The sequence below is a fragment of the Acomys russatus genome, chromosome 13 (genome assembly GCF_903995435.1).
Source record: "Acomys russatus chromosome 13, mAcoRus1.1, whole genome shotgun sequence".
Taxonomy (NCBI): Eukaryota; Metazoa; Chordata; class Mammalia; order Rodentia; family Muridae; genus Acomys; species Acomys russatus.
The window spans coordinates 45,133,221-45,204,394 of record NC_067149.1 but is presented as its reverse complement, the minus strand read 5'-3'; the positions used below and the strand labels follow the sequence as shown (position 1 = coordinate 45,204,394).

The 71,174-nt window shown below is 46.8% G+C and overlaps 2 protein-coding genes across 4 annotated transcripts; one reads left to right on the top strand and one right to left on the bottom strand.

Moving 5' to 3' along the window:
* Positions 1 to 53,280: 53,280 nt before the first annotated feature.
* Fxyd4 (FXYD domain containing ion transport regulator 4) lies at positions 53,281 to 57,162 on the top strand. 3 transcript variants are annotated; one of them, XM_051154602.1, is made up of 7 exons: positions 53,281 to 53,536; positions 55,080 to 55,148; positions 55,618 to 55,674; positions 55,769 to 55,792; positions 56,260 to 56,334; positions 56,888 to 56,925; positions 57,011 to 57,155. In XM_051154602.1, the coding sequence occupies exons 2-7, from the start codon at positions 55,109 to 55,111 to the stop codon at positions 57,143 to 57,145; spliced, it is 369 nt and encodes a 122-aa protein (XP_051010559.1). In that variant the 5' UTR covers positions 53,281 to 53,536; positions 55,080 to 55,108; the 3' UTR covers positions 57,146 to 57,155. The 3 variants fall into 3 exon arrangements, with proteins under 3 accessions (XP_051010559.1, XP_051010558.1, XP_051010560.1); XM_051154601.1 differs by having other exon boundaries at positions 53,283 to 53,536; positions 55,083 to 55,148; XM_051154603.1 differs by lacking the exon at positions 53,281 to 53,536 and adding an exon at positions 56,419 to 56,455 and having other exon boundaries at positions 54,987 to 55,148; positions 57,011 to 57,162.
* Positions 57,163 to 65,244: 8,082 nt separating this feature from the next.
* Hnrnpf (heterogeneous nuclear ribonucleoprotein F) lies at positions 65,245 to 70,965 on the bottom strand. Its single transcript, XM_051155170.1, has 2 exons — positions 70,891 to 70,965; positions 65,245 to 67,156 (listed from the first exon to the last, which is right to left on the bottom strand). Exon 2 carries the CDS (start codon positions 67,110 to 67,112, stop codon positions 65,865 to 65,867), a length of 1,248 nt encoding a protein of 415 aa, XP_051011127.1. The 5' UTR covers positions 67,113 to 67,156; positions 70,891 to 70,965; the 3' UTR covers positions 65,245 to 65,864.
* Positions 70,966 to 71,174: the final 209 nt, after the last annotated feature.

The following is a 71,174-nucleotide window of genomic DNA, read 5'->3' as shown; positions in this document are numbered from 1 at the left end:
ACATTTCTGAACAAGTCGAATGTCCCTAATCCAAAAATCTGACATTCAAAAATGCATCAAAATATGGCTTTTTAAAAATATCACAAGTGGAAAATTCCATACCTACTTTCCTGGGATGGGTTGCAACCAGTCAAAAAGCAGGCACTCTAAAACATGGTAGATGTTTCGGGTTATATGTGTAAAATATACATGGAGCATAGGTTGAGTTTCGTGTCTGAGCTTGGGTCCCCTCCCACTGGATATTTCATTGTATATATGCAAATATAGCAGAATCTGAAAATGTCTAAAATCCAAAGCACTTCCGGCCCCAGGCATTCTGGATTAGGTATTCTCACGCTTTATTATTGAAATCAAATTTGAGAATGGCCACAGTTAATTCACAATGGCAACGGTTTGGTCCCCTGATGTGTCATCACCAAAACATTAGAGTTGGGGATATACCTCAGTTAGTAATTGCTAGCCTGGCACTCACGAAGCCTGAGGTTTAATCCTTAGTACCACTTGACTGGGAATGGTGACACATACCTGTAATTCTAGCACTTGGAGCTGGAGGCAAAGAATCTCAGACGTCTAAAGTCATCGTCAGCTAAGTTGGAGGCCACCCTGACTACATCAGACTCTGTCTCAACAAGACAAAAACAACAATTAGAAATGATTATAAGCATGTGAGGTTTAAAAAGAAAGCTAATTAGCCTAATTCCACCATTTCACAACAACATCTATTTCAAAACAACGTGCCATAAATATATACAATTTTTATTTGTTAATTTTTAAAACAGATACTTGTGCCGGTTGGTTTTGGTCACTAGAGACAACCCTACACACATCTGGGAAGATGGAATCTCATTTGAGAAAATGCCTCCATCAGATGGCCTGTAGGCAGGTCTGTGGGGTGTTGTCTGGGTTAATGATTGACATGAGTGGTGCCACTCCTGGGCAGGTGGCCCCACACTGCATGAGAAAGCAGGCTGAGCAAGCCGTGAAGAGCAAGTCGGTAAGCAGTGTCCCTCCATGGCTTCTGCTTCAGTTCCTGCCCTGACTTCCTGCCCTGACTCCTGTTACTGCAGGACTGTAACATGAGAGTTATGGGATGAAATAAACCCTTTCCTCTCCATGTTGCTTTTGGTCATGGCACTTTAGCACAGCAGTAGAAACTCGTGTGTGTGTGTGTGTGTGTGTGTGTGTGTGTGTGTGTGTGTGTTATTCAATTTACCACTCATAAGTACTTAAGGGGCTATCCTAGTTTTGCTATTTTGAGCAAAAATATACACTACATCTATCCTAGCCTAGCATCCCTTGAACATCTGCTCCGTGCCAGGTATTGGTATACAGAAATGGTCAAGAGGTCAAAACCCCTGTCTCCATGGGCACTGCAAATGTGGATGGCTATAATATGCCCCAAAAAAATCCATTTATGTTATACATTAGAAGACAGCAACTGCTCCCTAGGAACCAAACTCATGGGTGGTGTGCACTGCTGGGCTGACAGCCACACAGGATTTGGTGGAGGAGAGGGAGGTCAGCACCATGACATTTCAGCAGCGGGTGAGCTGGTGTGGAGGTCCCAAGGCAGGAGAGGGATGGGAGGCTGTAGTTAGGCAACCAGAGGAGGGTGACAGTGACCCCAGATGTCACAGGGCAAAATACACAGACCTGATGACACTGTACTCACCTCCAAATGCCAGCTACAAACTCAAGGGTTCCCAGGCTACTGTAACTTCTGGCTGACTGACAGCAAATTTAGACGAGATCACTACCCCCCTTGAAATAGGATTGCACTGAAACAACTCACAAAACGGAGGTGAGCGCTAATCTCCAGACTACAGCCTTACCGTAACGAAAAGGTCTGAGTCACGACCGGACCGGCAGAAGAGGGCTGCACATGCAAAGCACACAGACTTACGCTGTGTGTCCAGGGTGTCATTCCGTGAGTGTAACCAGGACCCGGATCCTTCCCCGGAAAGTCAAGCTGTCAGAGTAACAGCACCAGGGAGCAAAGCTGAGGCTCACATTTGGGTATGATACTGTGGCCAGAGGACAAAGGAACGAGTGTAGTCACAGTCCTTGGCTGCTTTTTCTTGTGACACTCATTCTGTAAATCAGAAGTGGTGTTCAGGCAGGCCGTGCAGGAGAGCTTATCTACAGAAAGGGGCAAAAAGGGATGGCCGTTCCAAAGCTATTTTTCTTGTGAGTCAGGGGTAGGAAAACAGAATAACGGACAATAACAGCAGGGGGGAGGGAGGCGGGATTCAGAGTCATGGCACAAACAACTTGGTGGGGATATGTTACTTACCACAGAGGAGCACATTGGGGAGTGGATACTGACATGCCTACTTCAGAGGACACTGGACATTTCCCAAGAGAGTAGAACTCATCCATTTCTTTTGGCCTGGTATCTGTAATTCTGGACCACACCCAAAAGGACTCTTGAACCTGAACACCAGAAGACACATCCTTTCTGTGTCTGCTAGGTCTCAAGATAGTCCGCCAGCCAAAGAGACATGCTTTCAGTGCCTTCTTGTGTCTCTTCAAGGCACATTCTGAGGGGTGATCGTCTGGGCTCGTGCAGCTATGTTTTGAGTGGCATATTCTGCCACAGACACCTTTCCTCATGTCTCTCTCTCTCTTTCTGGTTTCCTCCATTTGAACATCTAGCCTTTCTTTTTAAAAGGTACCTTGGGCCTCTCTGTGTATGCCTCCCAGCTTCCATACGGTCTATCTCCTCCCATCCGTGGCTAGGGCTCTTTGCAGAATGGTCTCCTTTTCTGGCTGGGCTGGCGGTGTACATCAGTAGGAAGATGTTTGGTTCTCAATCCCCAGAACACATACATCCATGCATACCCACATATATTAAATTATCTTCTACTTTGCCTGCACCTGAGCATTGGATGAGAAGTTTATCTTGGTTCACAATTGGAGGGAATACATCCATCAGGGTAGCACAATGGAGTTCCCAAACATCTCAGTAAACTAGAAAAGACAGATGAGGAAGTAGAGACGGGTGATGAACCTCAAGGCCCCCCCACCCTCCCACCCAGAGAGACACCTCCTTGAGCTAGGCCCCACCTCCCAAAGGGTCCACAAGCACCCGAAACAACACCACCAGCTGGTACCAAGTGTTCCATCCACTCCATAGCATTCCTGTCCTGGCCTGTGACCATCTTGTAATACAAAATGCATTCGGTTCAAGTTCAAAAAATCCCAATGGTCTTAAAAATAAAAAGTCTCAGCACTAAAACTATTTTTTCCTTTTCTTTTTCCCAGTCCTGGAGATGGGAGAATTCAGACCATTCTCGGTGAGCTTGCCAACGGCTCGACAGGGATTACACAGCACTTTAAATTTGATGGTATCTCTCCCTTCTTTGAAAAGTGGCATTTTCCACCACATCTAGAACGGGGAAAAAAGTTCCATTAATGTCAGCAATTGGGAACACTTGTCCTCTGTCAAAGAAAAGGGGGGGTAGGATCATGAATTTCAATAACTCCTTGGAAGAATTTGCTGTGTGGTGACAGCAAGTCTCTTCTGGTAGAGAGGACTCTCAGGGTCATTGTCCTCCTCCTCTCCAAGGACACTGGCTTTCCAGCCCAGCATAGAAGCAGCTGGGAAGTTACTCTGCCCTAACAATAAGTAAAGAGCTGAACAAACCAATGGATGACTTTGATGGGTTCGTTAGCAGCCTTGTATGAAGAAAGCATCTCTAAACTTAAGAATATGACAACAGAAAAAAAAAACTGAAAAAGGGAAGGGTGATGAAAAATTAGAACACAGTATCTAAGAACTTTGGAACAGCTATGTGTAAGCACTAATAACAGGGACATCAGAATGAGAAGAAAGGGACAGACACAATATTTAAAGCAAAAATGACATTTAAAATTTTTTCTTTATTTATTATTTATTCCACCTCCATGTGTGCCTGCATGCCAGAAGAGGGCACTAGATCTCCAGATCTCATTATAGATGGTTGTGAGCCATCAATTCAAGGGAACTGAACTCAGGACCTTTGGAAGAACAGTGTTCTTAACCTCTGAGCCATCTCTCCAGACCTAAAAATACATTTTTGACTCCCCTAAATTAATGTCAGACAGCACACTGCATATCCAAAATGTTCAATAGACCGAAAAGTAGCTAGGGGAAACATGAAAGCTGCATCTAGGCACAGCATGGTCAAGCACAAGAAGCATTTCTAAAACCTTGTCTTTGCCTGCCCGCTGCTAGGATGACAGCCGTGCCCAGCACGCATGCCCTCTCTTGTGTTCCTTGTTAGACTGTAGTCACTGTGTTCACCTGCATACAAGCACACACAGTCAGACATGTTACTGTTCAGCAAACTTACCTGTCAGAGCAATTAAGAACAGGAACTTAGAAGCTTCCATTGGCTTCTACTCACCTCTTTCCTGGAGCACCCCTCCCTTCTGTAGGCACAAGCACTCTGCTCTCCTGTTGCCTGGATTGTGATGAGAAGTCAGGGAATTCTCAATGCTGAGATCCTAAAAAGCATTCTCTTCCTGTGTGTTATTGCAAGGTTTTAAAGTTCCTGATGTGTCAGCGCCACACCTTAACCTTCTACCACTTATTCCTGCTTTTCCTGTCTTCTCATTATGGTGCTGGCCATTTCTGTGGGAGTATGGAAGGGACACTCTTTGTACCTCTACAGCGTGGTCACATCCTTGGAACTGAGGCATGTTTTCTCTCATGTGGGCCGCAAGCTTGCGCCTGAAGCTAATGCACAGTGTGTACCTTTGATGAACTAACAGTCCAGAAGAACCTGGAAGGAAGAGGGGGTTCTGTACATCCCGGGCCGAATTTCAGTTCCCCCCTCCTGGACCCATTACAGATGCAGCTTTCCACAAGGCTCTTTTGAGGGCTGTGTACTTGCGTGTGAGCTGTCTAGGTAACTGAGTCTGGATGTGAGACTTCAGGTCTTCACTGCTCACTGCTCTAGAAGAGGTTCCGCACCAGGAACAGTCCAGATCCTGGGCAGGTGTTTCCAGGCACCAGAGGCAGCACAGAAGAAAGGGCGACTGCGTCTCAAAGCTTCAGTTGTCATCTTGAGCCAGAGAGTGAAGCAGAGCCAGAAGATGCCAGGCACAGAGTTGGGGTTTAGTCATTATCTTGCTTTGTTGCTTGTTTATTTTGCCGGTACTAGGGATCAAACCCAGGGCTTTGCACATTCTAGGTATGCAATTGACCTCTGGCCCTCAGCCCCTTTTCCTTTCTATTTTGAGGCAGAATCTCTCCAAATCACCCCACCCAGACTGGTCTTGAACTAACTCTGTACTCTAGGCAGACTTATGATCCTCCTGCCTCAGCCTCCTGAGTATGTAAAAACAGAAATGGACTATCAGAGCAATAACAGCTATTACTCACGTCCTTCCACCCTAGGGAGCTTCTGTCTCCACTGGGCTCCTGCAACTACTCTACAGGAAATGGGTCCCTCCTTTTCTCTCTCCCTTCGTCTTCTTTAGACAGGCAGTGTCTCGGGATGTAACCGTGGCTGATCTTGAGTTCTCCATTCTCCTTCCTCAGCTTTCCAAGTGCGGGAATGACAGGCAGGTACCACCATAGCCAGTCTAATCCAGCTTGGCGTAGAGAATGGATAACCCATTCACTGCCTTGGGGAGTTGGGTTAGGGGCTGAGGTCCTTGGAAGGTGGTCCCAAGAAGGCAACCTGCTGATCAGCACCAAGGACAGCAATCAAGATGGCCCCCTTCAAAAGAGCCTCCTATGTCAGATGTTCAGCCTGAAGGACCTTCTTACCAACACCAAGACAAGTCCGGCTGAGGTAGAGATGTGACAGATGCCTTGCGGATGCTGCAACCAGATGATGCCCCTTTCAGCAGAGCCAGAACTCTGCTGCCGCTCCTTAGGGACCTGGTGACTTGGACCTGACAGCACCGTTCATAGCCAGTCTTAGTCCCGGCCATGCCACTCACAGGCTGTACAGACATGAGCATGTTCCTTGGGCTTTCCAAACACCTGCCTCAGTGTCATTAAAACGGTATCAACTGAGAAGAGTGAGGAGGTGACACATGTAAAATATGAGGAAAGTGCCCACCAGCTATACAGACATACACAGTCTCCCAAAACACCCTTACCCAGTCCAACAGGGCAGGCTCTCAGAAACTGGGTTTTGAATAAAACATATTTTGAGGAATAATAAACTCCCAGAGGCTAAAGGTTTCTTAGAAGTCACCGATTCTTTCTGGGAGATGAGTACTACAGTTTGAACATGATTTGGTTGTCACCCAAAGGTTTGTGACTTGGAAGCTTGGTCCCCAAGTAGCAGGATTAGGAAAGCCTATAGGTCCTGTAGGTGGGACCTAGTGGGAGGTGGGTCCCTGGATCACAGGAGCCCAGTCATCAGAAGAGATAACAGCAGCTCTCGGAAGAAGGTTGAACCCCCACCACAGAGTTCTTCTCTTTTGCTTTCCTCGTAGTGACTGACTACTTGCCCCACCCATCCTCCCACCATTGTCATCTGCCATGATGAGGCACAGCAAGGACCCTCAGCAGAGCTGAGCCGTGCCCTTCCGCTCCAACATTGTAAGCTAAGTAAACTTTTCTTAGGAAGCCCACATACGTCCGGCACCTCAAAACCACCGAAAAGCTCACTACCACTGTCTGGATGCTTGATCTTTCCAGAAGGAAAGACAGAACCTTGTGGACCAGTTGGGATGTTGAGTCTCCTGCCTGTCTTCCTCTCTCTCTGCCCTCTTTTCTTTCTGTTGAAGGGGAGACTGTCAACTGTTCTTGTTTTGCTGGAGGTTGAGACGCTTATCCGAACCCAGCATCTGAGCCTCCTCATGGGTGAAACTGACTCATTTATTATTGGGATAAAAAGCTTACATGTAGATAAAAGGATTCTGTCACAAGTCAGGTGACTAAGGGTTCCTAAATGCTGGCCTCTGGGGCTTCTGTTTTCCTTGGTGTTTGACAGCAATGGCCGTGGCAGTAAACGGGCAGCCGTGGCTAGTGGTGGCCTTTGAGTGAGTCTCCCTGCAGCCCTCAAGGACCAGGACCCTTAGCCCTGTGTGGGCTATAGTCTGGCACTTCTCAGGCTGTGATCTGAGACCCAGGAGACCATACACTTTCAGCATCCTTGTGGTGACCACGGTCTGCAGGCTCTCCTCTCTGGACCCTCCCAGCCTTTATTGGCTCGCTACTCCTTTGCCTCCATGCCTCTGTTTCCCTTCCTGCTGCTATGGCCACTTTGGTGCTGTTGTCAGGGGCCACTTCTAAGTTCTGAAATGCCTGCCTCTGCCAGGACAGCATTCCGGAACTTGGGTACAGCCGGGACACCAGCCACAGCTTGGGGGAAGGGGCACTTCAAGAACTGGGTGCACAGCCTGAGCCACTTGGGAGCAGACATTTGCGGCCAGCAGGAACTGATCCTAGTGGGTGAATGGGATCACCAGGAGGGTTCACCAGGTCTGTCCCCACCACAGAGCAGTCAGTCACGTGCCAGCACACATTGCTGGTGGAGTCCAAGGCTGCTCTTCAGCAGCTAAGCGGAAACCAACACCAGGTGCATGTAGGGCTGTTTAGGAGCCCGGGGCATTGAAATCCAGGCACCAGCCGCTGGGACCCCTTCCAGGCCTGCACAGACGCTTATAGCTGTAAAGGAGTGGATACAGATGGATTGCACTACGGCACTGCTATTGGGTTGGGGTTTGGAAATGCCGGCTGGGCGGTTCGGGAGCCCAGCTTCAGGAATCCTAAGCCAGGCACTGTCAGGGATCAGCCATCAGCGGTGCTGAGTCCCTAGGGTAGTTCCAGGCCGGGCCGCATCAGAGGAACCCTGAGATACTCAGGTGTGAAGGCACTGCAGGAAGCTGGTGCGTTTCCAGTAGTCCTCAATGCAGCAGTCCTCGGCTCTCGGCTTCTCGCTTCCTGTTGCTACCTCGGCCTGCACTAGTGACAGTGACTAAGGAAAGATCCGAGACAAGTCTTTATTGGACTTGGCCTTGAAACACCAGGAAGGTTGCACGAAAGAGCATCTCACAGCCTTCTCACTACCTTGTCTCTTGACACGGGACAACTGCAGTCTCTCCGCCCAGGAAGCGCCCCCTTGTGGCCAAAGTAAAAAATGGTTCTTGAAGGCCCGTGATTACAAAAATCTGGATCCGATCCAAACAACCCAGCAGGGATGGGGACAGGCATCTGTGGAACATGCAAGTCCTCTGATGGTGGCGTAGGATACTCTGGGGTAGTGGCATGATTGCTAATTGAAGGAGGCGGACCCAGCCCACCGTGGTGATGCCACCCCTGGTAAGGTAGTTCTGGGCTGTGTAAGAAAGTTAGCTGAAAGCTAGCCAGTAGCCAGCATTCCTTCCTGGCCTCTGTTTCAGTTCTTGCCTTGAATTCCTGTCCTGATTTCCCTGGATAGTGGGTCTTAATCTGGTCAGTGTTTTATTACAGCAATAGAGAAGCAAGCTGGGGCAGAAATTTGTACCCGGAGAGTGGGGTATTGCTGTGCTAGACATGACCTTGTTGGTATGTGGGGAGGATTGTGGAAGCGGTTAGAACTTTGGGCCGGAAGTGCTCATGCTTAATGGACTTTTGTTGTGGGAACTCCGAAGATAAGAACGTTGAATTACTGAGGGATGCTTGGGAGTCCACCAAAGGCTCTTCTGGGGCCATTTGTGTGACTTGTTTTGTTGTTGTTGTTGTTGTTTTTTAATTAGGAATCTGGACATGAAGTCCTCTATGCTTTGCTGAGAACAGACACTGGTTACCTGGAGCTGGAAAGTCTGCTGTGACTAATCACAGACCGGCACCACTGAGGAGAAATCTTCTGGAGGGAATATCCTCGGGATGCGCATACAAAGCGTGGCCCAGGGGAGCCAAAGGTAGTAACATGCTACAGTCTCTCTTGTGGTGCTAGTTCTGAAGGCACAGTGGGGTCGTGGAAAGCAGCTGAGGCTTAGCATTATGTGGCAGGGTCACAGACTCCTTCGAGAGGCCATGGACGATGGTGCAGCCTCAGCTATAGCAGAACCCAGGCATTAAAGGGGTTGTGGGGTTTCCCACCATGTGGAAGGGTCAGAATCCCTAGAGGGAGGCCAAGAAATCGTTGGTGAAGACAGCGCCTTAGTTGCAGTGGAGACCCCAGTATATTGCAGATGGTGGGACTGTGGGATGACCACCAAGGTCAGCAGCAAGCATGGACTGAAGCTGGCCTGAGCCTGCTGGACAAGCTGTGTGTTGCGATGGCAGAGCCAGAGAAGTGGGACTTGCCAAGATCCTCGGAGCCCAGAAGCTTAGTGACTGAGTCCAAGATGCTGGGCGCTGGGCTACAGAATTAGATCTACACTTCTGGATTCTGGTTTTGCTTTAATCTGCTTGTAGCTCTGTTGCGATTCTTTTCTCTTGGAGTAGTAAAATATTCACCTTTTAAAATTTTTTCCATTGAGCCCACAGTTAAGAGACTTTGGAGTTTTAAAGAGACCTTGGATTTTCAAAGATTTTGAGTTTTCTAAAAGGCTGCAGAACTTAAACAAAACAAAACCAATAGGTCCAAGAAGTGGAACATGCAACCAGTTGACAGGAAGTAAACAGGATTATTAAGAAAAAACAAAAGAAAAAGAAAACAGAGAGAGTAAGAGGAAGTCAGGATGACCGGTGAGAGATACTCACAGGAAGTAAAAGGGAGGGACATTCAGTTTGAAGGAGTCTTGTTTGAGGTGGCTTAGGAGAAGGAGGCATTCCCTTCTGGGATGTCAGCTAAGGAGGAAGTCAACAGGGTGCTTTCTCTGCCTCTCTGAACTAACAGGCTTTCACCACAACATCTGGCTTCAAAGTCTTTATTGGTAAAATCAATGAATTGAAATTTCATTTAAAACAACACTCACTGAATGAATTAATGAATGAGTGGGTGTGAATAAATGAGTAGACAGAGAAAGGAAACCCAGAAGTAGAAAGTACAAAGATGGACTCTGTCTGCTTAGCTGGAGAGGATGGCCACAGCTAAGGGAACAGCCATTTTGCAGAAGGAGACAGGGATGACGTAGGCAACCTGCTCCAAAGGCAGGGGCTGGGCCTCATCCCAGTGCAGGGTTAGCCAACCCAGGGCACCTTGTCCTTGCTTTAAGGTGTCTGTACCCAGAGCTCAGCCATTCTTCCAGTCTGGACCTGAAGATGGGTTTCCACTCCTGGGGATGGGAGCCACCCTGCCTCCTCCCTCATCCCCAACACAGAGCTTCCGGACTGATAAGAGGCTCCCAACAAGTTACTCAAGCCCCAAGGGCAAAGGAAATATAAGCCCCTGGCTGAATGTAAACCAGCTGAATAAAACTGACAGAGCCCCGAGCAAGAGGAGAAGCGGCCAGCGGCCTTCAGAGATTGATGAAGCGACTAGAGCTGACAGAAAATTTTGACAGCTCTGCTTTCCCTGATTGGTCCCATTTCTCACCTTATTTGCATACCCACAGTTAGTCAATCAGAACCCAACTACTTTTCAACTAATGTGCTTGTCCTGAGACCATACATACATGCACATATACATGCATGCATACGTGCATGCATACGTACATAACAAGCAAACAACAACAGCAAAGCCATGGGCTTCACAGAAAAGAACAGAAAGGAAAACTGCCTTCGAGACTCACGGGAGATAGATTCAGCAGAGGCCTCCTGCACACAAGGCTTTTGCCCAAACTCCCTTCCCCTCTGCATAGGGAGCTCACTCTAGCTAGCCTTCAGGATTTAGTTGCAAGCACAGTGACTCATTTCTGCCTTGACTCCTAAACCTTGAGCTGTGGATGAAGAGTCCTTCCTGCAGCTGCTTCCAGCACTGCAGACTCTTGCTGCTCTCTTCGGGGAGCTGCTTTCTACCACATACTTTCCCAGCCAGGAACTGGCCTCAGTTGACACCTGAAGCAAAGCACCACTCCCCCAGCTCCCCAGGGCTGTAACACACCTCAGAACAGAAATGGCTCCTGCCTAGCATCCTGCTGAGAGCTCAAATAGTCAAATCCTAATGTGGCAACCTTGTAGTTATCTGATACATTTAAAGCAGTCATCCCGAGCTAGTTATGAAGCGCATTTGCCTACTTCATCCTTGGAGGGAGCGTGGACCGGAACATGGTTGGAGACATGAGATGGCCTCCACCAACCACTTCACTGTAGTGTCCCCAGGAGTGGCATCTTAACTGGCCCTGGACTGGGCAGAATGACACATGGCAGAGGGCGCCTCATGTCTCACCCCAGACAGAGTGACTACCACGTGAGACCCTCTGTGACTGGACCTCAGCTGCCTTTTTCCCCCCCAACTACGTACCCACACCTCCTCAGCTGAAGCAGTAGGAAAGATGAGCTTCGTGTCTCAGGTTTGGGGCGGAGCCAGCAGAAGTGCCTGGACCTGAACCAACCTCCCTGGTTACACCATAGGAAGCAAAACGAAAGCCAGGGATGGCAACAAGTTCCTTGAGAGGGCATGGGAAAGGGAAGGGATGTAAAGAAGTTGCAGAGATGGCCATGAAGAGGAAAGGATGCTCCAGGGCACCGCAAGCCCATGCTGCAGGAGAGTGGGGCACGTATGTATCTTGTGTCTGTGTAAAGTGCCCACACCAGCACTAGGACTGTGAACCGTGACTGTGCCACAGCAGCTAGCAGGTACAGTGGCTACATGGACACTGCTAGTGATGCCCCTAGCGCTGGCTGGGATCTCTGGAAACTTCTCAGGGCTGGGTGGGACTCAGTGTGGGAAGTTCCCATGAGCTTGCTTGCCAGTAGGTAATGTGGCTTCAGTCAGACACCAAAGGGAACCTCAGGGCACAAGGAACCGTCTCAACATGAGCTGAGGCCATCCCTATGGTAACATTTGGAAAGAGGGATGGTATACTCACTTTTTTTTTTTTAACAGAGAACAGAATAAAGCCAATGAGGTCAACGTTCTAGTTCCTTGCTACCACAATTGACGAAGTAATAAAACACATTCCAAAAATCCTGCAAGAGTCAGATTGTGCTCAAGGCTGCAAGGAAAGGTGCACAGGGTGCCAGGCTGCTGAGAACTGAGGTTTGGGCCTGTGGGGGTGGGGTGCACCCTGGACCCTCTACAACCTGCAAAATAACAAGACCTTTGAGCTTTAGGGGCCAGAGTCTGAACAACCCCACTAGACCAGATGGTCCTACTTTGGGGGTGCTGTCACTGGGGCTCAGAGATGCGAGGCTAGCTGCTCCTCCCTGCTGCCTAGAGGGGAGAGGCAGGAAGAAGCAAAGCATCCTCACTGGGTAAACAGGAAACAAAAAGCCATGGATGAGCTCAGAATCCTGAGCCAGTGACTGAACACCACGCCCAAGAAAACAAGTACCACAAAGACAGTGCTTCACTGGAAATGTTCAAGGACCCACAGGTAACTGAACAAACAGAATAAGACTTTCGAATAAGCATAATTAGCCCCCCCCCTCATAAAAACACGTGTGCACAGAAGACAGAAAGGCATTCAGCTACAAATGATAACTACATCCAGATTGGAAAGGAAGAAAACAAAAACAAGCGCAGATCCTGTACTAGAAAATCGTAAGGAGTGACACATGCACAAAATTACTACAGCTAATGGGGACATTTAGCAAAGTGCAAGGGTACGAGAGTGAATTTAAAAACCAGGTTTCTTTTTAGACAGAGTCTTGTTATGTTATTATAAAAAGTAGAAAATAAAAGAAGGAGCAAAAATGGAACTCAACCTCATATCATGCAAAAGAAATTTAACTGGAAATTGTCCAAAACTTAAACATAAAGACTAAGACCGTGTAACTCTCAGAAGAAAACAGGAGAGCGCGTCAGCGTTGAATCTTATACTGGCTTCTTGCAATGGAAACTCAGAGGTGTTGGCATCTTTCTCCAGTGCTGGTGGGAATGTTAAAGCAGGACAGCTGGTGTGGGAAATAGGTGGTCTCCCCAAGCCCAAATGACTAAACATAGGAATGGTTTCTTGCCTAACACTTCTAATCCTCATAGATACAGACACCTGGTCACTAGTGCCATTCACAGAAACCAAAAGATGGACGCGACACAAGTGATGATCGACTTAAGTATGAGCTAAAGCGTGTGTTCGATACAGAGGGCTATTACTCCGTCTACAAAGGAATGATGGGCTAATAAGTGCCGCAGCGGAGAAGAGCCTTGAAAACACCACACTAAGTGAGACAGTACGTGAAGACAGCCTCTCTATGTGGGCCTGGCTGGCCTGGAACTTGGTGTATAAAGCTATGGAGTAGCCTAGCCTCGAACTCGCAGATCCTATCTCTCTCTGCCTCTGAGTGTTGGGATTAAAGGTGCACTCCCTAAACTGTTTTCCTTCCTTCCTTCCTTCCTTGCTTACTTCCTTCCTTCCCTCCTTCCTGTCTCCTCTTCTTCCTCCTCCTCCTCCGTCTTCTTTTTTTATAGCCATGGCTGCCCTGGAACTCACTCTGTAGAACTCACAGAGATCCACCTGCCTCTGCCTCCCTAGTGTTGGAATCAACACCACCAGGCCCGAATCTTTTTTAAAACTAGGTCGATAGCCCAGGTTAGCCTAGAATCCACAAAATACCCTCCCCTACCCTGTGTTAGCCTCCCAGGTAGAGGATTACAGGCCTGGGCTCTGAAACACCTAAATGGACATTATCAACAACTTAGAAACAGACACACTGCTTTTTAAACTTGTCAACTTTTTTTTAAAAGCACTATCCCGAGCCAGGGTACATCTATTAGAGAAAACGAAGGTTGGGGATGAACAGATTACTTTTATAGTTCAAAACCCAGACTGGTGCATTTAAAATAAGCCCAGGAAAGGTGGATAAAGCAACTGATACGGAAGAAAAATGAAACAGAAACCAAGTGTGCAAACCCAAGGCAGACCCTCCCAACACAGCTGAGCTCTGAAAGCCAGGCTCGCACGTGGGTTCCATGCTGAGCTAGCCTGTTTCTTCCTGCTTTGCTTCAATCTGGTCAGAGCCATGAGAGAAAACAGAAACGGGAAAAGCCAGTGAGTGAAATTAAGTAAATCCCAGAGGCCATTGCATGCATACGATGCAAAGGATTGAAACGTAGAAATTATAGGAAAATATGAAGAACTCCTGCTTCTGCACATGGTCTGCATGTGGTCTGCACGTGGTCTGCACGTGGTCTGCACTGGTGAAGAAGAACTCAGCTTTCCCCACCTTTGGTTCAGCCACCCCTGCCACCACCAAGCTTGACTCTAGCAGGCCCTACCTGCACTGGAGCAGACTAGAAAGCCAGGAAGGTCTGGGATGTGGCTCAGTTAGCAGTGTGCCCGCCTCACATGCATGAAGGTCTGGGTTCAGTCCTCACATACAACCAGGCATAGCTGGACACTCCCATAATCTCAGCACTGGGAGAAGGGATCAGAAATTCAAGGTCATCCTTGGCTACCTGGAGAGTCCCAGGCTAGCCTGGGCTACATGAGAAGCATTTCTATCAAAGGGAGACAGTTCCTGTAACAGCACCTGTAAACCTGGGTAAGAACTGGTCTGGAGACGCGTAGGTGGGACTGTCGCAAACATTTCTAAAAGCGGTTCATGCTTGCGACACTCCTCTCCAGAGGAGCTGGAGTGCAGGCTCCACACACTGCTCCCGGCACCGCTTCTGAAGAAACACTTCAGGGGAATTGTCAGAGAAGCACCTGAAACCAGTTCATGAAAACTTAGAAGACAGTTTCCTTCCCTCTCTTCACTTGGCAGCCGTCAAGATGAAAACTACATAATGTCTAGTCCGAAGAAAGTCACAGAGGAAATAAGTTGAAGGAAAATTAAAAGTTGACATAAAAATCAAGAAGAGACTTGATACCCTATGAGCATATACAGGGGGAGGAGGTCCCCCTCAGTCACAGTCATAGGGGAGGGGAGTAAGGGGGAAAATGGGAGGGAGGGAGGAATGGGAGAATACAAGGGATGGGATAACAATTGAGATGTAATATAAATAAATTAATAAAATATATTTTTAAAAAATTTTTTAAAGTTGACACAAAAGATTAAGAAGGTTTCATTGGCCCTATGTCAAAGTGACAAGGCACATAAAATCAGTGATGAAGGGCCCTGGGTCCCGAAAGGAAAAGCCCCTCTAAGAGCCCAACATGACGTGGGAGATGAGTCCATAAATGAAACGCCCTGGCGAGGCTGATGGAGACTGTGCGTTGGGGGCAGCCTGGGTCACATAACATGATCCCGTCTCAAAATCAAAAGAAAGACTCAGGTTCAGACCTGGGTTGTGGCTCAGGAGAGCGTTCGCTGGTCTGCTCAAACCTTTCTTCCAGGATCAGAATAAACAAACCCTGATGCCTATTGTAACTTTTTCTGAGGGTGAGGTTTAAAAACTTCCATGGGCAACTTTGAGATATGTTCCTCTTGGTTAAAAAAAAAATAGTCATTTAAAGAAAAATCTATTTTTAATTACACAAAATATTCCAAACAAATGAGAATGCCACAGCAGGCAGAAATGACAGGGTGGGAAATGGAGAGGAGTTAGGATTTACCCTGAAATGCTGTCAAACAGCAGACTCTCTATCTAGAAAATTGAACTAACAACCCCTAAAGAAAAACTAGGTCACAAAACAAAACAAATCAAATCCATTAAGTGGCTGCCTGCCTATGCCAAACCTCCCAGCTATCAGCTATGGTAAGTTATAATACGCAAAGACAGGTGTCAATCATGACAGCAACTCAGCAACACAGCTGGGGTAAATCCTACAAAATGGGGTGGAACAGATAAGCTTATAAATCATATATATATATATATATATATATACATACACACACACATTTTAATGGAAACTCTATGAATAAATAAAATAGATTGTGGTTTTGGGAAGGAAGATTAAATATGATATAAATGTCAACCTTTCCAGTTTCATCAAATTCGGCATCAACTACCATCAAGTAGGAAATTCCCTGTGTAGCTGACAGACTAATACTTGAAGGTGAATATGTGCAAGGATAGTAAGGACAGATATCAAAAACGAGGTAGGAATTCTGTGACACACAAAATAGGTAATAAACCGTATCACAGAAGAAACAGGAAGAAAAAAAAACCTAAGAGACAGAGGCAGAAAGAGAGCCTGCCAGGTGCCACCTTCAGGGTGTGACAGCCAATGTAATCACGAATTCACAGCAGCTGACTGAACCTCAGCAAGCCTGGCCCTGTCAACAGACAGACGTGGATGATCGGATTAGGGTCCGTAGCCTTCCCTGTTGAACTATTACCTAGGAATAGATTCGGGAGGGAGGGGCTAATGTCTTCTGTTGCTACCCACGGAGGAGCTCATCGGCCTCCAATGGATAGTCTCAAACCCACGGTTTGGTTATACTCAGTGGGTGACAAAATAAAAGGCATGAATATGAGTAAGGGATTTGTAGAGAGGAGGAGAGGTTGATGGGGTGAGATAAGGATAAAAGAGAAGCAAGAGTGATCAGAATGCATTGTGTACAGTATAAAGCTGCCAAAGGAGAAATTTAGTTGATAATATACATAATAAACTATTATTATTGAAACTATGTGGAAGACTGTGTAAAATATATGCTCACTTTAGACAAGGATAGTGCCCTGAAACTGGCCTGTACATTTAAGAGCTTCTTAAAAACTAAAAGTGTCTGGGGTGGTGGCACACACTTTTAATCCCAGCACAGCACTCTGGAGGCAGAGGCGGGTGGATCGCTGTGAGTGTTTGAAGCCAGCCCGACATACAAAGTGAATTATAAGCTAGCCTGGGCTGCATAGTGAGATCCTGCTTCAAAACAAACAGACAAAATGGCTCGCTTAAAAACTGGGAGCCAGGCTGGAGAGATGGCCCAGAGGTTAAGAGTACTGTCAGCTCTTCCAGAGGTCCTGAGTTCAACATGGTGGTTCACCACCACCTATAATGATATCTGGCGCCCTCTTCTGGCCTGTGCATGCAGGTAAAACATTGTATACATAATAAAGAAATAAATGTTTAAAAAAAAAAAAAAAAACTGGGAGCCACAGGTCAGTTGGTAGAGTGCTCCCTTTGCATGCCTGAGACTTGAGTTCAATCCTTGGCACCAGAAAAAAATGATACTGCACTGCCTGACTGCATTCGTAATATCATATATAAACAGCCGTCTCACAGCACTAAACAAATTCGAGGTGTCTATCAAACCTATGACAAACGGGGGCTGGAGAGATAGCGCAGCGGTTAAGAACACTGACTGCTATTGCAGAGGATCCTGGTTCGATTCCTAGCATCCACATGGCGGTCACAACCATCTGGAACTAGTTCCAGGAGACCTGGCAGCCTCTTTGGGCCTCTATAGGTATCAGGTATGTAGGTGGTACACAGACATACATGCAGACCAATCACCTGTACACATCAAATAGATAAATTAGTCTATGGATTTTGTGAGGAGCATTGTTAGCCCAACATTATTAGCTCAACTTTGTGTGTGTGTGTGTGTGTGTGTGTGTGTGTGTGTGTGTGTGTGTGTGTGTGTGTACACTTATATGCATTGTGTTTTATTTTAGGCAGATGTATAAAATAGTATGATTCTTTGTGGCTTTGTCAGACATCCTTGGTGTTTCTCGCCCCTCATCTCTCTCTCCTCCGTCCTCTCCAGTTGAGACTCCCTCCCCATCTCTCCATTTCCCACTTTATATCATCTGTGGGTTGCTATTCTTCCCTCAGGCTCAGCTCTTCCCAGCTCCTCCCAACCCCCGCCCCACTACCGCACCCCCACTTATGGTCCCTTTATATTTTCCTGGCTTCTGTGGTCACTCCATACTGTGTACCCCCATCTAATGACTTGGAGCTAGGAACTACAGATGAGTCTTTCTGGGTCTGTGTTACCTCATTCAGTATAATCTTTTCTGGTTGCATCCATTTACCTGCAAATGTCATAACTTCATTTTTCTGGGTAGCTGTGTAGTATTCCATAGTGTATATGTACCACATTGTCACTATCTGTCCTCTGCTGAAGGATATTTAGGTTGTTTCCATTTCTTACTTATTGTGACTAGATTAGCTACGAACACTGCTGAGCAAGTGTCTGTGGAGTAGGCTGTCAAGTCCTTTGGGCGTGTGCTGAGGAAGAGTACAGCTGGGCCATTTGAGGATTCTCCCTACTGATTATCTGAGTGACTGGACTGATTTGCAATCCCACCTACAGCGAGTGAGGCCCCCTTCCTCACAGTCTCACCAGCATGGTCTGGCCCGCTGCTCTGTTGACCTTAGCCATTCCGACGGGGGTGAGATGAAATCTCAAAATCATTTTTAACTTGTGTTTTCCTAATTGCAAAGAATGATGAATACTTTTTGAGGTATTTATTATTCATTTTTATTTATCTACTTAGAACTCTATTTAGATTTCCTAGCCTGTTTTTAAAGTTGGGTCATTTGGGGCAGGACAGTGGTTGTGCACCCCCTTAATCCCAGCACTCTGGAGGCAGAGGCAGGAGGACCTTTGTGAGTTCAAGGCCAGCTTGGTCTACAAAGTGAGTCCAGAACAGCCAAGGCTACACAGAGAAACCCTGCCTTGAAAAACCAAAATAATAAATAAATTATTTATTTATTCATTTTCTTGAGACTCTGACTTTCTTTCTCTCTCTCTCTCTCTCTCCTCTCTCTCTCTCTCTCTCTCTCTCTCTCTCTCTCTCTCTCTCTCTCTCTCTCGCCATTTTTATTTGTTCTATTTAGAACTCTGTTTATATTCCTAGCTCATTTAGCCTGCCTAGCTTTGCAGGGTTGGTGTGGTCATTGGACCTTAGCAAACAGTCTACTTCTGCCACTTTGCTATGGCAGCTAAGCTTAAGAGTGTAACTACATCCTAAATCTTATCCTTATGCCAAAGATAAGTGCAGCTACCAACCCCTCATCAAAGAAGTCTGTCTTTACAGCAAATGGAGACCATCACAGGAAACCACATTGGACACAATGCATATCTGACCCATCAGTCCAGTCCTGATGGGGCTGTCCATAGAACACAGCTCCTGCATTTGTGGCTCAGGGGTCATTATGGAGAAAACCCAGAACACCAGGAAGTCTGCAGTGAAACAGTGTTCCCTCAAAATGGTTGCATCAGTAAGACTGGAAGAAAAATTTTTTCACAAGGTATCACTCTTAGACAAAAAAACTACAGGCAGCTCACGGCTGCCGGGAGGAGAGTTGCCCTCTCCTAGGGAGAAACTCTTTATTGGTTGTCTACTGCACAGTGGTCAGCCCTATAACATTATACATGCTAACAACAAAAACACACTCAGAGTGCTGTATTTATATATTCATGCATACATAGACATACACACACACACGTAACCATAACAACAAGAAAAAGGTTCTCAACGAGAGTGGAATGAATATGGGTTGGAGGGAGGAAAAAGTAAGGTGATTCTATTTCAATTAAAAGCATTTTTTAAAAAGGCAATCAATCAATTAAAATTTTACAAAACTCGTGTGTCCTTGACCTCTCCAGCTCCCTCAGTCCTTCCTCGCACTCTTCCACAAAACTCCCCAAGCTCGGCCTATTGTTTGGCTGTGGGTCTCTGCGTCTGCTTCCAACAGCTCCAGGATGAAGCCTCTCAGAAGACAGGTATGCTAGGCTCTTGTCTGCAAGAAGAGCAAAGTATCATTAATAGTGTCAGGGGTTGGCTCTCTCCCAAGAACACCTACGGAGTAAACTGACCTGGGCCCATGGGGGTTCACAGAGACTGAACCATCAACCAAAGAGCATGCATGGGCCAGACCTAGACCCCCTACACATGTGTAGCAGATGTGCAGCTTGGTCATCATGGTCAGCTTGGTCCCCTAACAATGGGAGCAGGGGCTGTCTCGGACTCTGTCCCTTCCCCCCCCCCCCCCCGAGCTGGGCTGCTTTGTCTAGCTTCAGTGGAAGATGTACTTATTCCTGCTATGACCGGAGGTGCCAAGATGGGTTGGTACCCCTTAGAGGCCTCCCCTTCTCTGAGAAGAAGGAGAGGATAGAATGGAGGGGCAGGATTAGGAGAAGAGGGGCAGGGGGGCTGGGATCAGGCTGTAAAGTGATTAAACTTAAAAAAAAAATTTTTTTTTGTTTTTGTTTTTTTACAAAACTATGGCAACCAAGCATGGTGGCACACACTTTTAATCCCAGCACTTGGGAGGCAGAAGCAGGTGGATCTCTGTGAGTTTGAAGCCAGCCTGGTCTACATAGTGAGTTCCAGGACAGCAAGGGTTATGTAGAGACTCCATCTCAAAACAAACAAACAAACAAAAACTCCAGCAATTTTAAGGTAAGCTATGAAGTGTAAAACCTAAGGGAAAGATTTTTAAATATATTTGTAAGTGAAGAGACTATGGAGAAGCCAACACTGAGAAACAACCATGGCGTCTTGAGCAGTGGTGCAGGGAGAACTGGATTTTCTCTGTAGAAGAGTGGAACTGCACCTGCACCTGCCAACCTGCACCTGCCAACCTGCACAAAAACCAGTTCAACCGATATCAGACTGTTAAAGGTAGATCTGAAGACTCGCAGCTGCTAGGGCAACATGTAGGTGTGACAAAGCCTTCGAGATAGAAGTGTAGGCAAGAAATTTTTGAAAGACTCATCAACACACTCAAAAAAAAAGTAATCTCAAATGAGATTACATGAAATCTGAAAGTCTTCCACACAGAAAAAAGAAATCACTGAAATGATTATAGAATGAGAAAACCATTTTGCCAGCTACATATCAGGATGTATTTAGAATGTATGAAGAAATGCAAAAATTAAGTAACCTCAAAAAAATCATCCAATCGATAAATGGCCTAATAAATTGGATACACAACTCTCCAAAGAAGTACAAATGACTGACACACACTTGGAAATGTGTTCAATGCGATTAGCCATCAGGAAATGCAAATTACAGCTGCTTTGACACTCCACCTCACGCCACTCTCAAAGTGACATCAAGAAAACAAATGGCAGCAAATGCCAGGGCAGATATGGGGAAAGAGGGATTTTTACTCAGCAGCAGTAGAGAGGTGACCGGCTTAGACTCTGTTTCTGTTGCTGTGGTTAAAATGGTCTAATGAAACAGCTTCAAGGAGGACCTCTGCTTTAGCTCCCGGCACAGTAAAACCATCCCAGGAAGTCAAGGCACCTGGAAGCAGGTGTCAGAGCCGTGAATGCACACAGCCGCCCAGTTCCCAGTCTCCACTTCTGCAGCCCAGAATTCCCTGCCCAGGGAAAGGTCTTGCCCTCAGTTCAGTGCTCATCAGCTGAGATTGACCCCTGGGGTCCAAGGAAAGAACTCCAGTGAGTTGTCTTCTGACTTCTACATAAACTCCATGGCACCTGAATACCTACACACACACACACACACACACACACACACACACACTTAAAAGTGGGCAATTTTTGCCGGGCGTGGCGGTGCACGCCTTTAATCCCAGCACTCAGGAGGCAGAGGCAGCTGGATCGCTGTGAGTTCGAGGCCAGCCTGGTCTACAAAGTGAGTCCAGGACAGCCAAGGCTACACAGAGAAACCCTGTCTCGAAAAAACCAAAAAAAAAAAAAAAAAAAAAAAAAGAGCATGGGCTGCACTCCGGAGGACCTGGGTTCAAGTCCCAGCACACATGCAGCAGCTCACACTCATCTGCAACTCCAGGCCCCGGGGATCTAATGCCCTCTTCTGCCTCTGCAGGCCCCAGGCACACATGTGGTTGTGATATACATGCAGGCAAAACACCTATAAATGCAAAACTTAAACATTAAAAACGTACAGTGATGTGTGTATGAAAATACTGTAGCCAGGGCTGGAGAGATGGCTCATAGGTTAAGAGCACTGACTGCTGTTCCAAAGATCCTGAGTTCAATTCCCAGCAACCACATGATGGCTCACAACCATCTATAATGAGATCCAGTGCCCTCTTCTGGCTTGCAGGTATATGTGCAGGCAGAACATTGTACACATAATAAATGAATAAATCTTAGAAGAAGAAGAAGAAGAAGAAGAAGAAGAAGAAGAAGAAGAAGAAGAAGAAGAAGAAGGAGGAGGAGGAGGAGGAGGAGGAGGAGGAGGAGGAGGAGGAGGAGGAGGAGAAGAAGGAGAAGGAGAAGAAGAAGAAGAAAATACTGTAACGGAACACAATACTTTGCATGCTAACTTCAAATTTTACCTTTAAAGATGTTAGTCTGGAGACCACATCTGACAGGCAAAGCACTCTGCCACCTCAGTGGGGAAGATCAACAGCTCAGTGGAAAGAACAGGTGACTCCGAGACAAAAATTACAAACACCAGAGCATTAAACCATACACAACAACAACACACAAAGTGCATGTCCACCTGTCAGCTGGTAAACACTGATGAGAATAGAGTCAGTACAGCATTTTGGGTGGACAACTGAGCAAAGCTACTAAAATCAAACTGTGCAAACCCTAGACCAAAAGTCCCACCTCCCACACAGAGGCATGGACCAGAACATTCCTCTTGGCCCTGTCTGTAATCACGATATGAATGTGCGAAATAAAAGAACTCCTATGCCTATCAACACGGAGAAGTGCAAATAAAGGACCAGTGTTCGTCTCCTCAGGATCGAGGTTGCCCTATATGTACTAAAATAGGAAGTTTTTTCCAGATTATATTAAGCAGAGAGAGCATATTGCAGAAGCATGGATATGTAGGGCACCATTTGTGTTAACTCACACACGAAGCCCAAAGCATGCAGAAGCAAATTAAACAAAAAACGTCGAGAAGAGCCCACACTCCCTCCCACCTGTCCCCTTCAGGGAAGGCCCCCATGCTTGGTCAAGGGGCAGGTGGCTGTGCAGGTGGCTTCCGCAGCTACTCCGGTTCCTCCTTTTAATTACCAGATGTTCACGCACCAGTGATGCGTTTTGCAAACAGCCAAGTGAAAGCAGAAAGGATTGGGTTGGTTTGAAGCAAGGACAGAAACATACTCTGAAGTCTGGGGAGCAGACAAAGTCCCCAGTGACATGAACGCAGCCACGTCAAGGACTCTGATGCTTCAGACCCATGGGAATGGCAAGATCTTCCCCAGGTCCGAGCATGGATGCTGACAGAGTGTGCAGAAAGTACCAATCACAGTGTCCTTCTCCGCGATGACCACAGTCTGACACTCACTGCTCCCTACCGACAGTTGTGCACTCTCCTCCTCATCCAGCTGTGCAGGCTGCTGCTCCGTTTCCATCTGAGCACACAGCTGACTGGTCCTGGCTTACTGTTCCCTATGTCTTGTCATTTCTTCATTCCCTGTCACCTCAGTCATGTCAAGACCAAAGCTGTGCAGGTTGTAGCATCAAAGCATCTCCTGGGCCTTGGTGATACTTAACGTGGAATCCTGGGCTGGGTTCCCAGGTCATAAAATCCCCAGGAAGCATAAAAACATGTGGATGAAAGTGTCCTGCCTGCTGTCAGTAGCCACTTTGTCCTCGGGGTTAAGAATTGATCATTTTGCGCTGGAGAGATGGCTTAGAGGTTAAGAGCACTGTCTGCTCTTCCAAAGGTCCTGAGTTCAATTCCCAGCAACCACATGGTGGCTCACAACCATCTATAATGAGAGCTGGTGCCCTCTTTTGGCCCGCAGGCAGAACACTGTATACACGATAAATAAATAAATATTTTAATTAATTGATTGTTAAATAATTGTTATATTGAATGAGGTCAGAAATGTGGATCAGTGGCAGAGCACCTAAGTAGGATGAAAAAGAAACAAAAAAACCAAAAAACCCAGTTTGAGCCTGAATGCTGCAAGGGATTTGTCTTGTTAGTTTCATGTCAGTGAGGACAGTGGGGGTCCACCTAGGATGAAGTGGCCATGCTTTTCTTTGTTTTCTAAATATGGCCACCAGAGCTGATGCCTGTGGATCCCAGCAGCCCCAGTGCAGGCTGAGGCCAGGCTGGGCAGGCTCCACTCAGGGGGCTGTGTCTCCAGTCCTGAAAAAGAAGAGCTTCCTGAAAGGCCTCATTTGCATGTCTGTGGGCTCAGGGGAGGTTGAACCCGTGGTCTCACACATGTTAGACAAGCGACACGTCGTTGTTGTTGTCATCGTGGTTTAATATATTTTCTATTCCTTATCAAACACCATTTTGTCCCATTGCTGGTCTTGCCAGGAAGGTGTTTTAATTTCATCCTCTCTCATGTAGTCGCTACAGGTCCTGCTTCCCGTTTTAGCACCCCAGCTTTCTCCTGGTTGACTCAACATCCCCCTGCAGTTTGCTTCTGATTTCGGAGAGCGAGGGGAGGCAGAGAGGGAGAGAGGGAAAAGAAAGACCCCTCTAGTGATTTGAGTATCACAGGACAGAGCCACAGGGACACTCTGCTCTCCTCCTCCACTCACCTCTGTTATGTCTTCCCTTAAAAAAACAGAACAAGCATATTCTAGATGTATCTATTTTATCTTATGAGTGCGAGTGCTTCGCCTGAAGGTACACAAGTGTATGGCCCATGTGTATGCCTGGTGCCTGTGAAGGCCAGAAGATGCCCTAGGAGTGAGTTACAATTAGCTGTGAGCCGGCCGGGCATAGTGGCGCACGCCTTTAATCCCAGCAGTTGGGAGGCAGAGGCAGGTAGATCTCTGTGAGTTCGAGGCCAGTGAGCTCCAGGACAGCCAGAGTTATGTAATGAGACCCTCTCTTGAAAAAACAAAACAAAAGAAGCAGTTGTGAGCCACCATGTGGGTGCTAGTACCCAGGTCCTCTGCAAAAGCAACAAGACTCTTAACCACTGAAGCAACTCTCCGGCCCTACAATGGTCTTTCCATGAGTTAAAAATCACGTCCTCCCAGAGGCTGACTTCATCTTGTCCTTTTTACAGAACGCACGTTCTTACTGAACAGTCTTGAGCATTTGCGCATTTCAACCTCACACTTTAATGTCAAGCACGCACGTAACAGTTCGGCCTGTTGCTTCCCTCACACCTGGGAGCACTGATAATGGGGGTTGCTTCCATGTGTCTCTTTGCCCCAGTATAGACAACTACCACATTAATGACACTCTCACGTCCTGCACAGTCCCTGGGCCCTAGGAGCAGCAAGCTAGCAGAGCACGCTGCATGTGAGCATCTGAGCTTTGCCAGACCCGGACTTCTAGCATGCATCAGATCTGAGCTCAGAGATGGCTTGTCCTTTTGTTGTTGTTGTTGTTGTTTTGTTTTTTCTGCATGCATGCATGCATGCCTGCCCTCCAGAAGAGGGCACCAGATCTCATTATAGATGGTTGAGAGCCACCGTGTGGTTGGTGAAAATTGAACTCAGGACCTCAGGAAGAGCAGACAGTGCTCTTAAACTCTGAGCCATCTCTCCAGCCTCCTGGGCCTATCATTTTTATCTTCTGTTCAGCCTGCAGATCTGTTCCTAAAAGATGGTTTGCCTGCTCTGAAACCAGAGACTGGGAATAGCCACTGAGATAGTACATTGAATTTTTCCATTAGCAAAACAAAGCCTGGATGGACCCAGAAAGAGTAAATCTGTTTCCCTTGGCTGTTGTGAGCTTTTGGGCTTCGGTAGTGAGGGGCATGAATCTGACATTTTCCTCCTGTGCACTGGATGGGTAGATACACAATTATTAATCTTTCCAGTGTAAGTCCATCAGCTAACGGCCCCACGTGAGCTGGCAAGAGTGCACACCTTTCTCATCCTTGTATGCACATCTGCGGGGGGGGGGGGGGGGGGGCAGTCGCATGCATACATTTGCATTTATTTGATGGTTACTTTCATTTTCATTTTCCTATCACTTGTGAATGAAAATAAGAGGGTTTTGGGTTTGTTTTTGTTTTGTTTTAAAGAGTTAGGTTGGCATGGTGGCCACATCTTTAATCCAAGAAGCAGAGGCAGGAGGATCTCTGTGAGTTTGAAGCCAGTTTGGTTTATATAGTGAGTTCCCGGCCAGGCAGAGTGGGGAGGGGGACTGGGAGATGGGGGGTGGGGTCTTAGATGGATTTTCCTCACTGAAGGAAAGCGATCTGAAAGGTCTACCTATATGACTCCAAGTACAGCCCATTCTAGAAAAAGCAAAACTCTGGAGACAGAAAAAAGACCAGCTATTTCCAGAGATTGGGAGACATGGGAGACAAAATGCTGAAGATCCTTAGGGCTGTGAAAATATGCTGGGATACGAATAGGTACAAATAATAAACTGGCCCACGCTTACTAAATGCACAGCATACCCCGATGCAAACTTTGGAGTCTGGGTGGTAAGGAGGCATCAATGCAGGACTACCAGTGGAAACAATTGTTCTTTGTTGGTGGGGGCTGTTGATTACAAGAGAGGACCATGCACATGGGGGCTCAGGGAGGATACAGGAAATCTCTGCCCCTTAGTCTGTATATGAAGCATCCCTCAAAGGGCTCATGCGCTGAAGGACTGGTCCCAGCTGGTGGCACTATTTGGGGACATGCTGGGAACTTTAGGAGATGAAACTAGGAACTAGATCACTGGGAATGTGTCCTGGGAGCCCTTCCTCACTTTTCTCCTCTCCCCCTCCCCCTTTCCCCTCTCCCCTTCTTGCCTGTCATGGAGTAGCTTCTACCTACTACCTAGAATCAAAAACAACCAAGCCTAGAATAAATCCCTTCTCCTTTAATTTTCTTTTTCCTTTCTTTCTTTTCGGGGGAAGAGGAGGGGGTGGTTCGAGACAGAGTTTCTCTGTGTAGCCTTGGCTATCCTATACTCACTTTGTAGACCAGGCTGGCCTTGAACTCACAGTAATCTGCCTGCCTCCGCCTCTGAGTACTGGGATTAAAGGCGTGTGCCACCACACCCGGCCTCCCTTAATTCTTATGTCAAGCAATGAGAAGCTAACACAGAGGGAATCCTGGTCAGCATGACACAAACCTGGATTAAGAACACTGGCCCAGCACCTGGGAGATGGCTCAGCAGGTAAAAGAGCTTGCAGAGCAAGCCTGAGTTGGGATCCCTGCAACCTATAGAAAAATTTGACAAGGTTTGTTCTTTGACTTCCACACTCATGCCGTGGCAGGTGCATGTACATATGTAGTACGTACGTACATACATACATACATACATACATACATACATACATACATACGAAAAATGAATCAATAAATATTTTTAAAATAAAAATAAAAGTCTGCCCCAGGCCCTGGATCTTCAGATCACACAGACTCTGGGGCATCCCCATCTTCCTGAGCAAACGCCATCTCTTTTAAAAGCCCTGACTTTCCCACCGTGAGCCTGTGACTCTCCTGAGTCAACTCAGAGCCAGCAGCCTCTGGCGCCACAGCAGTCTCCCAGCCTTCCCATACGACTCTGTGCACATCCACTCCCGCCTCTCCATCCCTGCTGCACGCCAGTCCTGCTGCACTGTCAGGCTTTAAGCTCTTTCAGGAACTTGTTCTGTCCCCCCACATTGCTTCCACAACCACTCCGAAGTATCTCACAATTCAATTCCAACCTGATACTAACTTCCTAAGGGTGGCCCCCAACTGTACAGGTCAGGGACTTAGTCTCACAGGGACTTAGTCTGTTACAAGAGTTGCTATAGTCATGGCGTCTCTTCACAGCAACAGAACACCGACAGAGACAGTAAGGGTGAATGAATTGTAGGTCACTGGCGACTGATACAATCTCTTTCCCTCCCTGAGATGGGGTGAGGGGGCTGAAAATTCCCATCTTCAAATAAGATGGTTGGTTCCTCTGGTAATAAACCCCATCCTGAAGCTCTGTAGTGACCCCTACCCACGCCAACAGTCACCTCAGTACACTTGGGTATGGTCAAATGAGCATATTATAGGACCAGGAAGACGGCTCAGTGGGTAAAAGTGCTTTCTATGCAAGCCTAATGGCCCGAGTGTAATGTCTGGAGCCCGTGGTAAAAGCCAGATGCAGACCAGACACGGCAGCACATGCCTTTGATCTTGGCACTCAGAAAAATAGAGACAGGACGGTCTATGAATTCAAGGCCAGTCTGCTCTACATACTGAGTTTCAGGTTAGCCAGTGAAGTCCTGCCAAGAGGAAAAAAAAAGAGCCTGGAGTGACTGTTATAGGATATTTGATCCCAATGTGAACCCCGAGATTGTGAACTTTCTGTTTATCGTAAACAGGTGATTATGTGTGGCTCAGCCCTAGCACACACCTTTAATCCAAGAGCTTTCTGTACACAGGATTTAATAAAGTTAATCATAGGTCAAGAGGTGGAGCAAGAAACCATCTGACAGGGATTAAAGAGGAGGGACTTTTGAGTTGAAGAGTATTTAAGACAGTGTGGATAAGAAGAAGGAGCTTTTAGCCAGGTGTGGTGGTGCACACCTTTAATCGCAGCACTTGGGAGGCAGAGGCAGGTGGGTCACTGCGAGTTCAAGGCCAGCCTGGTCTACAAAATGAGTCCAGGATAGCCAAGGCTACACAGAGAATCCTTGTCTCGAAAAACCAAAAAGAAGAAGAAGAAGAAGAAGAAGAAGAAGAAGAAGAAGAAGAAGAAGAAGAAGAAGAAGAAGAAGAAGAAGAAGAAGAAGGGGCTTTTGAGCTTTGAGCTAGCTAGCCTTTGGCCTTGGATTTTTAGCCTTTTCCTCCTGGGGCCTCAGCTGAGCTAGTGAGCCTCTTGGGTTTTTTCCTCTGAGAGGTGAGCTGAGTAGGAAAGTCAGCTGATGCTTTCTCTGCCTCTCTGAGCCAGCAGATTCTCACCCCAGCATCTGGCTCCTGAGTCTTTATTGGTAAAATTGAACAGTTGGAATTTTGGTTTCTTTTAAAAAGATAGCAATATTATAAGGATGTGTTTTTGGGGAGGCAGAGGCAGGCAGATCTCTGAGAGTTCAAGGCCAGACTAGTCAACAAATTGAGTCCAGGACAGCCAACACTACACAGAGAAACCTTGTCTCAAAAAAACAAAAAACAAAACAAATATATTTTTTGTTTTAACCACAGATATAGGGGTTGATGGAATCTGCTTCACAGCAGCTGACTATGATCTGCCTCACGCTCTAGCAGAGGCGTGATTTTGCCAGGTCCAGATAGTTTCTGCGACTATGTAACATTTGGAGTTCTGGAGACCTTTCAAGGTATATAAAGCTAGGGCCCTGAGAGGCAGTGTGGATTGTCGGTTGCTGTTGGTTGCTGTTTGTTAAATAGTCATGAGCAAAGAAAAAACTAGAAGAAGAAATTAAATATCCTAACAGTGAAGATCAAATCTGCCCCAAGGAGCACGACCTCTAATCAGCAAGAAGTAGTCTAACAATGACATCACCCCCTTTCCAACCCCTGATTTTACTCAGGGATCTCTTTCCTTTCCTCTCTATCCCTTTTTTCTCTCATATCTAATGTTAGGAAGTTTAAAGGGAAGAAGAAAAGGAGTTGAGAAGGGTGGAAAAAAAGAGAAACCCACAAAGTAACTAATGTAGATTACAAACTCCAGATGCAGTAACCCCAGCGTGGCTGTGCTGAGAGGGGAAGCAGACAGGATCCCCCCAGAAGTCCATGGTCCAGGCAGCCTGGGGTACACTGAACAGCAGCAGAAATAAGAGACACTTGAACTGAAGAAGGTGGAAGATGAGAGCCAACTTTTTTTTTTTTTTAATGTATACAGTGCACATCTACGCACCAGCTCTCATTATAGATGGTTATGAGCCACCATGTGGTTGCTGGGAATTGAACTCAGGACCTTTGGAAGAACAGCCAGTGCTCTTACGCTCTGAGCCATCTCTCCAGCCTAAGAGCCAACTCTTAAAAGTTGCCCTCTGACCTCTACATGTATGTCATGGCACACATACATGCATGCATGAACATATACACACATACAAATTTGATAAGTAAAGATTTTTAAAGTGCTTATTATAAATAATGAATAATCCTCTTACTCAAGATCGGGAGCTCTGTGCCAGAAATTGGTGAGAAAGTTCTTGTCCTCCAAAAACATGCCTTAATATTTGAAGAAGCTGGTTCCAAGGCTCCCCAGAGACACCAAAATGTACACATACATATTCAGGGATCATAAAATGACATACATCTGCCTAAAACCAACATATGTCCTCTGCAGTCCTTTAAGAAGCTTCCGATGATTTGTAATACTTCAAACACCACAAATGTTATTAGGTGTTATTCTCTATTATTTCTGTAATAAGCCAAAAATATCTGTACATGTTTGGTGTAGATGAAACTTTCTTCAAATCTGTTCTATCTGTGGTTGGTGGGATCCACAGATGGAGTGCTGACTCCTCCCTCCTCCTCCTCTTCCCCCTCCTCTTCCTCTCCCCCCCCCCTCCTCTTCTTCTTCTTCTTCTTCTGATTTTTCAAGACAGGATTTCTCCATGTAGTCTTGGCTGTCCTGGAACTCACTCTGTAGATCAGGCTGGCCTCAAACTCACAGAGATCCACCTGCCTCTGCCTCCTGAGTGCAGAGATTAAAGGCGTGCACCACCATGCCCAGCCTGACTACACTTCTTATACAGAACTCCCTCAAGTTAAGCTAGAAGTGGGCACCTGTCGATTGTGAAGATGTCCAGCTTACACAAACCCCAGAAATCTAATGCTCCACAGGGACCTTCTTTTACCCCAAGAACTGGCCTGGAAAAGGCCCTAGCAGGAAAGGAGCCACTCAGAAATATCAGAAGAAGCCAACTGGGGTAGCTCACCGATGGTCTCTACTTCTGTGGAGGCTAAAGTGAGAGGATCACTTGAGCTTGGGGGGGGGGGGTGTTCAAGGTCAGATGAATAACAACAAGATACCATTCCCTTAAAAAAAAAAAAAAAGCTGGTGATACAGCTCAGTGGTAAAGCACATACATCCATAAGGCTCTAGATTCAATCCCCAGTATTATTGAAAGAGGGAGGGAGGGCAGGCCAACCACACAGGGATGGGAACTGGCATCTACCTGGTGTGTCTCTGGCCCTGCCCCCTAAAGCCCAGGACAGAACCCAAGGTCCTCCTCATCTGTTTTTGTTTTGTTTTGTTTTGTTTTTCATAATGTCCAAGCTCCCACCTTCCATTCCCAGTATAGACTTTATATGTCCAGATCCGATGTTCGGGAAACAGAAATGGAGCTGCAAATGAAGACCAGGTCCTGGGAAGCCACTAGGGCCCTTTGAACAGGGAAGCCCGAGGGCGAGCATAGAATGAACACAGTGCCCAGTGACATAAGGGGTTGGGCGTCTAAAGAGCTTAGGCTAGTGACGACAGCTGGAAATCCATGGGCGGGGGGATCCAAGAGGCATACAGAACCCCAGAAAACAGAGCTGGGGGATTTGTTGGAAGGAGGAAGGACTCGCCCTAAGGAAGGGCCATTCAACCCAGGGCTCTATAATGGTGTCTTTGACCCTCCTGCTGGGAATCACTCCACAGGGCTCACACACAGGCTGGCAGTGAGGAAAGAGGCTTGCAGTTAAACACTGCATATCACAGATGTATATGTCTAAAGGGTTGAGGAGCTAAATGCTTTCCAAAGGAAAGCCAAGGCTACACAGAGAAACCCTGTCTCAAAAAGCCAAAAATAAATACATAAATAATGACAGTATATTGCTGAGCATGGTGGCCAGCACTCAGGGAGGCAGAGGCATGCAGATCAATGTGAGTTCAAGGCTAGCCTGGTCTACAAAGCAAGTCGAGGATAGCCAAAGCTACACAGAAAAATCCTGTCTCAACAAAAAACAAAACAAAGTAAATCGTAAGGTTTGTATATGGGAAAGGTTATAAAGGGAAGGCATAGAGAGGCTGAGGTATCACTCGGTGGCGAGTACTTACTAGTGCATGCAAAGAATTGCATATCATCCTCTGAATTACAAAAGAGAAGAATAATTGTGAGTGTGTGAGATAAGAGGGAGACAGACAGACAGACAGATGAACAGAGACAGAGACAGACTAGGGAACCCAAGACCCTTACACATGATGAGCAAGAGCTTTACCACTGACCTACACTGTCAGCCTTTTGTTTTCATTTATTTATTTTTGAGACAGGGTCTCTCCATATGGTCCTGGCTGACCTGGAATCTCCATATAGACTGGCCTTGAACTCACAGACTTCCTCTTGCCTCCACCCCTTAAGTGCTGAGATTAAAGGCAGGCAAACACCGTGTCCAGCTGCTCCCAGCACTTTTTTCTTTCTCTCTTGAGACAATCCTGCTAAATTGCAACAGGCTGGCCTTGAACGTACTTTGTAACCTACAGGCCTTGAACCCTCCTGCCTCTGGCTCCTGTATAGCTGAGATCACATGTGTATACCAATAGGCCTGGCTAATAAATGAATTCCTAATGAAGGGAAGACACAAAGCGTTAACAAATAAGCAACCCATACATGCAGCAGGGCACACTGTTACTTCTGATGTTACCTATGTACCTAAACCTACATTTCGACGCAGCCAGGCCACCCCCCTCCCACCTTGGAGATGAGCTCCGCCCTTTGATCCACTCCTAAGCTCCGGGCTTAGCCTCATATGTAACCATTTCCTTCTTTACTGTTTCTGTGCTCCTGCATCTGTGTTATATGCTTGAAGAATACACCAGCTGGCCCTGCGGGCCCTTTACTAATCTCTAACTACCTGGTGTCTTCTCAGCTGCTTGTGATTCAGCCATGGGGCCAGCCTATTCCAACGAGCACTGTAATGTCTTCCTTATGACAAGACACTGAGGCTGAGGAAGGGAATAATGCTCTAAGCCAGTGGTTCTCAACCTGCCGGTTGTGACCCTTTTGGGAGCTGAACGACCCTTTCACAGGGGTCACATATCAGATATCCTGCATATCAGACATTTACACTGTGATTCCTAACAGTAGCAAAATGAAAGTTATGAAGTAGCAACAAAAATAGTTTTATGGCCAGGGGGAGGTGGGGTAGGAGGCCACCACAACATGAACTGTGTTAAAGGGGCGGAGCACTAGGAAAGCTGAGAGAACCACTGTTCTAAGCCATTTTGGTGCTTCCTGACAGTGGAACGGCCCAGAAACTTGTCCTTGATCTTACTGCGAAGGTACAGCTATCCCACACAAACGAAGGCCTAGAAATAACAGGCACAGTGGTACTGTTTGCATTTAATTAGGTTCACAATTTTTGATACGCTTACTATTAGAGAGCTGACCTGCTGACCTGTTTATCTAGCCTGCAGGCTAGAAGAATGCTCTAGAATGTGAGCGTGAAGTCGAAAGGTTAACTTTGTATATGCAGAATGTACAGACTATTAATAGAATGGGGTATTAATAAAAAAAAATGTCCTAGAATTCTCACACTCTTCGGGGTGCTCGGAGGGCCCCGAGCTATGTCAGTGTCCTCACAGCTTAGCTCCCCGAGGACATGGTTATGAAATAGTTCTGCGTCAAACCCCAGAAGGGTTGACTGCTTGCTTCCCTTCGTCAGTGGCTGGTTCCTGGATGCATTTAACCAGGCCACTCAGTCACGCCACACTTGCCAAAAGACCCTTTCAACATTTTTCCTGATTCTGTTTTGTTTTGTTTTGTTTGTTTTGGTTTTTGGAGAAAGGGTTTCTCTGTGTAGCCTTAGCTGTCCTAGACTCACTTTGTAGACCAGGCTGGCCTCCAACTCACAGTGATCCGCCTGCCTCTCCCTCCCAAGTACTAGGATTAAAGGCGTGTGCCGCCACGCCCGGCTTTTTTCCCTGGTTCTGTAGAAGGAGCCCAGGCTTAAAGCACGCCAAGCAAGTGGTCTACCACCGAATTACACCTCCAGCTGAAGACCCACCCTAAGCTACAAGCCAAAAGTTGTATCTCCAGCAAATGACCATCTCAGTGCCAGAGTGGAAAGGACTGGCCTGGGTACTCAGTAGATGGTGCTGTAAGGAACCGAAGGTAGGCTGGGCACAGTAACATATGCCTGCAGGGCAAACTACCCGGAAGGCTGGGGAAGAAGAGTCCCATCTTGAGCCCAGGATAGTCTGAGGCCAGTCTAAGCATATAAATAAAGACACACACACACCCGAAAACAAGCAAGCGAGAGGCAACCAACTGATGATAGCACAGGCATCTGATAGAAAATAGACAGGCAGACAGATATATAGATAGATGTAGACAGACAGACAGACAGATAGCTGAAGATAAATGATAGATAGATAGATAGATAGATAGATAGATAGATAGATAGATAAATGGACCGATAGATAACATGAGAGAGAGATGTAGACAGACAGATGTGTGTATGTGTCTGTCTGTCTATGTGTGCATGTGTCGTGTGTGTGTTAGGGGAGTGTTATCTGCACATGTGCATGTGTATCACACATATACCTAGTACCTGTGGAGGCCAGAAAATGACATCAGAACCTCTGTAACTAGAGTTATGGATTGCTGTGAGGCACCGTGTGGGTGCTCGGAATTGGGTTACAGTCCACTGCAAGACCAAGTGTTCTTAACCACTGAGGCATCTGTCTTTCCCCTAGCACGGGCGTCTTCATACCAGATGACATGACTTTCAAGACTGGACCAGAGAGATGAGTAGGACCTGTAGGACAGTGAGGACAGAACAGAAGCCAGTAAAATTCCATAACTCCAGAGCAGGGGCACGGGCATGAGGCTGAATCCTGGGAGGTGAGCGTGTAGGTACACTGTGCATCAGTAGCATGTTGCTCTCAGTGCAGCTGAAGTGAACAGAGTCACAGGTCTTCAGGCAGCGTGCCCGCCCACCGCCACTAACAGCAATGTGGTTCTGGTAGAGAAGACTGGTCACAGCCAACTGTGTGTGCCTGCTTCCTGAGCACCTCCCCATGGACGCTATGTCTGGGGTGATGGACAACACACCAGATCCTCAGGGACATCTCTTCCTCATGTCTGACCCTCCTTGCCCAACGGAGGGGGGGCAGAGGGGGGCAGAGGGGGATGTACATTTTCATATAGCCCCTGGTGAAGGGATAGCTCAGCTGTTAAGAGCCCTGGCTGCTCCTCCGAAACAGCCAAGTTTGGTTCCCAGCACCCACATCAGGTGGCCCACAATGACCTGTAACTCCATCTTCAGGGCATCTACCATATTTTCTGGCATATAAGACGATTTTTCAACCCCCCCCCCCACCAAAAAATCTGTGCCAAAGTTGGGGGTCATCTTATACGCTAGGTACTTACCTGCAGCTTGCTTCCCCTTGCTTCATATGTCCAGCACATATAGTGGGGGCGAGGGGGTGGGTGCCATGGCCAATTTCTCCCGCTCTGTGCAGGGAGTATGGAGCAGGGAGAAGCAAGCTACACACATCTACCTGTACCTCAAGGAGGAGGAGAAAGCCCATTCGACTTGGAGGGCTTCTGTGTCTTTGGGTCGAGTGTGGAGAGTGCCTTAAAGGCACTGTGTAGGCTGCAACTGGCTGTCTACCAGCATTTAATAAAGTGCCTGGCTGTCTGTGCCCTGCCTGCAAATAGAAACATGCCCGAGTCTGCTGCACAAGGTGTGCGTTGGAGTCAGGCATGGTGGTGCTCACCTTTAATCCCAGCACTCGGGAGGCAGAGGCAGGCAGATTGATATGAGCTCGAGGCCAGCCTGGTCTACAGAGTGAGTTCCCGGACAGCCAAGGTTACACAGAGAAACTCTGGGGAAAAAAAACAAACAACAAAAACCAAAAACTCTCAAGCAAGGGCTGAGGGTGGTGAGTGGAGACTCTGTCTTGTTTTACATAATGCGGTCTCGTCTGCTCCTAGGGAATCTGTGGGGCTCTCTCTGAGTAAGACAGCTTCCTGTGGCAAAATGACCCAGCTGTGGCTGTCCAGATGTTGACTAACTTAGGAACTAGGCTTCCAGAAGTCCCTGAGTGCCTTTGCAAGGTGCTAGAGTGAGCCTCCTGGTGACTGGGCATGAGCAGGACTGATCTGGTGGGGAGGAGAGTGGCTAAGAGGCCTCAGGTGTGGGAACAGAAAGTGGAGGTATGTGGTAGAGAGCAAAGGAAAGCCCTTTAAACACTGCCTGCCTGTCGGCAGATGATGTTACTGTTAGCCCAGGATGTGCCCTCTGCTGACTGCCCCAGAGCTCCTATATCCCCAAAGACACAATCTCTACAATAAATAAATAACAGAGGAAGACATGGCAGCACACATCTGTAATCACAAATACTCAGGGGCTGAAGATTTTATTCTAGGATGTTCTTTCTGGGGCAGTTAATGGCTGAACCACAGATGAGGCAAGAAACGTTTAAACAAAAACAAGCCAGATTTTCTACAAAAACCAAAAACCTTAAACACTTCAAAACAATAGAAGATGGCAAAAGTCATGGCCCAGTGGCAGACCTCGAGTCTAGACCATGCATCGAGACATATAGAAAGGCCTAGAGAGCAGGGCTTGGGGAAGATGGGACACTTCTCCCAGGCAATTATTGGACTCAAAGCCTGGCCCGGCGCAGTTCTCGGCATACTGTCACAGGGCTATGAGAGGCCCTTCTGCCCAGAAGTCTGAAACCTGCGTCTGTTAGGACTTTTGACTATAGTATTTGGAGGAACCGTTTTCTTTATTTTAACACTACGTCACTAGTTCTTTGGGGTTTAGTACAATGCATTTTGACCATATTCACTCCCTTTCCCAAACTCTTCCCAGATCTGCACGCCCTCCCCTTCCCTAGTCATCTAATTTTGTGTCATTTCAGTTTGGGGGTTTGTTTGTTTTTTAAAACCCATTAAGTCCAGTTTGTGATGCTCATATACTCTTAGGTGTGTGGCCTTCCACTAGGGCATGGGTGACCCACCAGGAACTGCACTCTAGTTGGACTCAGTGGGTTAGTAAAGAAAAATGAGCCGGGCGTGGTGGCGCATGCTTTTAATCCCAGCACTCGGGAGACAGAGGCAGGCGGATCGCTGTGAGTTCGAGGCCAGCCTGGTCTACAAAGCAAGTCCAGGACAGCCATGGCTACACAGAGAAACACTGTCTTGGGGTGGGGGGAGAAAGAAAGAAAAAGAAACGAAAAAAGAGAGTCCGGACAGCTTGAAGGGTGATGCACTAGAAGCAGCGGGAGGGCGTGGGGACACACATGAGTAAGATACATTGTGTACATCTACAAAATGTTCTTTTTAAGTTTTGTGTTACATTTATTTCTTTATAGATAGCATATGGGGACATCAGAGAACAGCTTCCAAGAGTCAGTCCTCTCCTTCTACTATGTGGGGTCCCGGGGATCAAACTAAGGTCCTCAGACTTAGAGCCAAGTGTTTTAACCCACAGAGCCATTGTACTGGCTATGAAATTGTCAAAAAATAAAATAAGATAAACTTAATGGGGCTTAGGATGTAGCTCATTTGATTTAAAAAAAAAAAAAAAAAAAGCTTGTCTAACATGTTGAAAGTTCTGGGTTCCATCACTAGCATTACACACACACACACACACACACACACACAATGATGGTTTGAATAAGAATATATAGGCTCGTATATCTGAATGCCAGCTTCCCAGTTAATGGGCTGTTTTAGGAAGGACTAGGAGGCATGGCCTTGTTGGAGGAAATGTCCCTGGGGCTGAGCTTTGAGGTTTTAAAAGCCTACTCCAGGCCCAGTCTCTTCCTTTCTCTCTGCCTCTATCTTTCATATAAGATGTGAGCTCTCAGCTCCTGCTCTAGCACCATGCCTGCCTGCTTGCTGCCATGCTCCAGCCATACTGGTCACAGACTCACCCTCTGACACTGTAAACAAGCCCCCAATTAAGTGCGTTCTTTTCTAAGTTGTCTTGATCACGGCGCCTCTTCACAGCACAACAGCAATTAGGACTTGCATATGTATGTGGATATTATGTATATGTGTTTCAATATATATACCAGAGAATGGAGTGTCTACAAAAATATTGAAAAAAACAAAGGAAAATTGTGCTTAAATTAATTCTAAATGGAGAAATTATAGAGATGTGCAAATGTGCACATTATTAAACTATTAAAAAGTATATATTTGCATATACAGTGACTAAATAAATATAGTACTCTTCCAGGAACTATATGTAAAGATTATAAGTATATATGCACATGTACATATTCATTTTTTAAAAAACAATGCTTGAGTTGGAACCTATGGTGCAGAATGCACTAGGCAAGATGTGCTGCCTAGTCTTATGTCAACTTGACACAAGACAGGGTTGTCTGAAAGAAGGGAACCTCATTTGAGAAAATGACTCCATAAGAACCAGCTGTAGGGCATTTTCTTAATTAGTGATCGATGGAAGACGGCCCAGCCCATCGTGGGAGGTGCCAGCCCTAGGCTAATGGTCCTGGGTTCTATAAGAAAGCAGGCTGAGCAAGCCACGAGGAACAAGCCAGTAAGCAGCACCCCTCCATGACCTCACATCAGCTCCTACCTCCAGATTTCTGCCGTTTGAGTTCCTGTCCCAACTTCTCTGGGTGATGAACAGCAATATGAAAGTGTAAACCGAATAAATCCTTTCCTCCCCAACTCGTTTTTTGGTCATGGTGTTCTGTTGCAGCACTAGAAATCCTAAAACACAAGGTCTCTACCACTAAGATACACCCAGACCCACCCGTTCTTTCTTTCTTTCTAAGACTTATTTTATGTGTATGAGTGTTCTGTCTGCATGTATGTACATTTGTGTCATTGTGTACTTCCTGATGCTGCTGGGCTGCCACCAAACGCCTCACCAGAAGTACACCCTTCCCTGGAGGGACGGTCCAGCGTTGCCAGCTTCTGGCCAGGAACAGACGGAACTGTTCGTTTCCCTCGGGAATGGCTAGAGCGTGCAGAGCAAGATCGGAGCACATGATTCCTGATTTCCCAGGGGTATTACAATTAGCTCTTTTTAATGAGATCGCTGGCAGTTCCAAAGCCTGTGGTGGTGATACCACAGTGGTACAGCCCCTCGGTTAAGCCGCCTTGCTAACAGCAGAGGGTGAGAGCAAACACCTGTGCCTGGTCCATTCTAGGCCTGAATGCAGGTCCAGGCTCGAGGCTTGCAGTGGTCAAGCAGGCTTCAGCAGGAAATCCATGCAGGGGAAAGGAAGCCCTTCTTTCCCCAGAATAAGTAACGAGTCTGAGACCGTCACGGTGGAGGAATGAAGTGAAAGAGTTAGTTTATTTCATGAGCCAGGGACATTATAGACCTTGGGCAGTGGGAGGGGGCTCGAGGATGAATGTGTTTGATTCGCTGGGGCTGGGAGTACCAGGGATACTTCATTTACATGCCCAGCACAGTCCTAGCATAAGGCTGGAAACGCAATACTTAATTATCCTATGGGCATTGGGGGTTGGAGGAAGAACTCCAGGTATGTTAGAGCTATGGAAAAGGTAAGGCCTTGGCTTATGAAAGCCAAGACATCTCATTAGCATGGGGGAGGATATTTCCAGGAATCCCCAGGTGCACACTGAATGAGCTCCTTATTGGGAAAGAGTTGGGCCTGTAATCTCTCTAAGGGCTATGTGACACTCTTAGAGGATCTGGGGTTTCCCCAAATCAGTCGGAGAGAAGGGAACCCACCTGAGGAAGGGAGTCTATCATTGTAGCACCGAGCTCAGGGGCTATCTGGTAATAGCAGACTTTGACCTTAACAGCAGTGTCCAACATGTATGTGCATCACATGTGTGCATGACCCAGAGAAGTCAGAAGAGAGTCAGGCAGTGGTGGTGCACACCTTTAATCCTGGCACTCAGGAGGCAGAGACAGATAGATCTCTGTGAGTTCAAAGCCAGCCTTGTCTACAGAGTTCCAGGATAGACACAGTTACACAGAGAAACTCTGACTTGAAAAGCCAAAAACAAAACAAAACAAAACAAAAGACTTGTGATGTCTTTGTCTCTTGCCTGACTTGGTGACATACACCTGTAATCCCAGCACTCTGGAATAGTCAGGCAGATCTGTACCGAGTTCGAAGCCAGCCTGGTCTACAAAGTGGGTCCAGGGCAACCTAGGGTACACAGAAAAACCCTGTCAAGGGAAAGCAAAAAACAAACAAAAAGAAGTCAGAGGAAGGCATCAGATCCCCTGAAACTGGAGTTATAGACAGATGTGAGCCACCATGTGGGTGCTGGGAATTGAACTCAAGTCTTCTGAAAGAGCAATAAATAAAGGCTCCTGACTGCTGAGCCATCTTTCCAGCCCTCACACTTCTTAATGCATATGACATAGATCATGATTCAAACAATATATAACAACATACCTTATACTTAGTTAATGTTAACAGTTAAGGCACCTGGACAGTGTGAAAACAGTGCCTTTCCCTCTAAAGACTTCAACGGTCCTGTCCAGTCCTGTGGGGAAACTGAGCCCATGGCAGTCTTCACGCAACGGACAGCAGCAGCAGTGGGGGAAATGCAAGGACGCAATAGAGACGATGTGGACTATACACCAAGCTCTCTGTGTACAAAATGCTTGGCTAGGGCCTGTGCAGGGATGTCCCCTAGGACTATTCTGACGTCTCCACTTCAGAGTACAGGAAACCGAAGCCTAGAAGCCTTCCTAATTGCTATACCACTAACCTTAATAAACCTTTACAACAGCACGAACAGTAGGTGTCTAAGGCTGGGAGTGATGAAACATACCTGTAGCCCCAGCACTCAGGAGACTGAGGCAGGAGGATTGCCATGACTGGCTTTGAGGCCAGCCTGGCCTATATAATGAGATTCAGGCCATTCAGAGTTACACAGACCCTGTATTAAATCAATGGGCTAGTCTTGACTTTAGACAAAATTTCAATTAAAAAAGTTCGACTGCCAGGAGAAGGGCAGGGAACTGAGAAGATGGCCCCTCCTGCAGGCTTGAACAAATTTGTAAATACTGAATTTACTTCTCACTAAGCTGAAGTGTTTTTAGCTATGCAAGCAGAGGCTGAGAATGAAGCTGAGCCTGTCCTTAACTGCCCCCTTCTGGTCACCAGAGGTAGTACAGCTTTCCTCAGAGTCCAGGCCGCACAGGCAAAGGGCAATCAGTCCAGCATTTATCTCCAGCTTGGTACATGGTAGAACCGTGTGTGGCCAGAGACAGAATGATGCTTAAAAAACCAGCTTAGAGAATCAAGGCATTGAGAGTCAGAGATTTCAGAACAAACAGACACAGGCAGCCACCACGAAACCTGGATCACACAGAGAGGTAGGATAAAGATGGGAGTCACACAGAAGCAGGAGAGAGAAGGCAGAGACAGAAACAGAGACAAGCAAAAAGATAGGCAGACAAGCAGTGTCCCAGACATGAAGGCAGAGAGAAGCCTAGGACTTCAGGACCACAAGCCCCAGGCTGCATTCCTATGGCGAGTCCAGCAGGGAATCTCCTTTCCCCAGAGGTCTGCAGCCGGTCCTTACCCCTATCTGAACAGCCAGCTCCAGGAGAGACAGGCTCTGATGACAGGCTGATGTAAATGGGCTTATAGGACCTTCCCCCAGACAGAGCGAGGCTGCCTCTCTGCATGGTAAGTCCAACTTACACTTTCCCAGACGTCACCAAGCCTCCACTCTCTCCTTACAATCATTTCTGCCTCTCCCCCGTGATAGAAGGCACAGATGTGCACTGCTTCGCCTCTCCTCTGTGGTAGGAGACACAGATGTGCACCGCTTTGCCTCTCCTCTGTGGTAGGAGACACAGATGTGCACCGCTTTGCCTCTCCTCTGTGATAGGAGACACAGATGTGCACCGCTTTGCCTCTCCTCTGTGATAGGAGACACAGATGTGCACCGCTTTGCCTCTCCTCTGTGATAGGAGACACAGATGTGCTCCGCTTTGCCTCTCCTCTGTGATAGGAGACACAGATGTGCACCGCTTTGCCTCTCCTCTGTGGTAGGAGACACAGATGTGCACCGCTTTGCCTCTCCTCTGTGGTAGGAGACACAGATGTGCACCGCTTTAATCATATTCAGAAGCAAACAGCTGTGAACCTGGGAGAGCGCTTGCCAATCCTCTGCTGGCCCCTGGCCCACAACTGGTTTCCAGCACACAAAAAAAGAAAACTAGAACTTTTTGTTGTTGTTGTTGTTGTTGTTTTGTTTTTTGAGACAGGTTTTTTTGGGTTTTTTCTCTGTGTAGCCCTGGCTGTCCTAGACTCCCTGTGTAGACCAGGCTGGTCTCAAACTCACGGTGATCCACCTGCCTCTGCCTCCCGAGTGCTGGGATTAAAAGTGTCCACCACCAAGCCAGGCAAAAACTAGAACTTTTTTTTAAGGAGCTGGCCTTGCCAGGTGTGGTGGTGCACACCTTTGATCGGCACTTGGGAGACAGGGGCAGGTGGATCTCTGTGGTTTCGAAGCCAGTCCAGTCTACAGAGTGAGAGCCTACCTCAGAAGAAAAAGGGCCTGACTTGGTGGTGCACACCTACGGTTCCAACACTTTGGAGACAGAAGCAGAAAAATCAGTAGGTCAAGGTTGGTTTAAGCTAAAAATGAGCTTGAGGCTAGCCCGAGCTCCATGATCCCTGTCTGAGAAAGAGAAGGAGAGGGCAAGGCTAGTGGTTCTTCCTGGGCTTGACTGAAAACCTCTAACAGCCTGACATCCCATAGGACCTGCTCCAGCCTTCCTGGACAGTCCTGTGTCCCCATGAGGTGGCGCCGCATGGTACTTTCAGCAGCCTCTGAGGTGTGCTTGGAATACAAGAGGAAGGACTGGGGGCAGTAGTGGGTCAATTCCATGCAGTCCTCACGGGGAGAAATTGCTCAGTGCTTCCTTTTATGAACCCCACTTGCCTCATGCACCTGCACCACATTCAGCCTTCTTCCACAGGCTTCTGGAACTGACTAACCACATACAATTCTGCTTTGACCACTTAGCCACGGGTGACTTTCCCACTCTGTATCTCTAATTCCACACATGAAGTAGAATTTTTGATAGCTCCACTGCACAGAGTTGGGGCTCTGGAGCCAGGCAAGCCTCTCGAAGTCTATCTGTCCAAATGGCAAGCTGTGTTCTGTAAAAGAACACAGGGGCTCAAAGCCCTTGGGGTACAGGCAGCTAATTAAGTGCACCGAGGGACCCTGGGAGATATGAAGCAGGGAAATGACTGTCAGAGGTTTCCCAAAGCCCTCCTCACCCCTCCCCACATAAACGGCTCTTCCTGCTCCCTTTGGTCCTTCTCCTTGGATCCAGCCTGCCCTGCCACAGCCGCTAGTTCCCCCCACTGCCTCCCCTCACCCCCACCCCGACCATGCACCCACGGTGGTACACACTTGTAAATCCCAGCATGCAGGGAGGCAGAGGCAGGCAGATTGCTGTGAGTTCAAGGCCAGCCTGGTCTACAAAACAAGTCCAGGACAGCCAAGGCTACATAGAGAGTCCCTGTTTTGAGCCCCCACCCCCACCCAAAAAAAAAAAAAAACCCATCACCTACTAGAAGTATATTTAAGACCAAGCACTGCACAGATAAGCATTAAGTACCCTAGGTTGCAACATACAACATACGGAGGCTGAACAATCCTGTGTCCTGTTGTGGTGATTGAAAATACAACCTGCCCAGTACCAACCCTGAGGCACAGACTGATGATAAATATCTTACATCTGCAAGGAAGAGGTGCCGCATATACACGGCGGAGTACTTTGGAATATATGGGCACATTAGAACCATATCAGGAAAAACAGGCCCAGCACACCAGGCCAGTGAAGAGCGCAGCATGCTCACATGGACCCCCCCACCCCCACCCTCACCCAGAGGAGGGTTACCTAACATCCATGGATCTGTCATCTGCCACTTGATGTGGCCTCAGGATGCTGCTCTCAACCCAGCCCTTGCTCCTGAGACTCCTATACCCCACTGCCACTCTGAGCAGCTTTCCAGGTGAGTTGATTGGTGCCTTATCTAACACCCTCCGCCCCTGCCCCAGCAGTCATTAGCTAGTCAGACATCAGCGGGCTTAGAGACCATTGCAAATGGATTCTCTCCCTCATAGTCAGCTGTGGAGCCCAGCCCTGGTATCCCTGGCAACATACTGGTCTTGAGGAAGGAGGAAGTAACGTAATTGCCCCCATCTGAGAACTTGAAATGCCATGGTTATTCATCGGTGACCCCTTTTTACAAATGCCTTGGTCAGTGACTGATAATTCCTTTTGATAAAAACAACCAAGGTTTCCCTTGGCCAGGCAAGGCCCAAGATCACCTGAGTTAAAGAGAAAGCTGTGTTTTACAAACTCAAGAGGACAGTCTGAAGCCAGGTGAAAGAAGTGGGGCTTGGTAAGGAGCCTGGAGGAACAGCTGCCACTGCTAGTGAGCTGTGTACGTATGTACTTATATACCCCGGAAGCTCCTCCCTCAGTGCAGTGACTGACTCTCCCTGCCAAGCCTGCAACAGCCTTTTCTCTCTTGTTTGTTTGTTTGTTTGTTTTTAGAAGCAGGGTTTTCTCTGTAGCCTTGGCTGTCCTGAACTTGCTTTGCAGGCTAGGCTGGCCTTGAACTCACATCTATCCACCAGCCTCGGCCTCCCTGAGTGCTGGGATTACAGGCCTGTGCCACTGTGCCCAGCTGACAGCTTTTTCTTTTCTCTTTTCACCCGACCAGTACCTACCTAAACATATCCTTCCTCATTACAAAGAAACCCTCCCTCTCAACCCTCTGTCCCCACCCCCAGACTTCCATTGCTGAGTCAGCCTGCTTCTTTGACTTCTACCTCAAAATGCCATGACTTTCTTTCCCTCTCCTTTCTTATTTTTTGAGACAAGGCCATGTGTAGCCCAGGGTGGCCTCAACCTCATTGTGCAGTTGTCAAAGATAGCCTTGGACTTTGGACTTCTTTCTGATCTTCTGCCTCCACACCCTGAGTGTTAAATCACAGGTTTGTACCACTTTTTACACATTTGGGTCATGGTTTTTACTCCAAAAAGCCAAATTTGGTCACCCATCTAATTAAAACAACCAAATTAAGCCCGGTGGTGTTGGTGGTGGCAGCACTGGCGCAGGCACAGAAGCAGGTGGATCTCTGTGAGTTTGAAGCCAGCCTAGTCTACAAAGTGAGTTCTAGGACAGCCAAGGCTACAGAGAAACGTGCTGCCTCAAAAAAACAAGAGGACAGGGGCTGGAGAGATGGCTCAGTGGTTGAGAGCACTGGCTACTCTTCCAGAGATCCTGAGTTCAATTCCCTGTGACTACACGGTGGCTCACGACCACCTGGAATGGGATCTAATATCCTCTTCTGGCCTGTAGGCATTCATGCAGACATAGACTCATAGACATTAAATAAACAAACAAACAAATAAATAAATAAATGCCAAAACCAAGTTAGTAAGAACAAGCAGAAAAGGAGATATTTATTTAGTGAGCATACACTGGGGAAAGGGATATAGAGGTGGAGACAGGCAGATCAAGAGTTCAAAGTCAGCCAGGCGTGGTAGCACACGCCTGTGATCCCAGCACTCAGGGAAGCAAAGCAGGTGGATCATTGTGAGTTCAAGGCCAGCCTCCTCTACAAAGTGAGTTCAGACAGCCAAGGCTACACACAGAAACCCTGTCTTTAAAAAAATTATTTAGGGTGCTGGAGAGGTGGCTCTCCAGTTAAGAACACCAGCTGCTTTTCTACAGGTCCTGAGTTCAAGTCCCAGCACCCACCCAGTGGCTCACAACCATCTATAATGTGATCTGATGTCCTCTTCTTAGCATGCAGGCACACAGGCAGACAGACCACTCATACATGAAATATATGAATAAATAAAATTTTTCTGGGTGGGGTGGTGCGCACCTTTAATCCCAGCACTCAGGGAGGCAGAGGCAGGTGGATCTCTGTGATTTGAGGCCAGTCTGATCTACAAAGTGAGTCCAGGACAAGGCAAGGCTACACAGAGAAACCCTGTCTGGGAAAAAAACAAAAAACAAAAAGTGGGAGGGGGCTGGGTTTGTAGTTCAGTTGCTGCAAAGGAAAGAATTCCTGAATCCAGCTGCCATTGTTACATATACTGGGCTTGGTGACACTCCGTCTGTAATCCCAGCACTCTGAAGGTGCATGTAGAAGTACCCAAGGTTTCCAAGTCATTCCCAGTTACATATGGACCCACACACAGCCTGGGGTGCCTGAGACCTTGTCGTTTTAAAGGAGAAAACATTTTTGGAAATCATCCTATATCAATGCATATGTGTAGAAGGATGGCTCAGTGGGTAAGAGCGCCTGCTGTACAAACCGGGGGCCTGCATTTGAATCTCCAGCACTCGTGTGAAATGCCTGGACATGGATGCATGCCTGTGCCCCCCAGTGCTGGTGTTACCTGTGGCTGGGATCTGGGTCTGGGGTATGTCCAGGTTCTTGGCCTCTGATTCAAAAGATTAAAATAAAGGCTCACACAGGTTCCAAAGTAGCAAGAACCTTTTATTCAGAGCAAAGCAATAGAACAGTGAGATACACTATCAAGAATGACAGAGGACCACACAAATCAAGGGGCCTGGTTATTGCTAGAAGCTTCTTTTTATGGGGCTCAAGGGAGAAAAAAAAAGGAGTTTGGTTAATCAGTGTGTGGTATGGGTGGTTCTCTAATTTGATGGACAGATTATGTTATATAACCAGTCTCTTTTGCACATGCCCCTTCCCATAATGCATCTTACTTTAACCATACACACGCCTGATTGGGTGTAGACATAAGATGGTAAGTTTAGGAGTTTCCCCCTAAAAGCTTACTCAGGGAAACAGTTTGCACATGCACCCCAAACTAGTTCAAGCCAAATCATCTGCCCTGCCTTTGTATCTGGACGTAACTGGAGTATGACTGAGTAGAATCTAAGTTTGATTGTTGCTATGGAGAGGAGACACCTATCCCATTGTTAGAGCAGGGTGTGCGTGCAGCTCCGTGCAGGAGGGAGGTCCTAGGTCACTGGCAGGTTGGGAGGTGCATTGGTTAGAGGAGACTGTGTGTTCCTAGTACAATCAGTAAGGGCCTTGGGCTGCCAAGTGCGTTCATTATTAAGGGAGGTATGTGCTGTTCCCTAAACTTGTCAAACTCAATGAGTGTGGGGCGTGGGGGTAGAAAAAGGAGGACTCTGGGGCTCCACAGCCAGCCAGCCTAGCCAAAAGCTTTGTCCCGCCCCCCCCCCCACACACACATGCATAAAAATAATAAAAATCTTTTTTAAGGAAATAGTGAGGTGGCTCAGTAGACATGGCGGTTTGAATGACAGAGATGCTCCCCCATGGTCTCACATGCTGACTACTTGCCCTGGTTGGCAGCATTGTTTGGGCTGAGGATTAGGAGGTGTAGCCTCCTTAGAAGAAAGACATCACTGGAGACGGCCCCCGAGAGTTTCAGACTAGTGCCATTTCACGTTTGCCCTCTCTGTTCACGATGCAAATCCTCAGCTGTTCTGTCACCATACCTGCTGCCATGTTCCCCTGCTGTGATGGACACAGACTCTTTTTTTTTCCCCCAGACAAGGTCTTTCTGTGTAGCCTTGGCTGTCCTGGACTCACTTTGTAGACCAGGCTGGCCTCGAACTCACAACAATCTACCTGCCTCTGTCTCCCAAGTGCTGGGATTACAGGTCTGGCTAGACACAGACTCTTATCCCTCTGAAACTATAAGCCCAAACTGCCTTGTCATGAGGTCTCAGCACAGCGACAGGAAAGTAACTGATGACGGGGGTCAAGGCACTTGCTGCACAAGCCAGACAAACTGGATTTGATTGCTGGAACCCATGTAATGAGTTGGAGAGAACTCTGCAAAATTGTCCTCTGATGTCCACAGGGCTCGGTCTCTCTCTCTCTCTCTCTCTCTCTCTCTCTCTCTCTCTCTCTCTCTCTCTCTCTCTCTCTCACACACACACACACACACACACACACACACACACACACACACACACACACACCCCATAACCACGACAGTCATATAAAAAAGAAGCACAGAAGCACTGAGGCTGAGTGACAGCTCAGTTGGTAAAGTGTTTGACATTCACACATTAGGACCCGAGTTGCAATGCCCAACACTCACGTGAAAAAGCTTGGTGTGGGGCTGGAGAGATGGCTCAGTGGTTAAGAGCACTGACTGCTCTTCCAGAGGTCATGAATTCAATCCCCAGCAACCACATGGAGGCTCACAACCATCTATAATGTGATCTGATGCCCTCTTCTGTACATGCAGGCAGAGCGCTGTATACATAATAATAAAAAAAATCTTAAAAAAAAGATCTTGGTGTGGCAGTTTGCACCCATAATCTTAGTGCTGACACTGAGGAGGTGAAGACCCGAGCATCAATGAGTCTTGCTAGACAGCGAGTATAGCCTCACCGGCAGACTCCCTACCTCAGAAAACAAGACGTCTGCCAGGCATGATAGCACATACCTTCAGTGCTCCAACTCTGTAGGTGGAAGCAGGTGGATCTCTATGAATTCAGAGCCAACCAGGGCCACAGAGAGATACCTTGTCTCATAGAAAAGAGAAAAGCAAACCAGGATGGCTCCCTCAGTAGGCAAAGGCGCCTGCTGTGCAAGTTTGGCGTCCCGAGTTCTAGCCTCAGAACCGCATAAAGGAGGAAGCACACTGATGCCCCACAGTTGTCCTCTCACTCACACACACCAGGCACATACACAAACATACACAATAGATACACACCAGAACAGCAGAACCGACGAGTCCCTGGAGAAGTGGAGGAGTTCAGAGGAACCACCAAGAAAGGACTTTTCACCTCTTCTCCCCAACATGCCAGAACCAAAGAGCACTCGCCACCACACGGGGCCTCCTGGAGCCAGAGGGCACCCGAGAATCTCACCCTGATCTCAGCCCAGACGTGCCAGCAACTCACTCAATACACTTTGTTTCTTACTTTGCCTAAGTCTCCAGTTTGCAAGTCTGTCTCACAAGGGTTTGGCTTTCGTTTGTATGTTCTCAGTTAAGGCTTAGGGCTGTGGTGTATGTTTCACAGGCTTTCGTTTATATGTTCTCAGTTAAGGCTTAGGGCTGTGGTGCATGTTTCACAGGCAGTTTGCTGTAAGGATTCCTTACTGTACTCACAAGCACCTCTTGGACGCTGCCCCTCTTTTTCTACGACATTTATTCCTTTTCTCATTCTAATTACTAATTAGCTATAACCTTCCATAGCTTTAACAAGCTTGTGTTAGCCTTGGCTGTCCTATACTTGCTCTGTAGACCAGGCTGGCCTTGAAAAACCAAAAGAAAAAAAAAAAACTAAAAACAAACCTATCATATGTTCTGTTATACCGTCCCTCAGAATATAGGCAAAAGACCTCACATCTAGAGAAACCTGCACATACATGTACATTGCTGCTCTATTCACAATAGCTAGGAAATAGAACCAGCCTAGAAGGCCATCAGCTGATGATTGCATAATGAAAATGGAGGAGATATCCATAATGGAATTTTATTCAGCTTTAAGGAAAAATGAAATTTGCAGAAAAGTGGATGCAACTGGAAAATATATTACTAATTGAATTAATGCAAGTGTGCTAGCTGGGTTGGTTTTTTGGTTTTTGGTGGTTTTTTTTTTTTTTTTTTTTTTTTTTTTTGGTCAATTTGACACAAACCTTGATATATATGGGAAGAGGGAATTAGTCCATATCAGAGAAGAAATGGAGAAAAAGCCTCCATAAGACTGACTTCCATATACAAAGTGAGCCCAGGACCACCAAGGTGACACAAAGAAACCTTTTCTTGAAACAAACAAACAAACAAGATTGACTTCTAGACAAATCTGCAAGGCATTTTCTTGATTAATAGTTAATGTGGGGGACCCAGCTCATTGGGGACGACAGCACCCTGGACAGATAGTCCTGGACGGTATAAGAAAACAGGCTGAGAGCTGGGTGTGGTGTCACACAGCTTTAACCCCAGCACTCAAGGGACAGAGGCAAGTCTATCTCCGTGAGTTTGAGGCCAGCTTGATTTGCACAGTGAGTTCTAGGATACCCAGGGCTACATAGAAAAACCCTGTATCCAAAACAAAACAAACAAACAAACAAAAGCCTGGTGGTGGCGGCACCCTTAGGAGGCAGAGGCAGGTAGGTATCCAGTTCCAGGATGGCTAGGGCTACACAAAGAACCAGAAAACCTTAAAAAAGAAAAAAACCTCTAAGATTAAAAAAAAAAAAAAAAAGAGGAGGGGGAGGAATATGAAAAGGAAGATGAGGAGGAGAAAGAGAAAATAAAGAAGGCAGGAAGAAAAGGAAGGGGGAGGGAAAGGAATGAATGAATGAATGAATGCAGGATTGTTCGAGAAAGCCATGAGGAACAGGCCGATATGCATCTGTCCCATGGCTTCTGTTTCAGTTCCTGCCTGCAGGTTCCTGCCCTGACTTCTTTCGGTAATGGCCCTTTACTGGAAGTGTAAGCTGAATAAGCCCTTTCCTCTCTGACTTGCTTTTGGTCATGGTCTTTATCATAGCAAAAAGAAACCTAAACTAAAACACCAGGCCTAGAAGGAGAAATGTCAGGTGTCTTCTCCTTCATAAATGAATCGTGGCTTTGAGTTTTGAGATGTATGTGTTTAATAGGAAGTGTCTGCAGAGGCCAGGGGGCTAGGAAGGGCCCATGAGAGGGAGAGGGTTCTTAAGGGGACACAACACATACAATATGAAGATATGGGGAAGAATATTGGCTGTTAAAGGTTTACACAGAGATGGGAACAGGAAGTAGGGAGGTAGGGGGTAGGGTGGGTAAAATAATATTAAAGGTATATTTGAAAAACCCTGTGAAAATCCACTACCTTTTAATATGTTTTTAAAACATGATTTTAAAAACCAGACAGAATTTGAACTGATAGCCTACATGGGTGGAAAATGATTACCGCCAAATTCACAGGCTACAAAATGAACATCTCAGTACCAGGCATGGGTTTCCTCCCAATGAGTTACAGGTCACGGAAGCCCCAGAGCCCCACCCCACCCCCAGCCCCAAAAACACAAGCTACTGCTGTTGGCTCTTGCCCAGCAGAACCAGGTGGTAGGACCCTAAAGCAGAAGATACCTCACACTTTGTTTGCAGGACAAAGAGACAGCAAGCTGGAACTGATCTAAAGACTTACTTCTGCTGACTAGCTTTCATAATGCCAGAAGATGCTATGCAGGCTGCTGGGAGAGAAAAGCCACGCGCGGCATCTCTGAAGCCATGCCTTCAGCTGTAAGACAACCTGGCAGGATGGAGAAAAGCCACGCGCGGCATCTCTGAAGCCATGCCTTCAGCTGTAAGACAACCTGGCAGGATGTGCCCACTGGTGCAATTGTAGAGTGACGTTCCTGGGGTAACCAAGTGCTTTTGGATTTAAGACCTATTCCACAGGAGGGAATTAAGATGATGCTGTAAAGCCGGGCGTGGTGGCGCACGCCTTTAATCCCAGCACTCGGGAGGCAGAGGCAGGGGGATCGCTGTGAGTTCGAGGCCAGTCTGGTCTACTGAGTGATTTTAGGCTACACACAGAGAGCTACCTCAGCAGGTCAGGCTCTGGGAGGAACCTACTAGTGTTGTTTTGCTTACGTGGATGTTAGCCAAGCCATGTTCTAACTAGTCATGTGAATGCCCTTAGATCACTATTTCCCTCAGCCGTGGCCAGAGAAGCTTCTATCTGCAGCGATCAGCAGTTAAAACACATCCATAACTGGTCAAAGTGCTGAGAGTTAGTGACAAAGAACTGCTCAGTCTTTTATTTTTTTAATTTGTTTTGTGATATGTTGTCTTGTTGAGACAGGGTCTTACTATGTAGCCCTGGCTGTCCTGGAACTCTATGTAGGCCAGACTAGCGTAGAACTCACAGAGCTAGATCCTCCCGCCTCTGTCCCTGAGTGCTGGCATGTGCCACCACACCTGCCTGAGAGCTTGGCCTTAAATGAAACCTTCGCATCAACAACCACAAGATTCAGGGAAGGTTGAGGAAAAGGAGCGGAAACAACGTAAGAGCTGGAGGGCGGAGCCTGGTGAAATGTGGTCTTTTGCACATGGCATGGCTGCTGCACTCATGAACTTACGGCAGCAGGGTTACCTGCACAAGATCAAGCCAACAAAATCAGTCAACAGTCCAGCAGACAGTACTAACTAGAGAGAGAGGAAAAGGAAGAGGCGGGGCTGGAGAGATGGCTCAGAGGTTAAGAACACTGGGAAGAAGAAAAGTTTGAGGGTAGATTTCAGACGGATATGATCAAGATACATTGTATGCACCTAAAAAAATTGTCAAAGACTAAACAAAAGACATTCTGAAAAAAAATTTTTTTCCGGGCATTTATGGTGCATACCTTTAATCCCAGCACTTGGGAGACAGAGGCACATGGATCTCTGTGTTCAAGGCCAGCATGGTCTATAGAGGGAGATCTAGGACAGCCAGGCAGGGCTACACAGAGAAACCCTGTCAAAGGAAAAAAAAGAAGAGGTAAAAAGCAACAGAAGTAGACACCAGACATCAACCTGCCCAAGTACATGCACACATATGCATACAGTGAAACAGTGAACACACATGCACACATATGCACACAGTGAACACACACACAAATATTTTCGTGCCTACAGCAGCAGCACATAACTAAAACTGAAAGCATAGCCCTAAGCAAAGACAAAATGTAAACTTGTCAAGTGTTCTACTGAGAGATGGCTCGGTGGTTAAGAACACTGTCTGCTCTTTCAGAGATCCTGAGTTCAGTTCCCAGCAACCACATGGTGACTCACAAACTTCTATAACGTGATCTGATGCCCTCTTCTGGCCTGCAGGTATACATGCAGGCAGAGCACTCATACATAAAATAAATCAATAAATATTGGGGGGGGCAGTACTAAGGAAAGGGTGACTGGACAAATGGCTCAGCTATTAAGAGCTCTGGCTGCTCTTCCAAAGGACCTGGGTTTGCTCACAGAACCTGCATGTCTGCTCACAACTGCCTGTAAGTCAAGCTCCAGAGGATCTGACACTCTCTTCTGGCTTCTGTAGGCTCCAGGCACTCAGATATACATGCAGACAGAACACCACATTTGCAAAATTAAAAGGAAAATAACTGTTAAGCCCTTTAACAGCCTTTCTCCACTCAACCAAGACAGATACCCTCGACTTTTCTACACTGGCCTCCTAGACAGGGACAAGTCTCCCCCACTTGGAAAAGAGCAGAGGGGCTCAGCATCCTCCAAAATCACATGGTAGGATGAATCTGGCCAGCGGGGGACAAAGCAGGCAGTCCCCTGCCCGACATGCCTCGCCCTTTGTGAGGCAGGCAGAAGTCTACCTGGGATGGGAAAGTTTCTCACTCCAGTCTGAAGTAGGGTCTAGCTAGAGGGTGGTCAGCGAGCCAATGGGAGCCCTCTTTCTCCATGAACACGGGAGTCAAATGAAAACGTCACAGCTGCCAGTCTCTATAGTGCACTTCACTGTCCCCAAGGTACTGCACACAGCCCTGAACCCCCACTGTTGGCACAAGATGCCTTGGAACCCTGAAACCCATGGGGCCTTTTATATTATCATTATTATTATATGTTTGTGTGTTCAGCGACAACTGAGAGTCAGCTTGCTTCTATCCCGGGTTCTGGGGCTCAAGCTCAGGTCATCAGTCACGGTAACAAGCACGTTTACCTGCCGAGCCATCTTACCAACCCCTTTTCTTCTGGGGCAGGGGCTGAAGCCCAATGGCCATAGATCGCTCTCATTCCTTAGCTCTAAGTAGCCTGGGCCCCAGCACTGGCTCTCCCCTGGGTGTGGTAAGTGAGCTGTGTCCTTAAGAGCAGGTGGGGAGGGCTGGCTACAGGAACATAAGAGAGAAGTAGGACCAGTTCCCTCCAGACTGCTAGTGTGTGGCCCAGGGCGGAGCCCCTGGGTTTAAAGAGCAGAACCGACCCAAGCTGTCCTCAGACTTGCTCTCCTGCACCCAGCACCACTCACCCAGCTGGGGTGATCTCCAGGTGAGTAAGTACATATTTGCTAGGTCTTCAGTGTGCTATTTTGGAACTGGTGGCCAAGAGACCAGCTGAGGAAGGGATGGTGGGTGCTGATCGCAGCTAGGACTCTTGAGAACTGAGCAGCTATTTGGGGGTTATGAGGACAGAGATGGCCTCTCCAGGACTGGAGACTTCGGACTCTGTGATGGTGTAGCAGAGAGTTGGGGGTCTAGAGGATGTGAAGAGTCAAGCTCTAGCAGAAGGACATGTGCAATGTACGTGAGAGCTAATCCAGGAGCTGTGGGTTTGAAGGAAGGGGTAGGAGAAACCAATGAAGAACAAGAGAAAGCCAACTTCAGAGACTGGCTAAACCATAAACCCCATGTCCAGGAGTTTCTCATCCAGTGTTCCATCTTTAGGGCAAAAGGCTCAGGTGGTTTGTGTGTGTGTTGTAGCAGCCTTTCAGTGCTGGCGTATTTTTTTAGGGTTGACAGATCATAGCTTAGCATGGGGGTGGGGGGGGGGGAGGGGGGGGGGGGGGGGGTGGCATACACCTTTAATCCTTGCAGTTGGGGGGCAGAGGCAGATGGATCTCTGAGTTCGAGGCCAGCCAGAGATAAGTATACTAGATAGTAAGAGTGGCTTCAGAACCAAACTCATGACACTAGCCTATACACAGCAAAAAATGGGATGGGCAAGGGTTGTCAAATACAACAACATGTAAAGTGGGGCACTAGGTAGGACCCTACTCACAGGAGAGAGGGGCTATGCCTCACGCACCAGCAGACATCTGCAGCAGGTCTCTACTCTCTGAGTGGATCTGGGGCTGCTTGGAGCAGAGTCCTGTCTCCAGAAGAAGAGGTCTAGAATTGCACCCTCCAACCCTGGCGCTGGATGCCGAACCTACCTATAATTCAGCCTTGCTACCCCAGGCCTAGATGTTTTCACGTAAAATAGCTAGGGCCTGATGGTTAGGAAAGCCTAACTCCTATCATGACTTAGAACAGACATCTCACTTTGAGCATTTGGTTTTATTTTCCTGAATTCCCTTTTGTTCCTGTCTCCTACAAAAGAGTTGATGATAGTTTCCTCCATGTGGTTGTTGTGAAATTGAACTCAGGACCTTTGGAAGAGCAGTCAGTGCTTTTAACCTCTGAGCCACCTCTCCAGCTCTCAATAATCTCTTTATAAAGCTGTTCACAGAGCCCTCTGTGGTCACCACAGGGTGTTATGCTCTGAACACTTAACTAGAATTAAGCAATGTACATACTCAGGCAGTCACTAGTGCCATCTGTAGATATGAAGGTGGAAAATAGTCTTTTTTTTTTTTTCCGAGACAGTGTTTCTCTGTGTAGCCTTGGCTGTCCTGAACTCACCTTGTAGACCAGGCTGGCCTTGAACTCACAGGGATCCACCTGCCTCTCTCTCTCTTTTTTTTTTTTTAATGGTAAGCGCTTGCCTAAGTGGGATTCACACCTCTGTTCTGCCTCTGACTAGCAGGGTGAGCTGTGGCAGGTCACAGACCACAGACCCAAGCCCACCCACCTCTACTCTGCATCTCACCCAGCAGCCTGCAGCCTTGCCCTGTATCCTGACATGGAGGGAATAGCCTGTGCCTTCCTCCTGCTGCTAGCAGGTGAGTTCTCCACACACTCCACCCACCAAGGCAGTGGAGACAACAGCCTCTCCCCAGACAACCGCTCCCCAATAAATGTGTTTAAACAATATGCTTCATGAAACCCTAGTTCAGGTGGAATGAGGATATTGAAAAAAAATTGCTTGATGGCTATTGAGTCAGTAGACTATGAAAAATGGACAAGTTAATATCAAGGTAGGCTGTTTCTTTAAGAGGTGGACAAAGAGCCTGGCTCTGTCCAAAGCTTCTTGGGCAAGGTTAAAAATGAACCAGCCATCCTGTTCAGAGCACAAGAGAGAATAGCAGGGCAAAAGGAAGGGCTGTGAACGCCTCAGAATGAGTTGCAAAAGCCAAAGCCTGCTTGGGATTGGTGAAGACGTGAGTAAGGGATCTGATGGGCCCAGAGTCACTTCCCAGACCCCTCTACGTAGCTGGCTCTTCAGACACCACTCCTGCTTCCCTCACCCAGGTCTGCCTGCCTTGGAAGCCAGTGACCCAATTGCTGAGTACCCACCACTGCACCCTGGCAAGTGACACCTGCAACCTGCCTGCATTTCCCTTCTAAGACCCCATATCCTGTCTCCTAGTTCTGCTATTTATTTACTTTTCATTTACTGCAGATAAAGGAAGTCCCTTCTATTATGGTAAGAGCTGACACCAACTCCCACCCTCACCCACCCTATCCCACTCAATCTTTACTTTAGACCTCTTTGCCAGGCCAACTGATGATGGTCCATGACCCAGTACAGAGAAGATGGGGTGGGACACTAAACCTGTTCCTTGTAAGAGCTCAACATAATGATGGAAAGGGAGTGCCCTGGAGCATGGAGTTGGGGGTGGGAGCCAGGACTGAGCCCAGTGAACCCTGTCCTTTCTATAAGTTCTACTTTGCCTCCCATGGCACTTGTCCCCATGAGGTACTGTGACATGATGTACCTATTAAACCTGTCTCTTTTTACACTGGGATTTAAATGCCATGTGGGCAAGCAGTCATTTATAGGGCAAGTGGGTGCTTGTAAAGGCCTCCCACAAAGCCCTATAAATACTTTTTGAGTGAATGTGTGAGGGTACTGTGAGGCTCCGTTTGTCTTCTCTTTGCCCCCACCCCCAGACTGGGAGAGCCTGCAACTGGGTGGAATGATCTTTGGAGGGCTCCTGTGCATCGCTGGGATTGCCACGGTCCTGAGTGAGTAGAGGGAGTGGCAGAGTGGGGAGAGGAAGGCTCAGGCTCAGACTCAGACTGGATCAGACTATGTTCTTCCTCTCCTAGGTGGCAAGTGCAAATGTAGGCGCAGTCACAAGCCCGGGTAAGACAGTGACCCAGCTGTACCTTTGGCTGAGCACACCTATGTGATGATGTTCTAGAACCAACAGAACCACTACAGCCTGCCTATTCACTAGGCTCGTTAGGCTTTTTATGAAGATAATACACTTTCAAGGGCCCCAAATTGGGGAGAACCTTGTCGTTTGATATGTTACTATGGAAGAGTAAGAAGGTCTGTGTCACAGCAGGGTATGGCAGTGCATACCTGTAATCCCAGCACTTGGTAGAGGTAGGAAGATTAGCAGCCCAAGGTCATCTTTGGTCACATACTAAATTCAAGACTAGCCTGAGACCCTGTCTCAAAAGTTCAAATGCATAAATGTAAGGTAGGCACGCCCCTGCAGGGGAGGGTAATGAGAAGTGCTGAGGGACAACAGAAGACCTTGATGCTCACCTGACTGCTTTCTCTCTCCAGTTCTTTACCTGGGAAAGCCACTCCACTCATCACTCCAGGTGAGCTGGGCCTCTGGTGGGATGCAGGGATGGAGAGTGATGGGGTTGCAGAGGGAATAGGTCACTGAAAAACTCAACTCCACAGGCTCTGCCAGTACCTGATGAACTGAACACAGGACCAAGCTGGAGGCAGCTCTGGCCAGCCTCATGCTGTCCCTCCTCATTGGAGACTTTCTTCCCAGGAAATGGCCTCTCTAGAGCATACTGTTGTCCTCAGTGACGGGAAGGGGGGAAAAAAGTATCTGAAGCTTTTATTAAACTGGTCTTGCTGCTCCTTTCTATGGCCGAGTGACATCCCACCCCCACCCCATGGATGTGGTGTGGAGGGATGTGGGAGTCTGTCCCCTATAGCTTTTTATCTGGAAGCCCACTCCCAGCAAGATCCTACCTTATGAGAACCTCCTCCTAGTTGTGTGCTCCAAATGCTCTCCCATGGCTCCCAGTCCAGCAAGACCCACAGGAACAAACCATGGATTCCAGTGTTCTATCCAAAGACTAGAATTTTCACTTTGTGCCTAGAGCCTCTAGCAGTTCTGATGGCACAGACCTCCTCCACATGATGTAGTTGAGAATGACTTGCAACGGCTCAGCCACTCTGAATCTCCATCCTGTGAGACGTCACTGACCAGCACAGGGGAATCCCCCCCCCCCAATGTCCTAGGATGTCATGAGACAGTAAGAGGGATTGAGTAGAATTCAGGGGTCCCTGGGCATGGAGGTCGCAGGCCACCTCTTTAGCGGGCAGAATGCCAGGTGTCTGAAGTAGGAATCAGGCAACTAGTAGCAGTGGCCTAGAACTGGACCCCAGAGGCTTCTGAATTTTACCTCAAAGGTGAAAAGAAAATCTTGCTACAGAATTGCCCTGGATCAAGGATCAGGGCATACAAATGTCCAGGGGGCAAAAACGACCTGGCCTGTGCCTCTGCAAGAAGTGTGACTGCAGTGTAGGTGTGACTGTAGCAGTGCCCCCTTGAGGCACTTCACAATGCTCTTCTGCCCCAGTGGAATCCCACTCAGACAAAGCAAGGTTACTGGCAAGTCTCCTGTGACGGGCTTGGCTGAAATGTGTCTCACAATCCAAGGCATAGGAAGCTCTGCTCTGGCCTTGCCTAGCACACCTCTGAGATGCAGGCTCTCTTTCCAGCCACTTCCAAAGTGGAGATTCCCAGTACAGAACCCACACCTATGCTCAGCTGCTTTCCTGTTCGTGGTAGCAGAAACCCCTCACCTAAGTCTGTTGCCTTCAGGCTACCAACACTGCAAGGCGGCCCAGGCTAGCCTTAAACTTTCTATAAAACACAAGATGGCCTTGAAGCTCTGGTCTCTTGCCTTCCACTTAACCAAGCACAGGGATTCTAAGTGTGGGCCATCACATTGGCTTATGTGGTTGGTGGGAGGGCTCAAATCCAGGGCCTCCTGAATGCTAGCAAAGTGCTGTCAATTAAGCAATATACCCAACTTTAGAATGTTTCTTGAAATTTGGATTCCCTGTCCCCTACTCCTTTTAGTGACCAGAGATGTATATGACTCTCTGCACGATTCTCAAACACAGAAGGCGGCAGTATGAGAGAACATATGGAACCCTGGCTTTGCAATGGGGGCAAAATGTACAGTGAGCTAGTGTTAGCTCCTGAGGTCTAACGGTCCTCAGGCAGTGAAATCTCTATGGGAAGGCTTTCTTTTCTTCCTCGGAGTTCTTCAGGTATAGACATACCTGTCCCCAGGTTTCTCTCTATGCAAAATCACTGGAAGCTCTCACTTCTGCTGCCAGACTATTGTACCTGGCAACAGGCAACTTCAAACTCCTTCCCCTTCCTATCATCTCGGTGTTCTACTGTCCCAGCAGTTTTTTGTTTTTTTTTTTTTTGATTTATTATGTATATAGTGCTCTGCCTGCATGTGCACCTTCAGGCCAGAAAAGAGGGATCAGATCACATTATAGATTGTTGTGAGACACCATGTGGTTTCTGGGAATTGAATTCAGGACCTCTGGAGAGCAGTCAGAGTGCTTTTAACCTCTGAGCCATCACTCCAGCTCATGGTTCTTAACCTCAGTTTCAACTCCTCAGACAACTGACCCTTTCACAGGGGTCACCTAAGACCCCTGGAAAACAGGCATTTACATGACAGTTCATAATAGCAAAATCAGTTATGAAATAACAAAGAAAATGGTTTTTGGTTGGGGTCACAACTTTAACTGTATTGAAGAACCGCAGCATTAGAAGGTTGAGAACGACTGAGCATCTCAATGTATACAAATCCAGTATACAGGGCCTCAAATCCAGTTAAGCCCTCTTCTTGAAGAACCTAGTTGCTTCTGAGGTTTAAGACTGCTCCAGAGACAGTCCAGTGGCTACGCCTTGCTATGTGATTATGTCCCTCCTACTTGTGTTGAAGACTATTTTGGTTTCTTGAAGTAGATTCTTCTGTAGCCTAGGCTAGCTTTGAACTATATAGCCTAGCTCGACCTTGAATTCCTGATCCTCCAGTCAAGTGCCACCACATCTGGTTTTACTGTTCTGGGTATGTAACTCACGGCCTTGTACATGCTAGAGATATGTGATATAGTCCTAGCCTTTGAGAATGCTATAGAGGCGCTCCCCTAGCCTGGCACTTAAAAATGTAATACCGAATATGCAACAAATGAATAATGTTAAGTGTGATAAGCAAGCGCCTTTCATTTCAGCAGCTAGAAGTAGATGCACAAGTCTGAGGCCAACCTAGCCAAAAATCAGGGGTCCCTGGGGCAGGCAACTCTTGGCATGGTGGTAGCAGCCCACCTCTTTTGAGCCCAAGATACTCTCAAATTAAGCAGCTGGGGCAAATGACTCATTTGGTAAAGACCTCAGTTCTGGTCACCAGTTCTTATTTAAAAGCCAGCAGAGCAATGTGCACCTGCAACCTTAGGGAGGAATGCAGGGAGTGAGTAGGTGGATCCTTAAGAACTCATTGGTTGGTCAGCCTAACTAAACTAATTAGCTCCTGCTGGTGAGAGATCCTGTCCCCCAAAAATAAAGCGAGGAGCGATCCAACGATGTTTGTGTAACACATGCATCTGCAAACACATGACCACCACACACACACACAAGATACAAGACAGGAGAAATGATTCTGTAGGAAACGACAATTACCAAGTCTCCCATGAGTTTGATCCCAGGACTAGATGGTGTAAGGAAAATCAACGGCCTCAAGTTGTTCTGGGACCTGCTTGTAACCCACACTTGCCAAGGATTTAAGTTTGATCCCAAGACTAACAAGAGTAGCACAGCAATTCCCTCAGAATTGAAACAGCCCCTCCAAAGAGGCAGCAGGCCCAGGGGTTAGTAAACACGCTAAGCTGTACACACGTAGAAGACAACTGCTAGGGAGACTGGGCAGCTCAAGTTTCCACCTGCCTGTAAGTCATGCAGGCAACTCACAGCTCCAGCTTTCATGGAGTCATTACCCAAATTAGGGTGGGCTACATTGTCATCCTGATTCCTGACTGACTTATAAATGTAAGAAATACTGGTTCATTAACATAGACTTTGGCATTAACATGAGCTTGGCCCGTGGTGGCCTGTAATGGGTTGAGTAGGTCTTTTATAAAGTAAGTATGTCTCACACAACCCAGTGGAAGCAGAACCAACTATAAAGAAAAACCAAACTTAATCATCCAAAAATAATAATAATAAAATAAAATAAAAATCAAGCATCAAACGCTGAATAGAGCTGGAGAAATGGCTCAGTCCTGGCCCCACGTGCCTGAAGATCTGAGTTTGATCGTTGGAGCCCATCTACAGAGAAGAAAGGTGGAGAGAGAAGAATGGCTGGAAGCCAGGTGGTGGTGCACACCTGTAATCCCAGCACTCTGGAGGCAGAGGCAGGCAGATCATTGTGAGTTCAAGGTCAGCCTGAACTACAAAGCGAGTCCAGGACAGCCAAGGCTACACAGAGAAACACTTTCTTGAAAAACCAAAGAGGCCAGAATGGTCTACAAAGTGAGTCCAGGACAGCCATGGATATTACACAGAAAAACCCTATCTCAAAAGAAGGGGAAAAAAAAAATGACTGGAAGGTCAAAGGCCAGCTACTAGTCACCATACAACAGGAGACTCTGCCTAAACAAAGTAGAAAGCCAGAACAAACAGTTCTCTTTCATCCCAACTTATACACCATGGCACACACACACCTGAATCCACATGGGGACTGCATACAAACTTAAGTTATGCCTGGCGTAGTGGCACACACCTTTAATCCCAGCACTCAGGAGGAAGAGGCAGGCAGATCACTGTGAGTTCGAGGCCAGCCTGGTCTATAAGGCTACACAGAGAAACCCTGTCCAGAAAAACAAAACAAACAAAAAAAACTTAAGTTATGTAAACTCTTGGGAGGTGAAAGCAGAAAGCTCAGTTCAATTTCAAGCCAAAGAGTTTGAGGTTAGTATGGGCTACTATGTGAGACGCATCAAACCACCATGAACCTAATAGAAACTGCTGACACTTAGAAAAAGAAAACCCTTGTAGAGCTGGGCGTTGGTGGCGCATGCCTTTAATCCCAGCACTCAGGAGGCAGAGGCAGGCGGATCTCTGTGAGTTCCAGGCCAGCTTGGTCTACAAAGGGAATCCGGGACAGCAAAGGCTACACAGAGAAAGCCTGTCTCGAAAAACCAAAATAAAAAAGAAAAACAAAGAAAGAAAATCCTTGTAGGCCTAATAACTGGAAGGCACTCAGGATGTTTCAAGTAAAAAAATAGAAACTTTCCCCAAAACTCAAAATATGCTAGCATAAACTTTAGGGCTTTGCCTGAGCACTTGGGAGGTATAGGCAAGAGGATCTCTGTGAGCTGGAGGCCAGCCTGGTCTACAGAATCCAGGAAAGCCAGGGCTGTTACACAGAGAAACCCTGTCTCAAAAAACAAGAAAAACAAAAACAACTATATTAAAGAAAGAAAAACATAACTTTAAGTTGGGCACAGTGACTCACACCTAAAATCCCAGCTAAGAGGTACAGGCAAGTGGATCACTGTTAAGTCCAAGGCAACAGAGAAACTGTCTCAAAATAAAACTAAAGAAAAATTTAGAGCTTTAAATCAGCATTTTTCCTCAGTGCTAGAATGAACACAGGGCCTTATACACAATAGACAAGCCTCCAGCAGGGATGCACACCCAGCACAACATGTAATATTTTTACCTATACCTTGGGGAAACTGTCCATTTTGCTCTGACCACACAGATTTGACACCTTTCAAGACTCAACATTTTAGGTTTTGTTGTCTAAGTGTTGTATGATACATTACTAAGCTTTCTTTCTTTTCTTTTCTTTTTTTTTTTTTAAAGATTTATTTATTTATTATTATGTATACAGTGCTCTGCTTGCATGTACTCCTGCAGGCCAGGAGAGGGCACCATATCATATTACAGATGGTTATGAGCCACCATGTAGTTGCTGGGAATTGAACTCAGGACCTTTGGAAGAGCAGGCGGCACTCTTAACCATTGAGCCATCTCTCCAGCCCCTAAGCTTGCTTTCTTAACACAAGAGGAACTGGCCTACGAACGACCGTGTCTGAACAGCATAATGCCAGATTAGTTTTGCAGACACTAAACCTGACCTACTGGCTGGCTGTAGCAGAGGCCTGAGTGTACAGTGCTTCTAGCACACAGGCAGGTCATAAACAGTCCTTGCTTCTTCTCCAAATCAGCCTACCAAAACAGTGCCCCTTGCGCCATCTGTAAATGATTCGAATGCATCAAGAGATATTGCACCATTTTAAAGTTCTGAAAACTTTCAGAACAATACTTCTGTTTATACCTGTCTCTGTCCACCCTCCCCACCCCTCACCATACCTCCTGCCACATGCCCCTACTCTCTAAATAGTTCATAGCTCTGGGGATACAGCTACCAGTGAAAATTCTGAAAACATGGGCTAAGTCTTTTTAAGGAATACTGAAGCCTTGGAGAGTTTCAGACACCTCCTGAGTTGGCACAAGCACTTGTGGCCAATCCAGGTTCACCCCACTAGAGCAAACTTCTGTACCTTACAGCCTGGCCTTCACAAGCCCACAAATATAAATGTAGGGACAAGACTGTTGGCAGTGTTTAAAATCACTTCTTGAGACAGGCGTGGCAGCGCACGCCTTTAATCCCAGCACTCGGGAGGCAGAGACAGGTGGATCTCTGTGTTCAAGGCCAGCCTCGTCTACAAAGTGAGTCTAGGACAGCCAGGGTTACACAGAGAAACCCTGTCTCAACCCCCCCCCCCAAAGTCACTTCTTGAAAAGGAGCAGTTGTAGCTGGAGAGATGGCTCACTGATTAAGAACACTGTCTGCTCTTCTAGAGGTCCCAAGAGTTCAATTCCTGGGAACCACATGGTGGCTGGCCCACAACTGGGAATCTGATGCCCTCTTCTGGCATACAGGTGCACTTGCAGATAAAGCATTCATACATAATTTCATAGCAAAACAAAGAAACAAAAAAGGAATGGGTGGGGGGTGCACGTCCTTAATCCCAGCACTCAAGAGGCAGTCGGATTGCTGAGTTTGAGGCCAGCCTGGTCTACAAAGTGACTCCAGGACAGCCAAGGCTAACAGAGACCTTGTCTGGAAAAACTAAAAAAAAAAAAAAAAAAAAGACCAGTATTTGATTCCCTCAGCACACATTAAGGCTCACCATCTCCTTAGGTACATACCAGACAGGCACATACATGCAAACAAAACACAGTAAAGGAAAGAAACCAAAAACTTCTATACACTTAAAATTAGGGAACAGTCAATAATGTTACTTGGAGCTAATTTCAAGATGTGTCTACCGGCTGTTCACAGCGGTTAGGAATATGAACCGGACTTCAAAATGTAGTCTTGGCTAGCCCAGACATTTGCTTGTCCCATCTCTAGGGTTAGAGCTTCACCACACCTATCATTTGGGTTTTACTGGGCATTCTTTCCCAAGAATACATTCAACTTTCTGGCTCTACACAACCCTAACCCCAGATTCATTTCACAACATGTGCTTCCTGATTTGTCTTCAAGGGGAAAAACAGTGGGCTCCTAAGATGTTTCCTACCACTGCAGCTCTTAAGCCACACAGCAGGGTTGGAAGTCTAAGGACCTATTTGTCATTAACACATGGCTTAAGAACCACAGGAATGTTAACTAGGAGGCCAGCCTGGTCTACAAGACAGAAGGGAAGAGAAAGCGCAGACACTAGTCAATTTAACTAAGTTAACTACCTTGTTGGGATTCCAGGATAGGACAAAGGAAGCCAGGGTATTAACTGTGGAAATCCTCTATGCAATAACCTTTGAAATGGCTTTTGCCTAGTGTGGCCAAGCACTGGGGACAAATTAAGACTTCCATTCCAGGTTGCCTTCGCAAGGTATGGCTTCTAGGTTCAAGAATTAAAAAAAAAAAGAGGAGCTGGAGAGATGGCTCAGACATTAAGACCTCTGTTCTTCCACAGGTCCTGAGTTCAATTCCCAGCAACCACCTATAATGTGATCTGATGTCCTCTTCTGGCCTGTGGTACATGCAGGCAGAGCACTGCATACATAAATTTTTAAAAATTAGGACCTCTCAAATGAGACCAAAACGCGGGGTATAATGGCCTAGGGCCTGCCAATGGCTCCCATCTATTCCTTTATAGCTGTTTTTGGAGGCATTCACTTATCACCCCTAAAAACAGCAGCCTTGGCCACTTACTATCACCAGATCGAATAAAACACCCAGTCCATTGCCAGGCATGGTGGCACACACCTTTAATCTGTCTGGTCTACAAAAGCCAGTAGAGCCAGAGCTACACAGGGAGGCCCTGGCTCGAAAAACCGCCCTACCCCACCCCAATACAAAAACACCATTCATTCCATTGAGTATTTACAATGTTGGGGCTCCAGCAGAAAAAAGTCAGTATTTAAGGTTTGAGATGGCTTCAACCTTTAAGAGAGCAATCAAGTAGGGTTGCCAGTGGTTACATGGCACTCCAGTTCCTGGGGGTATCCAACAACCTTTTAGCCACACAAAGGTCATTTTTAATAGTCTATCGCATATATAGTAGCCACAGGAGGCAGGGACTATGTACTTCCTCTGTGTACTGGGCTGCTTCTGGCCACTGTCTCTACAATGCACATGCCACTTATTTTAAAAGACAGTAACCTACTATATATATATATATGCCTGGAACTCCCTATATAGACCTTGTTGACCACTCTTCAGCCTCCCAAGTGCTAGATTACAGACACACCACCAGCTACCATTACTTTCAAACCCCTCTGAACATGTGTTTACAAGTCCTTCTCAACCACCCAGTTTGCTGCCTTTCGCTGAGTACATAAGCTGTGCCAGTCATTGTGAAAAAGTCTTTATTTTAAGAAAAAAATTTAGTTAACAAAAAATTTAACAAGTTTCACTTAGCAAAATACACCCAAAAGGAAATCACAGTACAAAGAAAGCTTTAAGTCAAGGCCTCACCAATTCCTACAGTATTAGTATTGTGTCTCAATTCTCAAAACTAACTTTTTAAAAGCTTAAACTTAACCTAAGGATTTTAAATGAAAATATAAACTAGAATGAACATGAGAAATGCTTCTTTGCATCAGGGATCTAGCACCTTTGAGTTCTCCAGAAAAGTACGTGTCCCCAGTGTGTCGTCCACTGTGGTGTGCTTGAAGATCCACTCAACATACTTAACACTACTTAACTCAGATAACATCACTCTTAAGTATACTACCAAAAATGTTAATTGAGAAAAGCGGAAGAAAATAGTTTTAGTTTACTCAATATTACATGCTAGAAGAAAAGTTTGCATGAGAAACACTGAAGAGGTAATTTTTTAATCCAGATTTCACAAACTCATGGTGCAAAGTGGGTCCCCCAGCTTCCTCTAGAGTTATAAACTGCTCTTGACTGCTTTATTGGCTGCCTGTGAAATTTTTGATTGAAATAACCCAAATGTTCCTACAATACTAATCATATCCACCCATGCTGTTCTGACCACTGTAGCCAGCCCCGTAACAGCCACTCACTGACTGGCTCTCCAGGCCACTGTAAGTTGCCTGAGCTGCTGACACTCCCATGCCCTGCATCACCTGGCTGCTATAAGCCCCGTTGCTAGCCCCTGTTGTTGAATTCAGGAAGAGTTCTATGTATCTGTGCTGCATGTTGGCCCTGTCCTTGGACATAGCTGCCACTGCTTCTTCATGGGTGGCAAACTCAACATCAGCTTCTCCCGTCACTCTTCCATCAGGGCCAATCTCAATATGAACTCTCACAGGGTTGAGTGGAGAGAAGAAGTTGTAAATGTCGTTCTCTGTTGCTTTGTAGGGCAGCCCTCTCATGTGGACGCAGTGGCCGGTGGTGCTCTGCACTGTGAACTCGCTGTCTCCATATCTGTGGTCATACATTCCTGACAGACAGTAGCTGAGGTCTCTCCCAAACAGGTCAGTAGTGAAGCCATAGCCATCACTGAGGCCACTGTATTCTTCATAGCCCCCATAGCCTGCACTATAGGCACCAGACCTCATCCTATCCAGGCCTGCCTGTTTCACAATGCCAATGTACCTCCGGGCTGTGCCAGGCCGGTCATAGGGCCCAGGCCTCTGCACAGACATAAACTTCAGAGGTGGGTCTGAGTATGACCTAACTTCCTCCTGGCTACTCTTGAAAACCTCAATATACCTGTGCCCTATTCTCTCCTTGTGCTTCCCTAGAGCTTTCTCCGCTAACTCTTGTGAGGCAAACTGAACGAAGGCCTCCCCTGTAATCTTGCCCTCCGGGTCCACAGGTAATGTGATCCCGTTTGGCACAATTTCCAACCCTGAGAAGAACTGAACGATTTCTTCCTTTGTGCATCCAAATGGGAGTCCCCGAAGCCTCACAAAGCCATCATTGGCACTGTCGGCGCTGTTTGGACCACTGTGCTTCAACACCCAATCCATCTCGGTTCTGTGTGACTTGAACACCTCAATATACCGGTGTCCCATGCTTTCCCTGTCTTTTTTCAGAGCCAATTTTACATCATCTTCTGACTCAAGTTCAACAAAAGCCTCACCACTCTGCCTGCCTTCTCTAGTATAAATGAAATGAACACCTGCGACCCCATCATGAATTGTGCAGTCGGAGAGGAAGTTTTGTACGTCCTCAATTGAGCAGGACCAGGGTAGGCCGCGGAGTTTGACCACATAGCCTTCACCTCCCTCAGGGCCCAGCATCATGAACACTTGACAGGGCAGATGTCACGCAAGTGATCTTTTTGTAGCTGAAAGAAAGAAAAAAAAAAGCTACTTTATACAATTTTCATTTAATATGGATAATAATAAAGATATTCATTAGAAACTTTTCTCCTTTCCACAGATGAAAGCTATAGATTCATGAAAATAAACATTAAGAAACAGCTATTGACCCCCATGCAAAAGAAACCTGGGCAAAAACCTCGGCTTGGAGGCACACACCTTGTAATCCCAGCACTCAGGAGGCAAAAAGCAGGCTGATCACTATGCGCCCAAGGCCAGCCTGGTCCAGGATAGTCAAAGCAACAAACAGAAACCAAACCAGGAGAGGGGTTGGAGTGAGTGAGTGAACGAAGGAAGGAATAAAGGAAAAGTAGGGTAGTGTTGGTGCACGCCTGTAATCCCAGCACTCAGGAGATAGAGGTAAGTTGATCCCAAGGCCAGCCCGATCCACAGAGCGAATTCCACGACAGTCAGGGCTACATAGTAAGATGCTGTCTTAAAAGAAACCAGAAAACCCCCAAAACCAACCAACCAAATAAGCTGTGCTGTGGTCTAAACTAGGCTAAAGTCCAAGCCCCACCCCCATCTTTAAAAAGTAAACTCCAAGGTTGACTGATCCACGACAGGCTTAAAACCATAAACAGAAAACAAAACAAACGATCAATCTATAACAGTTTAGCAAGTAATTGGGGGGGGGGGGGGGGAGAGGGAGAGAGAGAAGGGGGGGGGGGAGGTCTTGCCTCCCTGGGATTAATGGCATTTGAGGTCAGCCTGGTCTACAAAGATTCCAGACAAAGGCTACAGAGAAACCTTGTCTTAAAAACCCAAGGGGGCTGGGGGGTAGAGCCATGCCCTGGGCGATGGCACATACCTTTAATGTCAGCACTCAGGAAACAGGTCTATATAACAAATTCCAGTCAAGTGTGTTGGGGGATGGTCTGTATTTTGATGTTAATTACTGTCTTTTTTTTGTCAGTGACCCACCTTTTGTTTTATAAAAAGCCATCCCACCTGGGCAGGGCAAAAGCGATAGGTGGGGCTAGGAGAGAGGAATTCTGAGAAGACAGCCAAAAGGAAAAAGGAGAGATCTGAAGTGAAGAGAGAAGGCTGCCACGGGTTAACTGGAGAAGCACATGGCTGGTGGCGTGGATGGAGAATCCAGGCCAGATAAAGAACATTAACAAGTATTTGGGATTATAGATGGGAGGTATCTTGATTAAAAATTATTAGAAACAGATGACATAGATTAAGCCAGGGATCCCATTCCTGTCCTACTATGGGAAGTAGTTGAGAGGATTGATATCTGCCCCAGGTTAACTAAGGCTACTTTAAAATATAACCAAGTGTCTGTGTCTTGAATGATTACTAGCCAGGCCTACAGGTAATACAGATAATTTTTAAAAACAACACAAGTCAGAGCTATATAGCCGTACCTGTCAAGACATTGATAAAAAGACAAGACAGGAGTGGTGGTGCACGCCTTTAAACCCAGCACTCGAGAGGCAGAAGCAGGAGGATCGCTGTGAGTTCAAGAGCTTCCTTGTCTTCACTTTAATGTTGGCTACAAGTGTGTACTACCTTGCCTAGCCTGGCTCCTACTGTCTTGTCATTTGTTTTTCTTTTTTTGTGGAGTAGGGGTTTGAAAAAGGGTAGATCTGTGTAGTCTTGACTTTCCTGGACTTGCTTTGTAGACAAGGAAGCTCTTGAGTTTATGGTCAGATCTGGCTACCCAGTTAAACCAACCTAGATTCAACTAAAATCAGAAAACATGGCAACACTATTAGCTTTAACATACTGACAAAAATTCCACTTACCTGTGACTACACCAGATTGGAGAGGGCAAGAATGCAATCCTGTCCCCACGTGTAATGGTGTGCTAACTGAACTACAACTTATCATCGGGAAAATTGGAGAGAGGGTGCATTTTTCCAGAGACAAGGTTTCTCTGCTTCCTGAGCGGTACCATGTCCAGCTAATACTGGAAACTTACTGATAGGCTTCCTCTTTTAAATACAATTACATAGTTTAAAAGTTACCTTGCCCATGGTCTGAAGATAGGGCAAGCTAAGGGAGATCTAAGTGAAGAATAGCATGTATATGCATCTTGTGTGCATAATTACATATAAACATCAACACCTACTAGTTCCCAAAACATACCTAGCCTCTGCAGCAACAATATAACTAACCCCAGTATAGTGTTGCTATAATGAAGTCCTAGCAACCTTCCTTCTCACTAAGAATCAGAGTACACGTGTACTTGTTTGAGTAATGGGTGTATGATCCCAGAGTCAGGTATGGACTTGTGTCATCAGGAACTCACATCTGGTCCTACTTTTATGGGAGAATGTGTCCTAGTCCCAGATTTGGTCCACCCTTCCTGTTAGAAGATCCATCCATTTACTATTTGCTCTTTGTGGCCACCCTCAATGATATCCCAGAAACTCTCAAGGCCTATCCAGTAACTTAAAAATATCTACCTGATATCTAACTGTGGGAATCCCACATTACATCCTCTTCTGCTTCTCCAATAGCCTGGATCCTCCCTTCAGCCTCAATTTCTTTCTCTTCTTCCACATAACCCAGTTCAGACTCCATCATTCTACATGCAGTCTTTAAGCAATCTACATGCAGTTCTTTACTGTACAGCTCAGCTGATTATCTTTCAGACTGTCCCTTGGCTGTACTGAATAGTTCAGCTGCACTCAAAGAGGTAGAGAGGTGCCTTTAGACTAGTTTCCCATCCTCAGGATGTGACCAACAGGATCCTGCACATTTGGCTGTAATCCTAGTCTCTAGCCACTAGAGGGCAGGCCTCAAACTACCTACATAGTCTGACCTGGTGGGTGGCACAGTGCCTTTAACACCAAATACTCAGGAGACCCAAGACAGGAAGATCCCAAACTCAAGATAAATTCCTCAGAGCGTTCCTTATATTCCTAGTTTCTCTAACTCTTGTAAGAAACACCTATTCCCTGCTACCCTATCACAGTCTTCTCTAAGCACAACTGCAACTCAATTATAACAATGACCCACTAAGACTAAGTCCTATTTCCCATTAGTTATTAGAACTAAGGCTGAACTCATGTCCTGCAGTCATTGGGATTGGGAGAGCTGCACTCTTCTTATCTAGCTCCTATCATTTCCTGTATTTTCTCCTTGGTGCCTATAATTTCCCCCACTCTGTTCCCTGGAGGATTTGACACACATAGTAATTAATTCTCCCTCCAAATACCCTCTGCCCAACCTTGTCTACTTAAATCCCGTTAATCTTTCAAGTCTAAGCTCCAATACTCTTTCAAAAAATCTTCTCATCCTCCACATCCTGTCCGAGCCTCCACTTTCATAACATCCTTTACTGTGGTTTTTAAAGTGTCTTCACTACCACACTGGGATTCTACTTAGGACAATTTTGATGTCCATCGTTTCCTTATCCTTAGCAGACTAGGCACCCACTACAGCAGGCCAAAGATTAGCAGGGGATTAGCTGGCCACTTGGGGTCAACACCATCCTTCAGAGTGTAGCAGGCTTAGCCAAGGCCAAACACATGCAAGAAGTATAAAACAAGCAGTTTAGGCAGTTTCAACAATAGGACATGAAAGCATCCTTTCCTGCAACAGGTCCATACCTACTGCTCTTTTACTCAGAAAATGTTCTTTCAGAAGCTCAAAACTTACCAACAAAAACTAATAAAATTTTAGCCTCCTAAGAAAACTTTGCTTAACAAATCAGGACTTACAGTGACTTATCATAGTAGCTTACCTCAAAGAACTGTCTGTTCTTCTGCCACCGGTGCCTTCTATAGCCAACACTTAGGGAAGGTAACAAACTTTCCCTAAAAAAGACAAAAACAAGATTGGTCTCATGGCCTCAGAGTCCATGTGTTATTGTAACAGAAGGGACCTCCTGGGCTCAGAGCAAGCCCAGCTACAAAAGCCCAAAAGCCCAAGACCAACATATTTAGGTTTCCACACGGTTTGTTTACATTATCTTTTCACGGGTAGAGACATCAGCAAATAGATCTGCTTTGTAGAGAATTATAAATT

Bases quoted from the DNA above. Each gene is read 5' to 3' on its own strand.
- Fxyd4 (XM_051154602.1), top strand. From the start codon at position 55,109: ATGGAGGGAATAGCCTGTGCCTTCCTCCTGCTGCTAGCAG. The intron at 55,149-55,617 runs GTGAGTTCTCCA...TCCCTCACCCAG, and splicing joins CTTCCTCCTGCTGCTAGCAG to GTCTGCCTGCCTTGGAAGCC. The intron at 55,793-56,259 runs GTAAGAGCTGAC...CCCCACCCCCAG, and splicing joins AGGAAGTCCCTTCTATTATG to ACTGGGAGAGCCTGCAACTG.
- Hnrnpf (XM_051155170.1), bottom strand. From the start codon at position 67,112: ATGATGCTGGGCCCTGAGGGAGGTGAAGGCTATGTGGTCAAACTCCGC.